At 40.6% G+C, this 70,654-nt stretch overlaps 1 protein-coding gene, 3 non-coding genes and 1 pseudogene across 8 annotated transcripts; 4 read left to right on the plus strand and 1 right to left on the minus strand.

Annotated features, from left to right (window-relative positions):
- Positions 1–2,352: 2,352 nt before the first annotated feature.
- Positions 2,353–20,566, plus strand: KANSL2 (KAT8 regulatory NSL complex subunit 2). Of its 5 annotated transcripts, none has more exons than XM_070789193.1 (10): positions 2,353–2,503; positions 3,090–3,348; positions 4,145–4,323; positions 4,809–4,923; positions 8,067–8,234; positions 8,411–8,573; positions 9,507–9,603; positions 13,127–13,380; positions 19,015–19,134; positions 19,877–20,566. In XM_070789193.1, exons 2-10 carry the CDS (start codon positions 3,098–3,100, stop codon positions 20,006–20,008), a joined length of 1,479 nt encoding a protein of 492 aa, XP_070645294.1. In that variant the 5' UTR covers positions 2,353–2,503; positions 3,090–3,097; the 3' UTR covers positions 20,009–20,566. The 5 variants fall into 5 exon arrangements, with proteins under 5 accessions (XP_070645294.1, XP_070645296.1, XP_070645297.1 ...); XM_070789195.1 differs by having other exon boundaries at positions 13,127–13,278; XM_070789194.1 differs by lacking the exon at positions 2,353–2,503 and adding an exon at positions 2,510–2,722.
- On the plus strand, positions 9,697–9,832 carry LOC139183353 (small nucleolar RNA SNORA2/SNORA34 family). Its single transcript, XR_011566947.1, has one exon. It is a non-coding gene; the product is annotated as a small nucleolar RNA SNORA2/SNORA34 family (small nucleolar RNA).
- Positions 17,924–18,055, plus strand: LOC139183354 (small nucleolar RNA SNORA2/SNORA34 family). Its single transcript, XR_011566948.1, has one exon. It is a non-coding gene; the product is annotated as a small nucleolar RNA SNORA2/SNORA34 family (small nucleolar RNA).
- Positions 19,454–19,592, plus strand: LOC139183355 (small nucleolar RNA SNORA2/SNORA34 family). The gene has a single exon (XR_011566949.1). It is a non-coding gene; the product is annotated as a small nucleolar RNA SNORA2/SNORA34 family (small nucleolar RNA).
- Positions 20,567–42,765: 22,199 nt separating the features above from the next.
- On the minus strand, positions 42,766–55,602 carry LOC109558359 (natural resistance-associated macrophage protein 2-like; annotated as a pseudogene).
- Positions 55,603–70,654: the final 15,052 nt, after the last annotated feature.

Genomic DNA, 70,654 nt, shown 5'->3' on the forward strand with positions numbered 1-70,654 from the left:
GACTATAGAAAGTACAGGATTTTAGCATTCATTTATCCCCCTCCCCCTCCAACACTCACTTCCTGTAGGACTAGCCCCCCAAACTCCAAAATTAAAAATGTCCTTCAATTCATCTTTCCTAACCTCTACGAACAGCCTCAGGTCTGCTTTAACCTGTTCAGTAGCTAACAAAGTGTTCCTCGGATTAAAAACAGCCATCTACTTTGATAAAAAGCAGAAAGAATTTGCCAGTATCTTGACCGTTTAATAATCTCTACCTCTCCTCAACTTAGAAGTGGTTCTAAATAGCATTTTTTGTCTTCTCAAGCTTAGCAGGATTTCACAGCCCCCCCCCAGCCCCCCCCACCCCCCCCCCCCCCCCCCCCCCCCCCCCCCCCCCCCCGCAACTAAGGCCTTCTCTAGACTCCCTAATTAAAGCCTTTGTTGCATCTCTACCTAGTCCCTAATGCCTCTTTACATTGTTCCCTCTAGTAGTTTTAATTTTCCTTTTTGATATCACTGCATTTGGTTGAAGATTGCCGTGTTTTCTGTAATGTGACTGCCTCCCCTAGTTTTGAGTTATAGGATGTTTATAACAAATCTCACTACATCTGAGGGTTGGAATGTTTGCTTATGTATGTAACACAGTTGCTATTTAATGGTTGTATTGCATCCACAATTCTAAACTACTCTAGAATGTGTACTCCAGAGGAGCAGAGTTATCATTCTCATTCTCTGAAAATGCCTTATAGGATTGCCCTCATCTTTGGGAAAAGGCACCTGTAAGCCTTCCTTTCCCCATTTTGGTTTTAATCACTTCTTGTGCCTAAACTGCTGTTCTGGAGCTTTGTACATTGTCTACCATGCTCACCGGCTTATTGGTAGTGGAGAAATAGCTAACTTAAATGAAACTGACAGCAGATACGAGAGTTTGGGAAGGTTGGGATGCAAAAAAGATCAAGGGTTATGGAGAGCCACTCCAGTACTCTTGCTTGGAAAATCCCATGGGCGGAGGAGCCTGGTGGGCTGCAGTCCATGGGGTCGCTAAGAGTCAGACACGACTGAGTGACTTCACTTTCACCTTTCACTTTTCATGCATTGGAGAAGGAAATGGCAACCCACTCCGGTGTTCTTGCCTGGAGAATCCCAGGGATGGCTGAGCCTGGCGGGCTGCCGTCTATGGGGTCGCACAGAGTCGGACACTGACTGAAGAGACTTAGCAGCAGCAGCAGCAGCAGCAGCAGCAGCAGCATGTCTACCAAAGTCCTGGTGAGATGAAATGCTTTTAACTAAAAAATCCTTAAAGGATTATAAGATTGGGATTTATCTGCCATTCTATGTACCTGAGTTATTTAGCATGGAATTGTAGAATATTTTAGAGAAGCAAGGCCTCAACTAGAACTCATTTACTCAATTTTCTCAGAACTCAATTTTCTGAGTCCAAAAAGTGAAAAAAAGTGAAAGTGACTCCCTCAGTCGTGTCAGACTCTTTGAGACCCCATGGTCTACAGCCTACCAGGCTCCTCTGTCCATGGAATTTTCCAGGCAAGAATACTGGAGTGGATTGCCATTCCTTCTCCAGGGGATCTTCCCGACCCAAGGATCCAACCCGGGCCTCCTGCATTGCTGGCAGACACTTTTACCATCTGAGCCATCTGGGAAGCCCTCTCAGTCCAATGCACTTCACTATAGAAGAGAGAAGAAAGGGATAAAGAATAAGTGTTAGTCACTCAGTCGTGTGCCACTCTTTGCTACCCCTCTCCGCCAGGCTCCTCTTGTCCATGGGATTCTCCAGGCAAGAATACTGAAGTGGCTTGGCTTTCCCTTCTCCAGAGGATCTTCCGGACCCAGGGATAGAATCCGGATATCCTGCACTTAAAGTGGATTCTCTACCGTCTGAGCCACTGGGGAAACTCAGAATAAGGGCTGGGTTCAAATTCACCTCCTCGCCCTATTTACTAGATATGGGCCCGTTCTATTCATAGTTTCTACTTCTTAGGGTTCTGAAAATTAAAAGTTTGTATGTGTAATTTCCCAGGCTCAGTAAATACTTGAAAAAATGTTTCCATAAATGAACTGTTCACAAAAGAAAACAAAAGCCTTTTCTTGTATAGACAATGAGAGTCAAATGTACAGTGATTCTTTGGCCTCTACATGTTGATTTTGTTGTACCCACTGTGTAGGGGTGGTGAAATAGCTGCGGCCTAAGATCACACACAGAGCGCCCCCAATCCGCCTGGACATCAGCCACGATCGGAAATGTAAAGAGCAGTCTCCACCGAGCAGGTCCCACAACCCACGCTCCCTCCGTCTCACTCTCTCCGGAGCTGAGTCGCTGACAGACACCTCTTCTAGCCACCCAGCCGCGCCTTTTCCCAGCGCCCCGCCCCCTGAGCGCGATAGGTAGCCAATGGTGACACAGAGTCGTAGGCTCAGTATCCAATCAGTGGCTGGGAGCCCGGAAAGGCATGGTTAGAAGTGGCTGGCGCTGCCAGAAAGCGAGTGGCGCGGCGCAGCGGCAGAGGTAAGATGGCTGCTGTGCTTGCTCTTCGCCTTTGGAGTTAGGCTGCTGCTTCGCCCCTTCTGTTTGTTCCGAGCTGCTACTCTGTCTCAATCAGCGTCAGGGTCGCTTTACTCCTCTAGGCTTCCAGGACCCAGATTCGCCGGTGCTCGGAGTCTTAGGACAAAATGGCGCTTGCACGGGGCCTCCGAGGATGGGCAGGGCCCAGCCTTCAGCTTTGAGGCAGGCCGGGACAAAGGCGGCATGCGGGGAGGCGGAGGCCAGGGGTGGGGCGGGTGGCTCTGCGGCGTTGCGGCGCGGCGTTGGGCAGGAGCTGGCGCTTCCGCCTCTTGCTGCTTCTCCCTAGTGTGGCGACCGTGCGAGCCCTTGAGATACTTTCAACGTGGCTGTGGTCGGAGTTGGGGGAGGGCTTGGACAGAGAAGTTGAGATGAGGCAAATTCAGTAACATCTTGGTAGACCTGGGCGGAAGGGAGTTAAGGAGCGTGACTTCCGCCTGGCGTTTTAGAAGCCGCGTGCAGTCTGCCCGGTATTGTGGAGCTGGGGTTTTCGGGAGGGTAAGGGCTTTTTGATCTTTGTGCGACCCTGCAGGTTTTGGTATGAACAGGATTCGGATTCACGTCTTGCCGACCAATCGGGGGAGGATCACCCCAGTGCCCAGATCTCAGGAGCCCCTGTCTTGTTCGTTTACTCATCGTCCATGTTCGCAACCTCGTCTGGAGGGGCAGGAATTTTGCATTAAGCATATCCTTGAAGACAAGAATGCGCCTTTCAAGCAGTGTAGTTATGTATCGACGAAGAACGGGAAAAGATGTCCCAGTGCTGCCCCAAAGCCTGAGAAGAAAGATGGGTATGTGTGTGTATATATATGTATAGAGAGAGAGAGAGAGACAGTTAGATACCTGTCGTATGTACTTTTAGTTTTTAAGTGAGAGGAAGATGTGGCAGGATGTGGCCTTGGAAACAGCCGCCAAGTTTTTTAGGCCACGTGTTTGTAAAATTGAAGTTATGGGTATATCCTTGGAAAATTTTTTTTAATGGTGAAAACGAGGAGACATCTCCTGGTTGGGCCATTTTATTATCTCTTTGGCTATTTTACCTTACCTGTAAAATAAAGATTGTTCTTAAGCCTAGGTTCCATGGCTCTTGTGGCTGTCCTTGAATCTTAGGTAATGCAAAATTGTATACATGTGTATTTTTCTAGGAAAAATTTTCATCATTTAAGCAAAGTATCCATGCAGAAATTGGCTAGATAATTCTGCATTGTGTCCCACATCTTACTACCTACAGTGGATTGATTTTGAAGTGTTATAAAATGTAAAATTGCTTTCCAGAACCAATTTTGAGAGATGAAAGTGGATCAGTGTGGTTTGTTGAAAAATGATAACCAGCATTTTTATAGTTGGAATATTTCCTTAGATGGATAGATCACTAGGGTATGTTAACCTGCATTTCCCTTCAGTAATACCAAATGAGTTGACCTTGCCTGTTAAATTATTCTGCCTCACTAGCATTTTTAATCTACAAATGAAGATAATAGTCATTTTAATTTCCTGAAAATGATCTAAAGATCACTGTCTATGGAAATCATTGAGCTCTTGTAAGAGGGAGCATGAGTATGAAACGTTAATATTTTGTCTCCTTAGGGCATCCTTCTGTGCTGAACACGCTCGTAGGAACGCCCTGGCACTTCATGCGCAAATGAAAAAGACCAGTCCAGGGCCTGTGGGTGAAACACTCTTGTGCCAGCTGAGCTCATACGCTAAGACAGAGCTGGGGTCTCAGACTCCAGAAAGTAGCCGCAGTGAAGCCAGCCGAATTCTGGGTAAGAATCTTCTCTCTCATAATGAAAAAACAGGAAGAAAGTTAACAAAGAACTTTGGTTTATCTCAGTGCCTTGAACATATGTGGCACTTGAAAGTACAATATTATTATTAATTCATTGCCAGTTTGGGAGAATTCAGGACTGCTGCTGTTCACCAGTCTTTTTGGTTTTAAGTAGTGTGTGCTTAGGTTTACTTTCCTGAGTTAATGACTCTTTCAGTGATGTTTTTATACTTAACTTTGTTAGGTAAGATAATTTCAGGAAACAGAATAATTTTGAGTTGACCTTTCTGTCCTTTTGAGGCTATGGTTAACTCATTTGTGACTCAGAAAGTATATTTCTTAAGCCATTTTTATTTGCTGGTGCTTCTGTATTAAGCATTTTTAATTATAAGATTTGGATTGGTGTGTTAAGTAATCTAGTTTTGTGTGGTGGAGTTACAGAGGTGGGAAGTCTTAATGGCTGCTCTCCCTTCCTTGCCTCAGATGAAGACAGCTGGAGTGATGGGGACCAGGAACCCATTACTGTGGATCAGACATGGAGAGGTGACCCTGACAGTGAAGCTGATAGCATAGACAGTGATCAAGAAGATCCCCTAAAGTAAGTTGTAACTCCACATAGGGCTTTAAAATATTTTAGAAGGTAGTATGTGGAATGTAGTACTGCATGCTGTTAATAGGTTAATAAGCTAGGAGGGTTGAAGATAGCTTAGCTATTTGTGAGCAGTAATAGCTTCTGTATTTAAAAGTGTCATTGTTCATCACCATCTTGCCTCAGAGTAGGATTCGATTCTTTTTTAGAAGTCTTGTAATTTGGGAAAATTTTTGGACATCAAATTCTACATGTGAGAAAGTGCAGGGGGTAAATAGATTTCTTGGACATAGGAGTTGAGAGGTGGGTGGAGATCAGAGAAGAGAAAAGTGATGAGAATTTGCTCTTGACTTAAACCTCAGGAATAAAAAACTAATTATATTTGAATAACAACTTTTCCCCCTCAAAGTTCTGATTAATTTATATTTTATTTAACTTTATATGTTTAAGAAAAATTAAAAGGTGTTTAAGAGCTTCCTTTGGTTTCATGCCTAAGAAAGAGAAACTGATTAGAAACCCAGGAGTAATCGTCCTAATTATATCTTACTAAGGTTCTGCTCTTTACTTAACCCACGATCGCTTTGGAGTTATGGAACATTGCCACTCAAAAGTCTAATGTTGCTGTGTCTCATAGTTTGGGTTTAGTTTTTGTTTTTTCCTAACTTCTATCTCTTGATACTTCCCACTGACAGTTTAGGTGGAAGAACTCTTAAATAGTGGGAGGGGTAATACATTTCTAGACTTGACTGTGTTTGACAAATTCTAAGAATAGCATCTTCTTCATTCCTTGGATTCTGAAGTTTATAAGAAGTCATTTAGGGTTCTATTTTCTGAGTAGAGTAGTTTCATCTATTTTAAGTAATCTGAATATAGAGAGCTATTCAGGAACTACGTGTTTGGAAAGTCCATGTAAGTAGTTTGAGAAGAAATGCTTGTTTCTAGCAGGATATTTTCACAGTAGAAACTTTATACTAAGCCATAGATAGATAGATAGATATAGATATTATATATAGGTATATATATATAGATGTAGATATAGATATAGATTTAATTTATATAGTTATATTACATTGTGCATCTGGAAATGCCATACTTGATTGAGGTGTACATGCTGTAGGATCACAAAGTGATTGTCTTTGGTGTGGTAAACACTCAGTTTGTAAGGTCCAGAAACTTTATTTTCTCTCTACTAATCTAGAGTGGGTCAATCTTCACTGATCCACATTTATGCTAACCTGACTTACATACAAGAGATTTGGTGGTTTAGTCGCTAAATCATGTCCAATTCTTGCGACCCCGTGGACTGTAGCCTGCCAAGTTCCTCTGTCCATGGAATTCTCCAGGCACGAATACTGGAGTGGGTTGCCATTTCCTTCTCCAGGGGATCTTCCCAACCCAGGAACTCTTCCCAGGATTCTTAACCCAGGATTTGAACCTGGATCTCCTGCATTGCAGCCAGATTCTTTACCGACTGAGCTAGGAAAGAAGCCCTTAAAGGAGATTGTTACGTGAAACAAAATACCAGTTAATTTTATGAGAAATATAAGTGTTAAAAGGGTTAGATGTCAGTTTCCCCTGAAAGGAACATTCAAGGGGAAAAAACAATTTAACACGATATAAAAAGTGATTCCCTTTTTTGAAATTGGTCTAATAATAAACCTAGACTTACATTTGTGCATATCAGAGCAAGAGTTAGTACATGATTTTTTAAATTAAAACTAGCTGTGAATATTTGTGGCTCCATCTTTAAATAAATGACTCATTTGTCACATGAACTAGGCATTTACCTTAGTTAGGATGCTCATCTGCCTCCCCAAATGATTTGTTGTAAATTCTAATTGTAGTCCCCAGTTAAGTCCTCTTCTGACAGGGTACAATGAAATTAATTTCATTTTAACAAATGATGTTAGGTTAAGGCCTCAGTATTTTAGGGATACAGGCATTAATGCAGACATGCCCCATTTTCCTGAATATGAATAACCTCATCACCTTGTTTAAACATTAGATATTTTTGAAATTTTCACATTTTCTGAGTCTTAGATTTTGCCATTTTTATAATTTCAGAGTACTTTGTAGTTGTAATTTTCTAATGCACAGGTATTATCTCCTGTTTATATTTAAGAAAAGTTTTTGGCAGAGATTATTTGCTCTCAGTCCTAAAGTTAATAGTTTTATTCTGTGTATTTCAATGATTTAAGAGTTAAATTTTAAAGAGCACATATTTTTTGGATTTAAAATTAGTATATAGTTCCTGTATATTTTGCCTTTTAAATAATAGAAATAATTTTTACTAGGTCAAAATACAAGAGTATCAAGTCAGGGTATAATCTAACTTTTTTTTTTTTTTCCCTAGAATAAGGGTTTTTTTTATAAAGTTTTGTTAATTCATAGTTGGTGGCAAAGCTTAATAAAGTTGATGTGGATCTAGATCTTTGGCAATTAAGGGTTTCTCCAGGGTACTACTATATTTTGAGAATATTGTGAAGAGAATGAACTGAGGACATTGACTAGCCATTGGGATCAGTGTTTTGAGGGCTGGTATAAACTCCAAAATATAAGTGTAGCTTATTTTTATTTATTTATTTTTGGCTATGCTTTGTGGCTTATGGGATCTTAGTTGCCTGAACAGGGATTGAATCCAGGCCTTTCAGCAGTGAGAGCGTAGAATCCTAACTACTGGACCACCAATTAAAAGTGCACTTTTAAATTAGAAGTTGTAATTGTTTGTGATCTTTTGTACTTTAATTAAAATATATTGAGATACATGCTCTTAAATTAACACTGTAATTTACTGGTAGGTGATTTTTTCTGTATTAAATTATTAAAGGGAACAAGACTGTAGATTAATAAAAGTTTTGAGTGTTCTGTAGCTTTACTCTTGTTTAAACATAATGCAAATAACTAGGGAGCATAATGAAACGTTTTTCCTTCTCCACATTTTGAGATCATACATTAGTATCCATTCTTGGGTATTTTGTTTTTTTATTACAATAGTAAAATGCTGCGAAAACATTCTTATTTAGTAAGGTGATTATCTCAGCACTGACTGCTTGTTGAATAGCAACCCTAAGTCTAACCTTTACTCTTTGCTCCTTTTAAGCTTGGGTCTTATTGTTGTGCCTTCTTATCCTTTTTGAATCATCTTACTCTAGACATGCTGGTGTCTACACGGCAGAAGAAGTGGCCCTGATTATGCGTGAGAAGCTTATTCGTTTGCAATCTTTGTACATTGATCAGTTTAAACGACTTCAGCATCTGCTCAAAGAGAAGAAGCGACGTTACTTACACAATCGCAAAGTGGAACATGAAGCTCTAGGCAAGTTTTATGCCAGTTCCGACAACCTGTCATGGGTTTAATCAACATGTGAATTCGGTAGTTAGACTTATTTCTTTTTTGTTACCTGGACTGGAGAAGGATTTGCTTTTGAAACTGTTTGAAGATGCATCCTTGGTTGCTTGGCAAATAACATCTTGACTGTTTTGACTTTCCAGGTAGTAGTCTCCTGACTGGCCCAGAGGGACTTCTGGCCAAAGAACGAGAAAACTTAAAGCGTCTAAAATGTCTTCGTCGGTACCGTCAGCGCTATGGAGTGGAAGCCTTACTACACAGGCAGCTGAAGGAGCGCAGAATGCTGGCCACAGATGGTGCCGCCCAACAGGTAATTTGTGTATATACCTCTAAGATGTATACATTTGCTTTTACAGAGTTATGGTGAACACTGCTGTACAGTTTTGGTTCTAAAATCTCACTTACTAGGCTTACAGGGCTTCTCTGATGGCTCAGATAGTAAAGAATCTACTTGCAACATGGAAGACCTGGGTTCGATCCCTGGTTTGGGAAGATTTCCTGGAAAAGGAAATAGCTACGCACTCCAGTATTATTGCCTGGAGAATCCATGGACAGAGGAGCCTGGTGGGCTACAGTCTATGGGGTTGCAAAGGGTTGGATGTGACTGAACGATTAACTCTCACTTGCAAAATTTTTGTTCTGAAATCTAACTTACTGGACATGGGGTATATTGAGCATTTACCTGGGAGTCCAGAGACATGAGTTTTAGTTCCCTTCTGATTAATTCTGTGCCTGCTCTGATAAATGAACCTCTCTGTACTCTTATTTTCATCTGCATATTGAAGGATTGCTATAGATTTCTAAGTTATTTGGTTCAGAAATCTTCATTTCAGAAATAGGCACAGAACACTTAACAGTTTGTGACTCTTGTTTTAGAAAGCAGAGAAATAAGTAGAATAATAAGAACAATGAATGTCAGTAAGTTTGATGAACCAAGTTAAGTGATCATTTTTAAACTTGTTTAAAACGATTTTTAAACAAAACATCAGAGTAATTCCATTTTTCTCATATTTTTTGAGGCTCAGCATAAGACTACAATTTAAGATAAGTAAAAGATGGGTAGTTTGAAAAACTCTAGGCCTGTGTATCACACTTTTGTAATATGGAAGAGTTGTATTTCAAATTATGGTTGGCTCGATATTTGCACATGAGGTTTAAGTTTTTTTTCCTTTTGCATAGCATCGGTGAATAAATTGTTAAACGATAGATAATTTATTTTGACTAACATGTTTTCTCATTTTAGGCCCATACCACTCGTTCCAGTCAGAGATGCTTGGCCTTTGTGGATGATGTTCGTTGTTCCAATCAGTCTCTTCCAATGACCAGACACTGCCTTACCCGTATCTTTTTTGCTCTGTTTTTAGTTTGCTAGGTAATCTGAAGACTAGTGGGGATCTGTGATAGTTTAGTTAATTGAAGGTCTTTGTATTCTTTTGGCCCTGAATCAAGGCCAGCAGTTTGCTGAAGCTGTTGGTTTCAAACAGGAGCCTAAAGAAGTCTCTTTCTATGGTCTGTTGGCCATTTCAGATCTTGGAAATGTAATGGTCAATTCATTAGAAAGAAACATCTCAAGTCATTGGTGATAGGGGCTAATACTTATTTGTAGTTGATTAATACTAGGATTCCAAAATTTAGAGATCCCTGGTTTAACTTTTTCATTAAAAATATAATGTTAAGTCCAGTTACTATAAAAGAAAATTGTTGTGTATCCAAAAACAGTGGGATGATTCTGAACTGTGAGCTGTCTTTAAATATCCTTTTGTGTGGTCAGGGCCATGACTTATATATTTTAGTTTTCATTCAAATAGGAAACTTACATTTGTAATTCGGTTGTAAAATTTTTTGAGTTGTGTATTAGATTGTGAAAGTGCATCTACATTATGAACATTGAGAAAAGTCACTTTCATAGTTAATGCACTTTTAAAATATAATCTTTATTATATGAAAGGCATAAATCTTGCTGGATTTCATTTGCCTGGCAAAATACACAAATATTTGGAAAGTAAAATGTATTTTCTTTGGTAAGAAGGGAAGGAAAACTTTCTTTTTTGAAAGGAAAACTGACTTTTTTTCTATTCTGTTTATTAAATACTTTACAAGTTTATTAATTATTGTAGCAAATGTTTGATAAAGGATTTTGTCCTTGATATCATTAAAAACTAAAGATAAATACTGAAAACATAATTGGGCAAAGGCTATCTACGGACAGATTAAAAGAAGTGGCTGATAGTTGAAAAGTATTCATCTTCACTATAAATAAATAAGAAAACAAGGAAGTTTTTTTAATTATGCATTTTGTTTTTCTTTTTGGCTGTACTGCCACAGACTGTGAAATCTTAGTTCCCTGACCAGGGATTGAACCCAAGTCCTGGCGGTGAAAGTGCTGAGTCCTAACCACTGGACCACCTGGGAATCCCCTAATCTAGAAATTTGATACTTATCTATGTATGAAATATAATTAGTAAGTTTCAAAAGTTTCTGAGGAAATAGTGAAATGGGCCCTTCTAAACATTGCCAGTGAGACTGTAAAGTGGTATAGGCTTTTTAGAAAGCAGTTTGACAATATTCATATATTTTTTTTTTCTTTTTTAATGTTCATGTTCTTTGATGTCATCTCTGGGAATTTAAGATATCAAATACGGATCACTATTTTTACATAAAATTCTTCGAACTAGAGACAGCCTTAACATTTTCAGGGATGGAAAATAGGAAAATTTTGATAAAATGTAATATGGAATATGTTCAGGAATTAAACATATTTAAAGTTTATGAATGACAAGAAAATGATAGTGACAAAAATAGAATATGGAATTCAGTAGAGTATGGTTTTAACTACATGGAACTAATACTGGGAGGGAATATAACAGAAATGTGACTATTATTGGATGGTGGGGTTATGAATGTCCTTTTTCCCTCTGCCTTGTACTTTAAGGTTTTCTTCAGTGGCCTTGAATTACTTTATAAGGCAAAAAACCCAACTTATGGATATTAAAGAGTATTCTAGATTTTTTCTTACTGCACTATTCTCAGTTTGTTAGAATTTTAATATTTTAAAAAAGCAAAGTTGAACATAAAATGTATTTGAAAAGAGAAGGGAAGTTATTATTTTTCTCTTTTATGCTCTTTTCCTTTCCACTCCATGGTTGCCTAAGTCACTTACCCTTCCTTAAGTCCTTATCCCAGAGAAAGATGCGACTGCCATTGGTGACCTGTTAACTCTTTACTCTGGTCTAATGGAGAGAGCCCTGGACTGAAAGTGAAGGACCCAGTCTCTAGTTGTAGGTCAACCATTCCCTTCTTTTGTCTGTTGTCCCCATCTGAAAGGAAAGGGGTGGAGGAGGGGGGTAAAAGGGTTTTCAGGGATACTGTGATAGTAAATAAGAGGCTTGTGAAAGTCCTTTGAATTACATGAAAAAGGTTCTAATTAAAACATTTAATGGATTAACATTTAAGATTTTGATAATTTAAACAAGATTGGGCTTCTTAAGCACACAGAGATTGCAGTTTGTTAACTTGAGCATTGGTTTTCATTTCAATAGTTATTTGTTTACAGTAAGCTGTATACTGTACCTTGAGAGCAGTTGTTCTCAGCAGGGGCCATTGCCCCCCATTTGGCAATGTGTGGAGATATCTTTGTCCGTCATAGCTCTGGTGGGGGTGCTGCTGACATCTAGTGGGCAGAGGCTGGGAATGCTGCTAATAAACATTCCACAGCACACAGATAGCGGTAATGCTGATGCTGGTAGTGGCAGTGCTGTGTAACTCTGTTTTAGAGAGTTTGGCAAGTTCTAAGAATGGATTAAAAAAAGTAACTTTCTTCAAGAGGTTTTATTTGGCTTAAAAATTATAATGTACATTAGATTTTTTACCTGTAAAAACGTAACCTTAAAATTTGGAGGATTAAAAATTACCCATACTTGCATAATCAGTTTATAGAAAATTGGGTACAATCAATTTATAGAAAATTGTACTTTCTGGTTTTAAAAATGAGCCCAAATTTGAAATGACAATTGTCTATTAATTTAGGGAAAACAACTGTGTAGTTAGGATATCAGGAAATGCTAAAACTTGAGGAAAATGTATTTTGTAGACTGACTTCTGAAATTTTGCTATCTAATCATGATTTCAATGTTCGTTCATCCTACAGCGCTTCTTTGCCAATTTGGAAATATAGCCCCTTTCTGTTTCTACCCATAATAGAAGTTGTTAGGGCTCCTGGAGTGTTCTTGGAGTACTTCTTTCCATGGGTCCTGATTAAAGCAGAGTATTTCCTGTTAGAGTATGATAGCTAATTACATTGCTAGAGCTTCTGTTTTCCCCAGTACCCTGCTTCTTTTAAACAAATTTATGTAATAAACATTTTGGAAACAAAGTTCAAAATGTGTTTTTAAAAAAATAAAAACAACTTTCTGCCTATCGGCTTAACAGCAGAAACAACGTTGTATCTTTTGACTCTTGGAAGGAGTCTTGCAGAGATAGGGGCCTCTGCAAGGTATTTGCTTTTGCTGTGACATGTTTCTTCTGGATAGGTAGGGATTTCTAGGATCATTACTGTTGACACTTAGCACTATGTTTTTAAATGTTTCATATTTGACCCTCATGGAGAGAATGAGATTAGTGTCTATTCTAAAGTATAGATCCTGAAATGAAGGTTGGGGACTAGTTTTACACTACTTGTAGAGCTAGAATTACTCTAGTAAATGAAAATTTGAGAAATAACTTTAAAAATTGTTACCTGCATTTGATTCTGTATCAAATGTAACTAATAATCTTATGTAGTCCAGACCTTGAATTTTACATGGCAGACAACTTTTTTATGCCTCGGACAGATCCATTTTATTTCCCTTGACCATTTTTCTACAGATATTTGTCAGGACACGAATCAGGTTCTCTTCAAATGCTGCCAGGGGTCTGAAGAGGTACCCTGCAACAAACCAGTTCCTGTAAGCCTTTCTGAGGATCCTTGCTGCCCACTGCATTTCCAGTTACCTCCTCAGATGTATAAGCCCGAGCAGGTACTGTCTGTGCCAGACGATCTGGAAGCCGGCCCCATGGATCTGTACTTGAGTGCTGCCGAGCTTCAGCCCACTGAGAGTTTACCTCTGGAGTTCAGTGATGTAAGTTAGAGAAGCTCTGCTCTGGTTGGCCCTTGAGGCAAGGCCTTGTTTATTAATGGTGAGACTAGGTTAGTCATTTGTGGTTTAAAAAAGAAAAAAACTGATAAATTTTTTGAAATGATATGTATGGTCGTATTTGTATGTTAACACATTCGTTTAGAGACAGTTTAAATTTACAGAAGTTTTTCTGAGGGCATGATAAGGGATATTATAAACTAAAAGAAGTTGGAGGAAAGTCTCTGTGATTGGATTTACGTAGCTGGGAAATTTGGTGCCCATTCACAAGGTAATTCACTAGAATCTTAACAATACAAATGATTTCCAATATCTACTCAGCAGTGCAAAGTGTTTTGATTGTGTATTCAGGGTTATCATTTTTAGATTAATGTGTCCCCCCCAAAAAACAGCCCTAAACTTAGCTCTGCCTACTGTTTTTCATTTTTGATAGTTATTAAAGATTCTTTTGTGAACAGACTTGGATATCATTGACCTCTCTAAATTTTACTGTGACAACCTTCTAAGTATATACACTTCATTGCCTTTTTCAGCCTGCTTCTCGCTCTTAAACGCATCTCTCATTGTATTTGCTTCCCTAATTAGCACTACCCTACTATGTCATTCACTTTAGGGATCAGTTGATGTTCCCTCTCTCTTTTTAGCACTTGGCTTAATCTTTAGCTTTCTAATAAAGGTTTTCATTATTTATTATGAAATCTTCTGAATTTAATATGTCTTGTATATAACCATGGCATATTTAAAGTGACAAATCTAAATAGAAAATTTAGTAAAGTTTGCAGTATTGTTTGTGTAGGGGTAGAAGCAGGATTTGGATGGCCTACAGTATTGCTCACTAAAAAGATAAATCAGGAAAGGCTAATATCTTAAAAAGTGGTACTGATTCAGTAAGCTGATTCCAAGGAATTCCCTAGAGGTCCAGTGGTTCGGACTGGGTGCTTTCACTGCTGTGGCCTGGGTTCATTCCCTGGTTGGGGAGCTAAGTTCGCACAAGCCAAGTGGTGTGGCCCAAAAAGAAGAGTGAACTGAATAAATTTCCTTACCTCTTTTTTGACTGTATACTGTCTTTAGGCTTAGTATATTAATGTTTGTCACTTTATGATAATAAAATTATACTTTTGGTTATAATCTTGATTATGATTGCTTTTTAAAACATTTCTTTCTGGACTTCCCTGGTAGTTCAGTGGTTTGCACGCCCCACTTCCACTGCAGGGGCATTGGTTTGATCCCTGATGGGGAAACTACAATCTGGCAAGGTGCATGGCACAACTAAAAAAATTAAAAATAATTAAAAAATTTTTTTCTTTCAAACAGATTCATAGAATATGAGAATCTTAGAGATTATATACTCCAGTGCTTTCTAAAGTTTTCCAGTGAGATTGTGTTGAAGAGAGTAAATGAATAGATAGCCCTAGATTGATGGGCAAATTTTTGTCCACTTTCTTCATTTTTACATGTGAAGAAAACCCAAGAAAACCCAAAGAGGTACTATCTTTCCTTTTTTTTTTAAACTTAGTAACGTGAACAGATTTATCTGTTTTAAAAACAACCTGATCAAGTACTACGTTGCCAGATTCCCTTCACATAGTAATGTATATATGTAGAAGTTAACACGTGTTTTATTTAGATGTACTAGATTATTGTTAATTTTTATTTCATATGATTGTTAATTTCTAGAGCCATTTCTGTTTTGTCCCTTTTGTTTCCCCTTTGACTTGTTTTTGTCATTAATTTTAAAGAGTGTTCTCAAACTTTTGATGATTTAGATCTGAGAAAATATGACTCTTTGTTGAAGATTGTATTCTTGTCTTCAGAGAATAATGACACAAAATGTTAGTGATTATGAGATGTGAAAGAATGTACGAGAAGTAACTTTATTTTTGAGAATCTAATGGGTTTTTAAGAGGGACCTATGTTGTTAGAGGCTTAAAAGTGAAAATTAACTATTTGTACTTGATCATCTATTATGTCTGTATTAATGTACTTTAGATGAACCACATTGGTCGTTTAAAAAGTAGTTTTATTCTTTGGAGGTAAAAATTCTCCAGAAAATGTTGAAACACATTCAAATTCAGTTTTATAAAAGAATTTTTGTCCTCCCATAAATTCTGAATATCCTAGTCTTGCTGGAAAAAAATAGTTTCTAATTTAATACCTTAATCCTATTACTTTGAGCTTGCTCTCTTTTTGTGTTTGTTTGTTTTTTGAGTTCCGTTTTTGACATCAGAACAAAATGTGGATTCTATCCTATGTTCTGGTATGTCTCTACATATTCCTCTTATGTTAGGCATTTCTGCTGATCCTTTCTTCCTCTTATTTTAGGTTCCTGTTCCCAATTTTAATTCTCATAACGGACAACACTCAATATGTGAAGAAAGCGCTTTTAGTATCTATTTTTCTTTGAAAACTTTCTATGCCATTGTCATTTCGAGACTTTGAAACATTTTGCCACATTACTTACATGGGTTCTTTAAGTTTCACCTTAGTTAATTATGCAGTTGACTCTTGAACAACATGGGCTTGAGCTTGTGTGGGTTCACTTACTATGCAGATTTTTTTTTCCAGTGAATACTTTTTACAGTCTCCATGATCTGCAGTTGATTGAATCTGAGGGTACAGAACCATGGACACAAGGCTGCCTTGAAGTTATGCCCTGATTTCTGACTGGACACTGTTGCCCCTAGCCACTGCTTTGTGCAAGGATCAAGTGCATGATAATTGTGCATACTAAAAGAATTGGATAGAACAGTTCACAGTCTTTTTTTTTTTCCCCTTCTGTCTGCAGCATGCAAGATCTTAGTTCCTTGAAACCAGTGCAGGGATCAAACCGGCACCCCCTATAGTGGAAGCATGAAGTCTTAACCACTGGGGTGCCAGGGAGTCCCAATAGTTAATAGTCTTAACGGTATGAGAACACTGGTTTCTGTGTACAGAAGTTTCTAACACATCTGAAATAGATGTTAGGTAGCCAGCTATATCCTTTTCCTTATGTTTCTGCTTAGATTGAGCAGCTTTTTAAGTCTAGCACATTCTTTATCAGTTCAATTCAGTCACTCAGTCGTGTCCGACTCTGCAACCACGGATTGCAGCGTGCCAGGCTTCCCTGTCCATCACCAACCTCCGGAGCTTACTCAAACCCATGTCCATTGAGTCAATGATGTCATCCAACCATTTCATCCTCTGTCGTCCCCTTTTCCTCTCGCCTTCATGAAGTCTTTCCCAGCATCAGGGTCTTTTCAGATGAGTCAGTTCTTAACATCAGATGGCCAAAGTATTGGAATTTCAGCTTTAGCATCAGTCCTTCCAATGAATATTCAGGACTGATTTCCTTTAGGATGGACTGGTTGGATCTCCTTGCTGTCCAAGGGACTCTCAAGAGTCTTCTCCAACACCACAGTTCAAAAGCATCAATTCCTCAGCGCTCAGCTTTCTTTATAGTCCAACTCACATCCATACATGACTACCGGAAAAATCATAGCTTTGACTAGACGGACCTTTGTTGGCAAAGTAATGTCTCTGCTTTTTAATATGCTGTTGAGGTTGTTCATAACTTTTCTTCCAAGGGGCAAGTGTCTTTTAATTTCATGGCTGCAGTCACCATCTGCAGTGATTTTGGAGCCACCAAAAATAAAGTTTCTCACTTTTCTACTGGAGAAGGAAATGGCAACCCACTCCAGTATTCTTGCCTGGAGAATCCTGTGGACAGAGGAGCCTGGCAGGTCACAGTTCATGGGGTCTCAAAGAGTCGGACACAACTGAGCAACAAAACACCCACCCACACACACAGTTTCCATTGTTTCCCCATCTATTTGCCATGAAGTGATGGGACCAGATGCCATAATCTTAAGTTTTCTGAATGTTGAGTTTTAAGCCAACTTTTTTACTCTGTTTACTTTCATCAAGAGGCTCTTTAGTTCTTCGCTTTCTGCCATGAGGGTGGTGTCATCTGCGTATCTTAGGTTATTGATATTTCTCCCAGTGATCTTGATTCCAGCTTGTGCTTCATCCAGTCCAGCATTTCGCATGATGTACTTTGCATATAAGTTATATAAGCAGGGTGACAGTATACAGCCTTGACGTACTCCTTTCCTAATTTGGAACCAGTCTGTTGTTCCACGTCCAGTTCTAACTTGCTTCCTGACCTGCATACAGATTTCTCAGAAGGCAGATCAGGTGCTCTGGTATTCCCATCTCTCAAAGAATTTTCCAGTTTGTTGTGATCCACACAGTCACAGGCTTGAAAGTTATATTCCTTCCTTTACCTTAAGGATATGATTCTTTGTTTTGGTGATCAAAACCAAGGGAAAGTATTTCGAATTCTTAAGACTTATTTTTAAAGCATAGAACTTTGCTTTTCTCAAGAAGCTGAATTACTGGAGACATGGATCCTCTGTAAAGTGCCTTGAACACAGGACAGTTTAAACCCTTGGATAGTTTTCACTCTTGGGAGGCAGAGTTTGGCAGTAATGCTTAGAAAGCAGAGGCATGAAAGTGAGTTTGACACATTGTCTGAGCTTTTATAGTGCTTTAGGCCCTGAATCAAGATCAGTGGTTTGCTGTAGCTATTGGTTTCAGACAGGAGCCGAGAGCATTGTCTTCCTATGGTCTGTTGGCTTCAGCCCTCCAGTGGGAATAGCCAGTTCAATTGGAAGAAACATAGTCTGTAGAATATAATGTCATGTGTGTGTATTTTAAAGGGCAGTTGGATTATGTTAGGTTTAAAAATCAGGAACTTATTCTCTGTAGGCATAATGACTTAACCAGAATATTTCCTGGCCATTCAGAAGGACTTGGAGTTTCTTTGTCTTCCTTCTTTCTTCCCTATACCTCTTCCTGTTTTACTCACTGGCTGGCTTTGGGGCTGTTAGAATATTTATCAAGTGGTCTCATATTGTCCAATCTATTAAGGCAGTATTTCATTTTAGTTTATAATTATGCTGCTCTCCATTTTAGATGCATCACTCATGAACTTAGAGGTCGCCTACAGCTAGTCTTAGAAGTATATGCCTGTTCTGGGGAGGGAGGGGTGCGGCACAGGTCTAGTTCCCCAACCAGAGGTTGAACCTCCACCCTTGGCAGTGAAACAAAGCATGGAGTCCTAACCACTGGACTGCCTGGGAATTCCCAGTATATGCTTCTTTAAAATATTTTTTATTGTGGTAAGATATTTATAATGTAAGAGTTGCCATTTTAAAACATACTATTCAGTGGTATTAAGTACATTTAAACTATATTACAACCATCACCACAGTCAATTTCCATTGAACTTTCCACAGAACTTTTCTCAGTGCAGACAGAGACTGTATCCTTTAAACTGTAACTCCCACGTCTCTGTCTCTAGCTCTTGGTAGCTACTATTCTACTTTCTGTCCCTGAATTTTCCTGTTTAAAAAATACTCTTAAAGCTACTATAGTGGTCTGCACTTTATATTTGGCAGCAAGAATCAGTACTTTTCCATCTTGTCCCATTTGTTGCACGCACATGTGTTTTTGTTTAAAGGTAGACAAGGGGTGAGGGAATGATGGGAGAACTGCTGTGAGAGTTGCTAAAAGTGGGCAAACTTTAGCTTGTTGGTTCACTTGGTGTTGCTGATAGGTTTTTTTCTTCTCTTCTCTTAGGATTTGGATGTTGTGGGTGACGGTATGCAGTGCCCTCCTTCACCCTTGCTTTTTGATCCTTCACTAACCCTTGAAGATCATCCGGTCAAAGAAATTGCCGAAGGCCCAGTGGATATTTTGGCAAGTGAAGAATAATTTCAGCCAGGCAGAGAGCTCCATGCTGGCTCTGGCTGGCATGTACTCCCCAGGGTTGAGGTTGTCATCACTGTCTGTATAGGTGCCCGTGGTTGGAGTTTTCCAGCTGGGCCTTCGAACATTTACTAGCCCCTGATCCCCATATCTGGGAGAGCAGGACATAAGTTTATTTGGTTAACTAGGAAAGGTTGAGGCAAGGAATGTAGGTTGATTTAAGGGAGAATTCAGTATTGGAATTGTTTTCATCATAAAGTTAAGCACAAGCAGTGTGATTTGGTTTCTTTGAGCTTTGTCTGGGACACTCATGGCCTTGACTGAAGACCTGCAGTTACACTATAGCTGCTGGTTTCAAACAGAGGCCCAGAGCACTGTCTTCCTGTGTGATCTGTCGGTTGTTCTGTAACCTCAGCAGGGAATGGCTGTTTCATTTGGAAGAAACAACCCACAGCTTTCCTTTGCATTGGAAAGCCTCGGGAATGCTACCAGTAATGATTTGTGACTCCAGGGGTCAGGAATAGTCAAGTATGGGGAAGAGCAACTACATAGTTACTTTATATCTGCTGTCTTGTTCTGGTTGCTTACTGTACATGGGCTTTATGTAAGCATAGTTACTTTATATCTGCTGTCTTGTTCTGGTTGCTTACTGTACATGGGCTTTATGTAAGTCAGATTCATGCTGCAGGCCACAACGAATGAGTTTGTAACCAAACTGACTTTGTTTTAACAGGGCCAGATGCAGATGGCTGGAGATGGGTGCAGATCACAGGGACCTCGAAATTCTGAGAAAGCCCCTGCACCATTGCCTCAGAGTGGAATAGCTACTGCAAATGGGAAGCCGGAACCCACTTCTGTTAGTTGATAGCTTGTTCTGGGAACCAGTTGACTTTGGAGGATTTGTATTTCCCATTCTTTAAATAAGTATTTCTGACCCATCTCTCACTATAAAGGACAGTCCAGACTACCTTGTTTTGCTTTTGGGTTATCGAGTGCTCTAGTCAAACAAATGTTGGGGGCAGGGACCAATAGTGTCTACAAGCTGTGGATGTCTTCCCACTCCATGCAGGGGGGAGAGGTAGGTGATTCCTATCAGAGCTGCTGGGATTGAGAGTCCTGGAGACTGTGCCTAAGGGAAGAGAGGTTTTTGTAATGCTGTTTCCCAAGTCTTGGGATGTTGAGGGACCCAGTGGTTGGTTATCTCTGTCTAGCAGCCTATATTTTAGCCTTTCCTCACCTCCCATCCTTATTGGGTACTCTGAAGCTCCTCCTCAGTGAACTCTGACCCATAGTCTTTGAAAAAATAGCCCACAGGATTGGGCCTTCCTAAACAATCCATCTTGCTTCTAACCTATGTAAATTTCTGTAGTGGCTATCTTATGTAAGATAAAATAAAAAATTATTGTACATAGTTTCTATTAAATGTTAAAGTGTTATGAAAATATAAAACAATGAGTTGAATGCATGTTTTGTGTTTGAGAGTGTGGTGTCTATATGTTGGGGGGTGGATTGGGAGCTGTCTGATGAGAAAGGGAAAACAAGACAGATACACTTAAAAGATTTAAAAACCTGTAATAAGTAAATGGAAAGGGCTCCCTTACTAAAACCTACTTGCCTAGTTATGGTATTTCTGCGTATTCCTCCCAAATGTGTTTTTCACCTCTGTGCTCCTTCCTCCCACTCAAATTTTTTTCTCACAATTAATGGCTGATTGTTGTCTCAAAATCCTCTAAGGCTAGGATTATGTGTGTGTATTTGTGTGATCTCCAGCGTTCTCTAAGGCTAGGAGTGTGTGTGTGTGTGTGTGTGTGTGTGTGTGTGTGTAAAGCTGGGAGTGTGTGATCTCACCATAATGTAATATGACAAGGAGGCCAAAAAGTTACCCTTTGTGAAAACGGAATAGAGAAAAGTTACATAGTTACATTATCACCTTGGCTTTAGTTTATTTCTTGGGAATGGTTAGGAAGTGACTCAGAAGACATGTCAGATGAATCCTGAGATCACCTTTAATAGGGCTTGCTGTATACTCCAGTTATTTGTTCCCACTGCTTTCTTGTCTAGTACTTTTTACAGTATTCATGAACATCTCTTATGCAGATTGAAAAACTTCTGCAACAAGATTAGGGATTAAAATATCTTCTTCCCATTGTTTTTTTTTTTTTTTTACTCCACCACACAGCATGTAAGATCTTAGTTTCCCATTGAGACCACCCCTGCTGGGGTGGTAGTGCAGAGTGCTAACCACTGAATTGCCAGGGAAGTCCCATCTTTCCATTGTTTTAAAAAGTTATTGGCAAACTGCCAGCATCCACGTCACTCAGTCTGGTGGTTTTATAAATTAACAGGTTCAGATACCTTTGAGGGGGGTACGGAGTAGAGGCCATGGAACCTGTATCCTAGCACCCAGAGATTCTGATGGCCACTTGTCTGGAAATGCAAAGTGAAGAGTTTGGAAAAGGCCACACCTAGTTACTACTCTCCTCCAAGGTTTTATCCTCTGTAATTAAGATGTGGTAGGAAGAGACTAATATTTGGGCTGCATTATAGCTCAGGAAGTGCGGGAGTCCCTAAGCAAAGGTTACCTATTAGAAGACGTGGCCTGCCTGTAGTGGCAGCATCCTGAGGGAGCTATGGCCTCAGTGTAGATATAAAGATGGAGCTGGAGCCCTACGTTCAGCTGGTCAGTTATCCTGCTGAAATGGAGCTCCTTTCCTGGACAGCATTTGAAGTTCCCTGGTGGTACTTCAGAGAAGATGGTTGGGGGTGTGATTGAGTCAATGAAGAGGAGTTTGAGCAAACTCCAGGAAATAGTGAAGGACAGGGAAGCCTGGCATGCTGCTGTCCATGGGGTCGCAGAGTTGGACATGACTGAGTGAACAACAAATAGATCCTATCTTCACCAGTAAGAATGCCTTTGGGATCAGGACCTGTAATCTTGCAGAGCCTAAAATCGGGTGGAAATACCCCAGCAGGTCATGGGTCCCAAGCCCATTTTTTAATTCCCAGGGGAACATAACAGTTTATTGAGATCTCTTATTTAGTGCATGTTGTGCGTGCTGAAGAAGAGGGCCTCCCCAGAGGCCCAGCACCTGCAATGCAGGAGACCTGGGTTAGATTCCTGGGTTGCAAAGATCCCCTGGAGATGGAAATGGCAACCCCCTCCAGTAATCTTGCCTGAGAAATCCCATGGACAGAGGAGCCTGGTGGGTTACAGTCCATGGGGTCACAATAAGAATTGGACACAACTTAGCGACTAAAATAATGAACAACTGTGTCCTGAAGGATAGCACCCATCCTTGAATTTCCTCCATGCTGGTGTTTTTCAACTGTACCTTCAGTAGGCTGTTCCAGGGCTGTCTAAGGCCAGCTGCTTCTGGATGGTGCAGTGTGTGATATGATCAATTGATTCTCCTTTGCTGTGCAGTGGATTCCTTAGGTGCTATGTCATGTGGAATTTCATCCCTGCAGTGCTGCCTGAAGCCTTGTGAACAGGAAAGGCAAAAACCGTACCTGAAATAGGCATCCCTGTGAGGATGTATCACTTGCTCTTGAAGGACTGAAAGGGCCTGGTGTGTTCTACTTACTACCAAGAAGGTGGTGTGGTTGAGGGATAGTGCATAACAGGGGCTCAGGGTTGCCTCTGTTGGCTGCTTAGACGTTCGGAGGGGACAGTAACCAGATGATAACTAGGAGTCCATTTCAGTATAACCTCCATCTTTGTCTACTTCGTTTATGTATCTGTCCTAGTTCTAGGGTGAAGATGAAGGATAGCTAACGTCAGCTAATCAAGTTACTTTGTCTACTTGGTTTTTCAGTGCCATTTTTAAGTGGAGAGTGCTTTCTGGTGGTTGTTAACAAGTGATAGGAAACATTTTCATGTTTCACTCATATTCTCATGTCTTGTCATGTATCTTTACCTCACTCTCTTTGTGTCTTCTAGTCCCTTTTCTTCCAATTTCCTGACCAGTCAGCCAGATCCTTGGTCGCTGCTTAAGAATCTGTGAATATTCTCACCTCCGGCCATGTCTCCTTCCTCACAAAGTGGATGGCCAAGTGCACTGCTCATGTCTTCATCTACTGAGATGTTTTTTTCTTTTCACTGAAGGCTGAATTAAAGCATATAGGAAGATGTCCCTAGGTTATATGCAAATACTATGCAGATTTAGGTATGCCCAAGTGTCCTTGAATCAACTCTCCACAGATACGAAGGGATAACTGTTAAATGCTCCAATAAAACATGGGGATAAATCTTCATAATTTTGGATTTAGCCACAGTTTTGTAGATCTGACAGCAAAGCACAAACAGTGAAAAAGTAAATTGGATTTCCTCAAAATTAAAAATCTGTTTGCATCAAAAGATATAATTCAAAAAGTGAAAATATAGCCCATAGAATTAAAGAAAATATTTGCACATTAAATGTATGATGAAACGTTATCCAGAGTATGCCAACATAAAGACAAACCCCCAATTTTAAAATGGATAAATGACCTCAATAGACCATTCTCCACACAAGAAATACAAATGGTCAGCAAATAGAAAAAAAAGATGTCAAGTATCATTAGTCATGATGAAAGTGCAAATTAAAATCACAATTCAACAACTTCTCATATTCTGAAATGGTTATAATCAAGAAAATGAAAAATAACAAATGTTAGCAACAATGTAGAGAAATTGGAAACTTTAAAAATTGTGGAAATGGGAAAAGGCACAACCTATGCTTACAACATAAATGTACAATTAGCATGTGGTTCAACAACTCTGCTCTTAGATACATACCCCAAAGAAAACAGCTGTACACATGTTTATGGATAGCAGCACTGCTCACAAGAGCCCAGAGGCAGAAACAATGCAGATATCCATCAGTGGTTAAATAGATCAGCAAAATGGAGTAGATCCAGAGGTTAAGAATCCTGATGGTCCAGTGGTTAAGACTCCACACTTCCAGTGCAGGGGTGCAGGCTTAATCCTTGATGGGGAACGAAGATACCACATGCTGCACAGTGTGGCCAAAAAATGACAAAAATGGGGTAGATTACATACACATCATTATTATCTGTCATAGGAGGAATAAAGTAAAATGGTTCAGCTTCTGTGGAAAACTGTATGATAGTTCTTTAAAAACTTAAACACAGAATTAATGTATGATCAATTTCACATGAGGATATATACCAAAAAGACTGAAAGCAGGGACTGGAACAGATACGGGTACAGTCATATTCATAGCAGCATTAACCACAAGAGCAAATGGTAGAAGCAACCCAAGTGTCCACTGATGAAAAGAATGGGTAAACTAAATGTGGCATATACACAAAGTAATGTAATTCAGTCTTCAAAACTAAGGAAATATCAGCACATGCTACAATGCGTATGAGCCTTGAAGTCATGATGATGAGTGAGATAACTGTCACAAAAAGACAAAAATGTGATTTCACATGTATGTGGTATCCAGAAAAGTCAAATTCAAATTCAGAACATAGAATGTGGTTGGTTGCCAGGAGCTGAGGAAAAGTAGAGCTTAATGGCTACAGAGTTTCATTATTGAAAAGTTCTGAATATGGATGGTGAGGATATTTGTAAAACAATGTGAATATTGTTAATGCCATTGAATTTAAAGCATAGTTAAAATGGTTTGAATGGTAAATGTTATGTATATTTAAGCACAATTAAAAAAATGAAGTACTGATACATGTTACCACATGGATGGACATCCCAAGTGAAAGAAGCCACACAGAAAAGAGTAGCTTGATCATACTCATCTAGGGGATTTTAAATCCATCAAGATGGTGAAACTGAGGTACAGTGTCAGTAATGGTTCCAGAAAAAGAAAAGTGGATCAGTTTTAGTCTGGTGACAAAGTGAAGAATCAGAGGCCACGGTAGATCCCCTCAATGGAAGAGTGAATAGACACTCCTCTGAAAGAACAGTGTGCAGGACCCATCGAAGTCCCACAGTGCATTTTTGTACAGCAGTGCTGATCCTTAGAATTGGCCCCACTAAAATTCTTGCTCAATTTTTCAAAGATCCATCACAGTACTGGTTGAAATAGTAGGAAATTGGCAACAACACTGATGTTCATGGAGATGGGGATGGGATCCATCAGTTTTAGTCCACATGGATGGACGAATTCTGTGCAGCTAAGAAAGTGGGTGTAGGGTCTCTATCTGATGACAAGGAGACCTCAGGGTTCTCTTTGTGTATGTACAAGGACCAACTGCATCCAGGATCCTATCTATAAGACCACATTTATGTGACATTCACATAGAGGTAAATGAATCTGCTTGTGTGTAAGAGAGAGAGAGACAGAAGAGAGAAGCAGAGCCTGAGAGATATGAGCAAAAACATTCACAACGATCACTTCTGGGGATGGGACTTACAAATCTCTTCTCCTTTAGGTGAAATTTCATTTTTCAATAATGTGTATGTGATATTTTAATAATTAAAAAATAAAATCGTGTGTTAAATGTGGTCCATTCATCACTCATCTATGGTGGCACTAATGGTAAAGAATCTGCCTGCTAATGCAGGAGATACAAGAGACACTGATTCAATTCTTATATTGGGAAGATACCCTAGAGAAGGAAATGGCAACCCACTCCAGCATTCTTGCCTGGAAAATTCCACGGACAGAGGAGCCTGGTGGGCTACAGTCCATGGGGTCGCAAAAAGTCGGACACAAAAGCATAGCAGCAGCACAGCATAAAGAACTACAACTTAACAGCAAAAAAAAAAAAATCTGTTTCAAAATTGGGGAGAGGAACTGAATAGACGTTTTTTCCAAAGAAAACATACAGAGGGGCAACAGACACATGAAAAGATGCTCAACATCACTCATCATCAAGGAAATGCAAATCCAAACCACAATGAGGTATCGCCTCACACCCGTCAGGATGACTATCATCAAAAATACCAAGGATGTGGGGAAAAGGGAAAGTCATTGTTGGTGGGAATGCAAATTTGTGCAGTAGCTGTGGAAAATAGTATGAAACTTCTTCAAAAAATTAAAAGTAGAATGACAATGTGATTCAGCATTTCCACTCCTGGGGATATATCCAAAGGAAGTGAAATCACTATGTCAAAAGATGATGCTGTTAAAATGCTGCACTCAATATGTCAGCAAATTTGGAAAATTCATTAGTGGCCACAGGACTGGAAAAGGTCAGTCTTCATTCCAATACCAAAGAAAGGTAATCCCAAAGATTGTTCAAACTATCATACAATTGCCCTCATTTCACATGCTAGCAAGGTAATGCTCAAAATCCTTCATGGTAGGCTTCAACAGTATATGAACTGAGAACTTTCAGATGTACAAACTGGATTTAGAAAAGGCAGAGCAACAAGAGATCAAACTGCCAACATCTGTTGGATCATAGAAAAAGCAAGGGGATTAGAAAACAAAACATCGCTTTATTGACTACGCTAAAACCTTTGAGTGTGTGGATCACAACAAACTGTGGAAAACTCTTACAGAGATGGGAATACCAGACCACCTGACCTGCCTCCTGAGAAATCTGTATGCAGGTCAAGAAGCAACAGTTAGAACTGGACACGGAACAACAGATTGGTTCAAAATTGGGAAAGGAGTATGTCAAGGCTGTATGTTGTCATCTTGTTTATTTAACTTATATGCAAAGTACATCATATGAAATGCTAGGCTAGATGAATCACAAGCTGGACTCAAGATTGCCAGAAGAAATATCAACAACCTCAGATATGCAGATGATACCACTCTAATGTCAGAAAGTGAAGAGGAACTAAAGAGCCTCTTGATGAGGGTGAAAGAGGAGAGCAAAAAAATCTGGCTTAAAAACTCAACTTTCAAAAAACTAAGATCATGGCATCTGGTCCCATCACTTCGTGACAAATAGAAGGGGAAAAAGTGGAAACAGTGACAGATTTTGTTTTCTTGGGCTCCAAAATTACTGTGGACGGTGACTGCAGCCATGAAATGAAAAGATGCTTGCTACTTGGAAGGACAGCATATTAAAAAGCAGAGACTTCACTTTGTTGAAATGAAGGACAGGGAAGCCCGGCGTGCTGCAGTTCCAAGGTTGAAAAAAGTTGGACACAACTTAGTGACAACAAAAACAATGTCAAAGAAATACCTGCACCATATTCACTGCAGCATTATTTACAATAACCAAGATATGTAAACAGCCTAAGTGTCCATCGACAGATGAATGAAGAAAATTCAGTATGTAGATACAATGGAATCTCATTGAGTCATAAAGAAAAAAAAGCAAATCTTGTTATTTGCAACAACATAGATGGACCTCAAGGGCATTATGATAAATGAAATAAGTCAGACAGAGAAAGACAAATATTTATGATCTTAATTATGTGTGGAATCTACAAAATAAACTCAACTCATAGAAACAAAGAACAAGTTGATGGTTGTCAGAGGCAGGGTGTTGAGGTGAATAGGTGAAATGCGTGGAGATGGTCAAAAGGTGCAAGCTTCCAGCTATATGATAAATCCTGGGGACGTAATGTACATCAGGGTGACTAGCTAACAACCCAGTGTTGTGTGTTTGAAAGTTGCTGGGTTTGATCCCTGGGTTGGGAAGATCCCCTGGAGAAGGGAATGGCTACCCACTCCTGTATTCTTGCCTGGAGAATTCCATGGACGGACGAGATTGGCAGGCAATTGCAAAGAGTTGGATATGACTGAGCGACTTTCACTTTTAATTCTCTTCCCCACCCTCAGAGGGGGCTTCCCAGGTGGGGCCAGTGGTAAAGAACCCGCCGGCCAATGTAAGAGACCTAAGAGACAGTCCATGGGGTCGCAAAGAGACATGACTGAAGTGACTTAGCACACACACCCTGAGAGAAGTTTCAGTGTTCCCATTTTACACATGAGAAAACAGGCTCATTTTGCTTTTAATAAGCCATCCAAGTGGTGGAGCAGCTTTGAACCCCAGTGTTCTGATTCCAAAGCCCCAATTTCTATATGGTGGGAGTCCAGGCACTAGAGACTATCCCTCCCCCACACTGATGGTTTGCTGTAGGGCCGGCCATACCAGAGGCTGCTGGATTAACCATTTAATCCACTTACTCTGCATCCCCTCAGCCCTTTGGCGGCTGCCCTCCGGCTGCTGCCCGACACTTCAGCCGACTGAGGTTTTACAGGTATATCATCACCATCCCCCTGCTCTCCCTGCCACGTGAGGCAGGCCCCTCCTATCCTCATTATTCTAAATCTTTAGTTCACAAATCTGCAGAACTGTGTTAATAAAGCCCTGTTCACCGCGTGTGTGCAGGCTTTGAAAAGGGAATCTGAGAGGGAGTTTGGGGTATGAAAGGGACAGTATTTATGTCCATAATGGGACTTAATCTGAAGCTAAAAACTAGGTCTCAGAGAGAAGAAAAAAAAAAAAAAAAGCTGAGGCTGAGGGCTACAAGCTGCTGAAAAGGGGGCTTGACTACTGGATTGTAAATGTGTAATTTAATTAAAAAAATCAACACCTGGATGATCGCCAGATTGGCCACCTGACACTTGGGCATTCCTCAATTCTGGGATGTGATTGTCTCTCAGCTTTGGGGGGCCTTGACTGGGGGTGCTTTCCTCTCAGTCATGGGCACACCCACCCACATGTGGACCCATGACTGCAATTCCTACAGGGCAGGGTGCTCCTCATGCCTGGCCCTAGGTCATAAGGAAGGAATGGCATGTCTGTGCAGTCACACGTGTGCCCTCTGCAGGAATGAGCATCACATGGAGCAGAGGCCTCCCCACTCAGCAAGCAGCCTGGCTAGGGGTAGAGGAGCTGCCCTGCTCTGAAGTCATAAAGTGGATGGTAGATTGGGGTCCCTCTGCCCCAGACTCACCAGCAAGCCCCTCACCCACATCCACCTTCTGCTCCCTCCTCTGTAAAGTGGTTGACCACTATGTAAATTATAACGCAAAGTACTGGGTGTTTTGGGCACCTTGGGTTGTGTGGGTCCCACAGCTGGGCAGAGGGCAGATGGAAGAGGAAAGATGTGGGTGTAGCAGGCATGACAGCAGAGCTAAGAACTGGCCAAGCATGTGGATTTTAATATCCAGAAACAGGTAGTTGCCACAAGCAAATCCATTAAGGCCATGTTTACTCTCTCATCAGTTACAATCATCTGTTTGAACAGAAGCCTCTGGAGTTTATTAACGACATTATTGCCCATCACAGAATGACTCTGCTCAGCTCCTAGGCACTGGGGCCTCCACGCACCACAATTTCCCATGTGCTATGCACTCACTTTCTTGGTTAGTGCCTCTCAGTAGCTCCCTGTTGCCTAGGGCCTGTCCTGCTCCAAGCAGAAACCACTTGGAGGTCCTGCCCGCCTTCCCCACCTGTGCTGTTTGCCTGCAGCAGTGAATCACCTGCTGACTTAAAGAATAGTCACAACCTAAAACCTGAGAGTTATGCTTCATTTGGGGGGAATTTTTAGGACTTCAAGCCCGGGAGACAGCATCTCAAGTAACCCTTGAGAGAACTGCACTGAGGAGGTGAGGGGAGGAGCCAGATTATATAGAAGTTTCGCAACAAAGGGCAGGTAATCTTAATATTAAAAGGTCATTGTTAATCAAAGAATACTATTTATCCAAAGTTAGGGAGTTTAATGCTTTTCTATGTATGGGAAGATACAAGAGTCTGGGCTCACTGAAATTCATTTTGTATGCATGTCAGCTATCCTGGGCCAGTATCCTCTGTTCTTTCACATCTTGAGCTCCCTTGGGGCTCACCATAGGGAGTGGCTGCAGTCCTGATGGCTGTCGGATCACAGGTATTCTTCTTCCTGAGTGCACTTAGGGCTTGCCAGCTCACATTGGAGGGCTGAAATTGCTAATGATTATGACATCCTTGTTTACTGACAAGGCAGGAAGTGCTCCATTTCTCACACCAGTGATCCCCAAGCATTCAGGTCAGGTCACTGCCTGTACCTCTACACCTTTGCATGTGCTTCTCCTCCTGCTCTCCTGTTCCCTTGTCTTTGAACCCTCAGCTCCCTTGTCATTTCCCCTTTATAGCAAGACGCTGTTGGTTGCTCACCTGGAAATCTTTGCCCAACCCATCCTGCCTTCTTCCTGTGGATGTTAAATATGGAGGAATCATTATTGGTCCAAGCCAGCCATGACAACCACTTCCCCCACTGGTGATTAGTCAGGACAAGGACTCATGATCCAGTTCTGGCAAATGAGATACGAGAGGAAGTCTGCAGGGGCTTCTGTGAGAGCTTTTCCTTCCTGAAAAGAAAGAGATGGGCAAAGAAGAAGATGCCTCCTTGTTTTGGGCTTGAGCACTCTGCCGCACACTATGTGGTCCTGAGGAATTCCTCCCCCTCTCTGGGCTTCTGCTTTTTCATCTGCAAAACAAGGCAGTAGGGAAAAAGAGGGTCTGGAGCCTCCTCAGCTCTGACATATTGTGGTTGGTGACTTAAATATGTCTCTCCAGCTGTAAGTCAGCCTATGAGCACCATGGACAGTGACCACTATTTTCCCAGGACAGGGCTGAGCTGAAATGAGTCCACAATCACATCTAAATCCTTCCCTTGCATGGCTGCTGAGGGCACCCGGGATGGATGAGGGTCAGGGTTTCCTGTGCCTGTGAGGACTCTGGGCTCTAGGTGCCTATGTGATTCCCCAGTGCTGCTGCTACAGAAAATCTCCCTTGGGGCATTTGTGAATCTCAAGCCCTCCCACTGAAAGGCAAGTCTGGAGCTCTGAAAGGGAAGCAGAGGGAGCCCACATGGAGCGGGGGAGGATGATGCAGAGGTTCCAGAGCCTATCTATCATCTCCTTCTCTCTTCCTCCCATCCTCCTCTTGCCACAGATGAAACTTTTTGTGGCTCCTTGAAAGAATAGAGATCCCTGGTGTGGGTCCCTCTGAGGCAGGCCCAGTGGAGAGACTTTTTTCTTCTGGATAAGTCAAGTTTCTCTTCATTCTTTGAACTTTTGGGGACATGAACTAATTTTCTTGGCCAATCTGTCGTTTATTGTTGATTCACTCAGGCTCTCATCACCTTGTTAATTCATGTGTTCCCTCCTTTATTTAGCTCTTACTTTTTTTTTTTTTAAGCAAGAAGGGAGTTTTATTAGAAGAAATCTAAGAATAAATTATGGAACCATAAAAGACTCAGAATTGCCAAAGCAATCCTGAGGGGGAAAAAACAAAGCAGGAGGCATAACTCTCCCAGACTTCAGACAATACTACAAAGCTACAGTAATCAAAACAGTGTGATATTGGCACAAAAACAGACATACAGATCAATGGAACAGAATAGAGAGCCCAAATAAACCCACACACTTCCGGTCGGTTAATCTTTGACAAAGGAGGCGAGGATATAAAATGGGAAGAAGTCTTTTCAGTAAGTGGTTCTGGGAAAGTTGGACAGCTGCATGTAGATCAGTGAAGTTAGAATACACCCTCACACCATGCAAAAAGTAAACTCAGAATGGCTTAAAAAGTTAAATATAAGACATGACACCATAAAACTCCTAGAGGAGAGCATAGCAAAATATTCTCTGCCATAAATCATACCAGTGCTTTCTTAGGTCAGTCTCCCAAGTCAATAGAAATAAAACCAAAAATAAACAAATAAGACCTTGCTTTTGCACAGCAAAGGAAACCACTAAAAAATGAAAAGAAAACCTATGGAATGGGAGACAATATTTGCAAATGATGCAACAGACAAGGGCTTAATCTCTAAAATATACAAACAGCTCATACAACTCAACAACAAAAAATGGACAGGGGACCTTAATAGACATTTCTCTAAAGAAGACATACAGATAGCCAGTAGGCACATGAAGTTGCTCAACATCACTATTAGAGAAATGCAAATCAAAAATAGAGTGCAGTACCATCTTGCACCAGTCAGAATGGCCATCACTAAAAGGTCTAAAAATAACAAATGCTGGAGAGGGTATGGAGAAAAGGGAACTCTCCTACACTGTCGGTGGGAATGTAAATTGGTGCAGCCACTATGGAAAACATTGTGGAAGTTCTGCAGAAAAATAAAAATAGAATTACCATATGACCCAGCAATCCCACTCCTGGGCATATACCTGGACAAAACTATAATTCAAAAAGATACATTCATGCCTATGTTTACAGCAGCACCACTCACCATAGCCAAGACATGGAGACAACCTAAATGTCCATCATGAGATGAATCGATAAAGAAGATAGGGCTTATATACAAGGGACTACTGCTTACCTATAAAAAAGAATGAAATATGCCATTTGCAGCAACATGGGTGCAACTAGAGATTATCATACTAAGTGAAGTAAGTCAGAAAGAGAAAGACAAATGGCATATGTTGTAACTTACATGTGGAATCCAAAATATGGCACACATGAACTTACCTACAAAACTGAAACAGACAGACAGACGGGGAGAACAGACTTGTGGCTGCCAAGGGGGGTTGGGGGTGGGGGAGGAAAAGACTGGGAGTTCGAGATTAGCAGGTGTAAACTATTATGTATAGGATGGATAAGCATCCTATATAGAGGGTGTATAGCACAGGGAACTGTATTGACTATCCTGTGATAAACCAGAAAGGAAAAGAACATTAAAAAAAGAATATCTATAGATGTGTAACTGAGTCACTTTCCTTTACAGCAGAGATTGGCACAACATGTAACTCAACTATACTTCAATAAAAAAATAAAAATAAAAGGTAGCATCATCATGGGTTCATAGTGTTAGGTAGTTAGAATAGGGAAAAGGAGTCCAGAATGGCGTTGGCTAAAAGATAAGGAAGAGAAAAGCCCACGAAAATAGAACAAAGGAAGGTCCGAGGACCAGAGTGAGGACCTCAGGTAAACAAACAACACTCCTGGCTGGCCCAATTTACATAGGACAGGCCCAGGGGAAAAAAAAAACAAACAAACAAACACAAAAAAGAGGAGCCAAAGCTAGCTCTCTCTCGTCTCTCTCTCTCTCCGGCGTGCTGGGGCGCTGTTCTCTTCACATCTTTGGGTCGACATGCCCTCGCGCCTTGAAGATGGATTTTCCTGCTATTATCTAAATAAAATAGAGCTGTAACACTGAGCTGTAACACTGATTTGTCTAAGAGCTATAACACGGTCCGCTTGAGACCTGACAGCTATAACACGGTCTGTCCAAGACCCGAGAGCTGTGACACGCCGAGGGGGCTTTAATTTCTGTCACTCCAAATCTTTGTTGTGATGAGACAAAACCTGAGGAGCATACACTTGCATGACAATAGTGATGCTTCTAATTCAAATGCAGAACTTTATAGGATTTTAATTTAACCCCACCAATCTTGTATGTGCTTCTTCTTTCCACACATTGAAATTTTCAGGGTGCAAAACAACAAGATAATTATTTATTTGCAACATCCCACCCATGTAGAGCATTTCAATAACAGAACATGCAGTTTCTAATTTTATCTGAAAGCTCAGCGTGTAAAGAACATTTGTTGACAAGATGATGAAGCATATTCTGATTAGAACAAACAGCATGTGCAAAGATCCAGAGGCTTGGGAGCATATAGTTCACTTAGGAAGGAGCAATATTCTTCTATAGGAGGAGTGAGGGGTTACAGAATTGGAAAGGCATTGGAACACAAGGAGCCTCACATTCAATGCTGGTATGTTAGAGTATCAACCAGATACTTATTTGATACAAGTTGATACAAGTATCAACCAGATACTTGTTTTCCTTTTCAGGAGGAAACTTGCTTTTGTTTTTCCCATCCAAGTACTAACCAGGTTCAACTCTGCTTAGCTGCAGAGATAAACAAGATCAGGCACATTCAGGGTGGTATGGCTGTAAACTTGCATTTGTTTTTAATAAAAACACTGCTTTTGTACTTTGTCCATATAAGCAGAAAAAGGGTAGGGGTTATTTTAAGGATTACTATCCTTGCTTTCCAGGTGGTGCAGTGGTAAAGAATCTGTCTGCCAATGCAGGAAACACAAGAGACCTGAGTTTGATCTCTGGTCCGGAAAGATCCCCTGGAGTAGGAAATGGCAACCCATTCCAGTATTCTTGCCTGGAAAAGAGTCAGACGCGACTATGCAGGCACGCACACATACACAGCAGTTCAGGGAAAACATCAGTGAGACTGTAACTCACTTATTTTCTGAAATTTGAAGATGTATTTGCATATTAAGGCCCCATTGTTGTGGCATTTTTCTCCCCACAGAGGACAAAGTATGTACCATAGTGTCTCAAGATTTGCAGATGCAGATGACCTTGGTGGGCTACAACCCAGAAAAATACACAGGGACCCAGCTCATTTACATCACCTCCATGGACCAGACCAGCACCATCACTAACAGCGCCAAGTACTATGAGCAGTACATCTCCTATTTCTGAAAGATGTTGAGGTTGTTGAACACCCTAGGTAGGCTGAGAATGGAATTTTACTTTTAAAATTACTATCTCAACTGGTGCTTGGAATGACCTAAACCGTGTCTTTTTTCAGTCAAATAAGGATCATAATACCTATTTTGGAGTGATTGTGAGAATTTAATGAAGTAATGCACTAAGTGCTTATTATAGGACTTAATAAATTACAGATAGTATATTATTTTTTAATATCAAGAAGCTTTAGAAGTGGCATTATGTCAGAGACCAATGGGCTGTTTGATGTCCCAAATCAGTGCTGTATTGGAATCAGTGTTGTAGGGAGTCACTTACAGAGGAGAGTTATAAGCAAGACAGTATATAATATTTTGAAGACTAAGTACTTTTTATGTGCAAAGTCTTGTGCTAAAATTACAGATGAGTGTAACCTATGAACTCTGAGAAAGTAAAACCTGTAAAATATGAAAATGATAAGTTCAGACAATTAGGGGCTTCTGCTATCTGGAGAAAGCAGAAGCCCCTAATTGTCTGAACTTATCAAGTGATGCTTTAATGAAAGAGGTCGAAAGACAATTTGAGGTTGGTGAAAGAGTGTAAACAAGAGTCTAGAAGACAGAGTACAAATGATCTTTCAGGCCATGGTGAGAAATAGTTTAGCAGAAGCAGAGTTCGTGGCCAAGAGCAATAAGAAATAAGGTTGGAAAGTAAAAATGGGAAAACCTGTGGAGAAAATGAAATGCAAGGCTGGGAATTTTTCCTGAAGGCTTGTGCTTCTCAGGCCTTAATATGCATGCAAATCACCAGGAGAGATTAATAAGACACAAAGTGCAGGACTCCATTTCCTGAATTTCTGATTTGATAGATCTGAGGCAGGGCTCCAGAATTTTCATTTGTAACGAGTGCTGTGGGCTGAACTGTGTCCTCCAAAATTTGTGTGTTGAAGTCCTTATCCCCAAAGTATTTGAAACGAGGCTTTTAGAAGGTTATTAAGATTATATGAGGTTCCTAAACTGATTGGATTGGTGGCTTATAAAAAAAGGAAGAGCCAGGAAGAGACCTCTCACTGGAAACCAAACTGGCCAGAACTTTGATGTGGGAGTTCCAGTCTCCAAAATTATAAGAAAACAAATGTTTACTGTTGACTCCACCCAACCAGCTGTATTTTGTTATGGTAGCCTAAGCATTCTAGTACAATGAGTTCCCAGGTGCTGCTGCTGCTGCTGGTCTAGAGACCACTTTGAGAACCATGGTTGGGGGCAATGGAAATCTGTTAAGGTCCCTGCTGTTTTTCTGTCCACTTTCATTATCATAGACATTTTTTTTTTTTCTTAGTGGATCCTGTTTCCAGTGCCAGGAAAGGTCAACCAAGGATTATAGAAAAGCCGGGGCACTCGGCACAATGAGTGAGTCCCGTTAGCTTGTCTTACACTCAGTTTCACGAGTTTCACTTTGCTCCTTGTCAAAGTTAATTTCAAAGATTTCAGTCAATCAGTCTCCAGTCCTGGAGGTGTTAGGGGTGAGGGCAAATTGCTGGCCAGAAAAAGTAATTTCAAGACATGTATTGTGGAGAGAGGGTGAACCAATACCACAAAAGGTTTATGGCTTCTGCTTACATAAAATATGTGTTAATTGCTCGGTTGTGTCTGACTCTTTGCAATCCCATGGACTGTAGCCCCCCAGTAGGCAAGGTTAATATGACGGAAGTTCTGGTTTATTTTTTCTCTCAGTCTGTAATAGGCATTTTATAGGCATCTTAGATTGCTAAAAGCAACCTGGTCAGAAAGGTGCTGCCTTTGGTTTTCAGTTGTGTTTCTCACATGAAGTGCTATCCTGGAATTACTAGTTTGTATACTCTTGGTATGTATAAGCACAAAGGAGTTTAGCTTTTAAAACTCTTTATTACTAAATGTAGACTTGTTAATTTATTTACCCATTCATCCATCCTGTAATTCATTAATTCTCTGTACCAACATTCGCTGAATATCTTCACTATGTAAATTAACTTTCTAAGTCCCGTGGAGAATAAAAATAAAGTCCAGTTTTCTGTGTAGCAAAATCTGTTTAACACTAAGACATTACGAAACTAATATAAACTTTCCATCTTAAGAGATGGAAATACATAGTTGTGAAATAATTTAAAACAGGAAAGGTTTTGTGCAATCACATATATACATAGGGCTTCTCAGGTGGCAATAATGGTTAAGAACCTACCTGCCAGTTCAGAGATGTAAGACTTTGATCTCTGGGTTGGGAAGATCTGCTAGAGGAGGGCGTGGGAATCCACTCCAGTATTCTTGCCTGGAGAATTTCATGGACAGAGGAGCCTGGCGGGCTACAGTCCTTAGGGTCTCAAAGAGTTGGACACGACTGAAGCAACTTGGCAGGCTTGCATGCACATGTATGGGTTTCCCAGGTACTGCTAGTGGTAAAGAAGCCACCTGCCAAGGCAGGAGACATAAGAGATGTGGGTTCGATCCCGTTGGGAAGATACACTGGTGGAGGGCACAGCAACCCACTCCAGTATTCTTGCCTGGAGAATCCCATGGACAGAGGAGCTTGGCGAGTTATAGTCCACAGGTATGCAGAATCGGACATGACTGAAGTTACTTAGCATACATACACAAATATATAATTCATGTATAAGTATATATACATGCATATGTGTATATAGTTTTATATATAGTTACAATTTTAGAAGTAATAAACATGATTTTCCATAGTTACTTCTTTAAGATAACAAATACAAGTCTTAATGCTTATATATGATTCAGAAGATATCCACTCACAGAACAGTCAAGAAGAGTAACTATTCATTTTTGGCATATGAGAACAGCTGTAACAAGTTACCTTAAGCTTTAGGTTGGGGCTTCCTAGCCTTTTTGGGATTGAGAATGTTAGCTTCATAAAGACACGGCTGCTGTCTTTGTATCACCAGTATTTAGAACTGTGCCCAGCGCATAGCGATACACAGGAACACAGTTAACATTAGTTGAATGGTTGAAGGACAGAATGCAAAACCCTTTCAATGATCGGCAAAGATACATGAAGCATTTCCACAGAAAAGTGACCCAAGTCCACACACCATTTTGTGTACATTTCAGGGAAGCTTTGGTATCCCCTAATCCTTACCCACAACTGCCAGGTTAAGAATGCCAGCCTCAGCTGAAAGGAAAGAAAAAGACAGGAGATGTACAAAAGAGCATCAACCCAAAGCAGAGAGTGTGGCTTCTGTCAGGGGCCAGGCCATTCCTGAAATGTCCACGTGATACTAGGAGGGAATTTCCATATAGTAGATTTCGTGTTAGGTAACTTATCTTTTAAACCAGTTGTGCTATTCCAAGATTATCTCAAATATACCAAATATATCTCTACTAGTCAACTTCATATCATCTGTTTTTCTTTGTTATCTGTTTTATCATTCAAAGAATGTTGCTCCTGCTAAGTCACTTCAGTTGTGTCCGACTCTGTGCGACCCCAGAGACAGCCTCCTACCAGGCTCCCCTGTCCCTGGGTTTCTCCAGGCAAGAACACTGGAGTGGGTTGCCATTTCCTTCTCCAATGCATGAAAGTGAAAAGTGAAAGTGAAGTCGCTCAGTCGTGTCTGACTCTTAGCGACCTCATGGACTGCAGCCTACCAGGCTCCTCCATCCATGGGATTTTCCAGGCAAGAGTGCTGGAGTAGGGTGCCATTGCCTTCTCCGCAAAGAATGTTAGGAGGTAGATATAGTATGTGATACTATTTGGATAAGAAAAAAGAGGTTCTGGTGGTTTTAGAATGTGCTAGTAGTGTCCTTCAGATACTGACTGGCAAATCTAGTCATATTTGGACTCCTGACCCCCACTCTCTTTTGGACACCTCACTGGTAATTTTTCTGGGTCATCATGTTCTAATGTATATCTGTTGCTTGTTAAAAGAGAGATTGGAGTGTTAGTTGTCACTTAGTTTTAATATGTGATGTAATGACACTGAAAATGTAAAAGCAGGTTTTCTTTTTTATCTGTGATGACACACAAAAATTAACGTTTTCATTTTTTTTCCTCATGGAGAAACACAGAAAGTGAAAGTGTTAGTCATTCAGTCGTGTCTGACACTTTGTGACCCCATGGACTGTAGCCTGCCAATCTCTGGAATTTTCCAGGCAAGAGTACTGAAGTGGGTAGCCATTCTCTTCTGCACCAGATCTTCCCAACCGAGGAATCGAACCCAGGTTTCCTACACTGCAGGTGGATTCTGTTACCGTCTGAGCCACCAGGGAAGCCATACCCAGAAATTAATGTTTTAAAAAATGTGACTAATAGGATCCATTCTTCTATTTGTATTAAAAGGTCAGAGGACATGTAGTCAAGACTAATTGATTAAATTGTTCACCTTGCCCCTAAGATTTAATAGATGATCAGTTTAAAAAAGTTAGTTTAGCACAAAACAATTTTTAACAGAGAAAAGACACAGGTTTAGCATAGTTTATCAGTTTATACTCTTATATACTTCACAGTTATGCTAAGAATATTGTGTAATTGTTTGTTTATCATATTCTCTAAGAACAAAAATTGCCTGCTTATAAATCATAGGTGTAGAACCAAATGGATATTGTTCAAGTTCTTACAATTTTTCTTTCTTAGCACATATGTCAAAGTTCCCAGAAATCAACATAATGGTTGGCTTTCTTTTGATGTAATGCAAGCACAGCTCTAATTTCATTTCTCTGGAAAAATCCTTTATATATTTGAGGAATTTTCAAAAAGATATAGGAGTACTAATATTGTTGGATAAAATTTCTCAACCATCTTATTCATTCTCCCTTAATGCTGTGATCTCTCAATGTATTCTAATATCTACAATTGTTGAATGATGGTACCAATTTTAAACTGAGTCAAATTCTGTTTTTCATTTTATACTTTTAAATTGCCATCCTCATTGTTAGTCTCAACTAGTTATTGTTTTCTTAGTGCCTTTTTCTTTCAAAGTAAACTGTCTACTAGATTTTGGGAGGTTTTGTTTCATTTTACAAGTATTTCAATTACCATGGTTATCAGTATAAAAATCCTATTTATTTTTAAGTAAGCATGATCAAGTAAGAACCTTATATTTCTATTAAATGCATAGCTGTCAAAGGAATAATGCTAATTGATTTAGGGCATCTGCCAGCTGTAGAAGAGAATATTTCATGTGGATATTTGTCTATGGTAATAGTGATAGGACAGGGAGACAGTTTTTAAAAAAAGTTTTTTCTTTTCTTTGTGAGGGGATGGACAGAAAGCAGAGTCTCTGACTGACATGAAGTGAAAGGAATTTCCTTTCACCCCTCAAATAAAATTTCGTGCTTGCGTGCTAAGTCGCTTCAGTTGTGTCCGACTCTTTGTGACCCCAAGGACTAGGGATTCCTCTGTCCATGGGATTCTCCAGGCCAGAATACTGGAGTGGGTTGCCATTTCCTCCTCCAGGGGGTCTTCCCAACCCAGGGGTTGAACCCCTGTCTCATACTTCTCCTGCACTGGCAGGGGGTTCTTTACCACTAGCACCACCCGAGTTCATCTACTTCCAAACCTGCTACTGGCTGTGCAAGCTCTTACATGTTGTGAAGAATCTGTGTCAAGATTGTGTAGTCTTGCTTTCTCTGTCCCCTTCTGGTTTTTCTACCACGATTTTAAGATTTATTTTCAGAATTCGGTTCAGTCTTTTTTCTCCTTCATGATAAAGATGTGTACTGCGTTGAACATGAAGCATTTTGAGATTTTGTTGTTGTCTCTCTACCTAAGCTAAGAATGAAAACCAAAACCCTTATCTTGACTTTACAGAATCTTTCACGGTCTGTCCCCTGACTGTTTCTCTGGCCTAACCCATCGCTCTTCTTGTTGCTTACATAGCCTGAAGCCTCAAAATGGGGATTCAAATCCAGTTCTATCCGGCTCTGAACCTCATTCTCTTAGCCATGCCCTACACTACAAGCACCTCACCTCTCTCCCACAGAGTGTAGGTGCCACAGAGTGTAGGTGGTCCACGGGTCTAACTCCAACTCCTGTCTCCACCTCAAAACAGTTCTTTTCTTGAAGTCAAATTTTGTTTAAGTATAACATCCATTGAGGTATATGTAAAAATCATAGCTATAAAGCTTGATTACTTTTCATGAATAAATATATTCAGGCAACCAGGAACTAGACCAAGAAGTGAAATAAATACTACCGTGTCCCAGCAGAGCTTATGACCACCCCTGCAGAACCGGCTTCCCCCAGGGCAACCACTTTCCTGAAATCTGAAACCACTGGTGTTTCCCTGTGGTTGAACTTTACAGGTCCTCTTTTGTGTCTAGCTTCCCTTACTCTCAATAGTGAAAACTAGCTCTTCAGCTATAATCACATACCCAAGAGCTCCATTTCTCAAATTATATCTCAAGAAAGGTTAGTGTCCAAAGATGTTCATCTGAGAGTTACAAGTTGATTTACTTTAAAAAGCATTTTGAATTCCTAAGAGTAGAATGCAGTATGGAGAATGTCCTGCAATGTTTCCACAGCACAGTTAATAACACGTGGAACACATTATATGATGGGTAAAGACTCATCATTATATGATGAGTCTGGGGGTTTTCTGTGGGGTTCTCAAGAGTTCATCCTCACAGTCTATGCCCTTCTCCATTAATTAGTTCCTCTGGCAGTGACCCATTCCCTGCTAAAGAGGATAGGCTACCTTGAATGGGATGGCCCCAAGTTAATGGACAAGTGCATGCTTGTCCCAGGATACTGGCCATACCTGCTTACACGATTGGTGATTCAATCTTCAGTTCATTCACCATAGTGGATAGTATAAAGGACCATTCAAAGGGGGCTGTTGTGTTTCCCCACTTTAAGGGAAGCCCACTGGGCATCTCTGTCTTCTTTTTGTAGAGAATTCATTAGAGAACCAGATACTGATCTTAGGCAAATGTTGGTTTGGATACTCAAAAGATTTTTTTTTTTTTCCTGTAACTGAAAATCTTAGAAAAAATTTAAAAAATTGAAGTGTAGTTGATTTACAATATCATGTTAGTTTCAGGTATAAAACATAGTGATCCAGTTATATATATATATATATATATATACTTTACAGATGGTGCTAGTGATAAAGAACCTGCCTTCAATGCAGGAGACATGAGACATGGGTTTGATCCCTGGATCAGGAAGATGCCCTGGAAAAGGGCCTGGCAACCCACTCCAGTACTCTTGCCTGGAGAATCCCATGGACAGAGGAGCCTGGCAAGTTATAGTCCATAGGGTTGCAAAGAGTTGGATATGAAAGAAGCGCCTTTGTGTATATATATATATGTTCCTTTTCAGATTCTTTTCCCTTATAGGTTATTACAAAGTACAAAGTAGAATTTCCTGTGCTATACAGTAGGTCCTTATTGGTTATCTATATTATTCATAGTAGTGTGTATTGTTAATCCCAACTTTCTAATTTATCCCTTACCTACCCCCCTTTTCCCTTTGATAACAATATCTGTGGTTGTGAGTCTGTTTCTGTTTTATAAATAAGTTCATTTGTATCATTTTATAGATTCAACATAGAAGCAATATCATATATTGGCTTACTTCACTTAGTATGATAATCTCTGGGTCTGTCTCTGTTGGTGCAAACAGCATTATTTAATTCTTTTTTATGGCTGAGTAATATCCCATCATATCTATATCTATCTATCTATCTATCTATCTATATCTCTCTATATCTCTCTCTATATATGTATCACATCTTCTTTCTTTATCCATTCACCCATCGATGGACATTTAGGTTGCTTCCATGTTTTGTAAATAGTACTGTAAATAATGCTGCTATGAACATTAGGGTCACTTCCACCTGGCAGGGGTGTGGGGACAGGAGGAAGAGGCTCAGATGGAGAGGGAAGAGGGAGGTCTGGGGAGAAATCTCCAGGAAGAGGGCACAAGGAAGAACTCTCCACCCGCCAAAATACCACCACTTTCACACACTCCACATTCATGGCCACCATGCCAGTTTTCCACATGCCACCACCCACGCAGCCTGCAGCTTGAAAACTGAAAGCTTAGGAGTCAACGTATTTCTGGGTCCCAAGTCCTGTCTCTCGAGACACAAAAGGCAGTCAGACTGCAGACGGCTGCCCACTGGGTTGGAAGACCAGGCTGGAAGTACCCCATCAGATGCTGAAGGCAGACCTCTCTCTGTCCTTCTGTGAGGCAAGGGAATGTGGGCCAGAGAGTCAGAGGCCTTCGGTAACCAACCCCTCCTCTCTGGGCTCTGAGTGGGCTGACCCCATCTCCAAGGCTGCAAGTCTGGCCCCAGAGCCTCAGAGCTTCCGCGCCCTCTAGCGGCCTCTCTCCGTAACGCCCACACCCAGGCCTTCCACCCTCTTCAGGACTTCTTCCTCTGTCTTTCCGGCAGCATCCGGACCACAAGAGCTCCTGCAGATGTGTCGCTCCCTAGAGGTGCTGTTGGGTTGGGCCAGGCTCCTGAGGCCGCCCCCGGGGTGGTCCCAAGCTTTTAGTCACTTTTCTTTTGTTCGTATCTCTAGCCAGCTACCTGCCATTGGCCAGTACAGACTTCTGCTCTGAGGTGGGCCCACATGCGGATTGCCCCGGGGGAGGCCCACCTGAGGGAGGAGGGTCCGGTCTGCCCCGCCTTCCGAGGGGCCTGAGGCTCCAGATGGGAAGCCCTGTCAGTGTCTGATCACAGGGGACAGCATTCTCCAGGTAAACCCGTGGAGTTACCTCCATAACGTTTTTTAAATAGATCTCCCACTCCTCATATTTACAAGATAAAGAATTTCCCCTATTAAATTTGGGAAATATATTATTATTAAAAGGAACAGGAAGACACAGGATGCTCCTAAACGAGCTATTACTTGGAAGATTCAACAATTCTAATGAGATAACACTCATGCTCTTCACCCCCTGGGACATCAGCACAAGTTGGGAATTGGTTGCAGTCTTCATTAATTCCTCTGATTTCTCCAGAACCTTTCCTTCAGGGAGAAATCTCTGGGCTCTGCAGGGACTGTGGGTGGTGACAGGTAACTCTGAGACTGAAAAGCTGGAGGAAAAGAGACAGGGGACAGAGATGAGAAGTGGTGATAAGGAGCAGCAGGAACGTCATGTTCAGTCTCAGGCTTAGAGTCTCAGTTCATCTCCAGCGAAGGTAACGACCACCAGGAGCTGGCCCCACTGGCCTTGTCACGTCGTGTGGGAATGGAGGACAGCCAAACCACTGTGGCCACTTTCAGAGAAATAAAGAAGAGTGAGAGGGCATCTCTGGGAGACGGTTTGACATGGTACTTGTTGTGAAATGATGAACTTTTCAGAAAAGTGAAGACTGTTCTTTTGATTTTCAAGGACTTGCAGTTTTATGGTTGAAAGGAAAACTTGACATGGAGAACATCTAATGATTAAGAAAGAAGAGAAAGGAAAAATGTTAGACAGCAAGAAAAGGAGAGAGGGGGAAAGATACAAGGAGGAAGAGTACAATTGATAACAACATCAGCTGCCTGGGTGTCAAAGATGGTAACAGTGGGGAGAAATATGGCCAGGCTGTCAAGAAGCACTGGGCTTTTAGACAAAAATATCACTCATCAACAAGAGACTTCAGAATTAGAACGATCCAACTAATACCAACTGATACTCTTGATGAAAGTGAAAAAGGAGAGTGAAAAGTTGGCTTACATTCAGAAAACTAAGATCATGGCATCTGGTCCCATCACTTCATGGCAAATAGATGGGGAAACAGTGGAAACAGTGGCTGACTTTATTTTTTCGGGCTCCAAAATCACTGCAGATGGTGATTGCAGCCATGAAATTAAAAGATGCTTGCTCCTTGGAAGAAAAGTTAAGACCAGCGTAGACAGCATATTAAAAAGCAGAGACATTACTTTGCCAACAAAAGTCCATCTACTCAAAGGAATGATTTTTCCAGTAGTCATGTATGGATGTGAGAGTTGAACTATAAAGAAAGCTGAGTGCTGAAGAATTGATGCTTTTGAACTGTGGTGTTGGAGAAGACTTTTGAGAGTCTCTTGGACTGCAAGGAGATCCAACCAGTCCATCCTAAAGGAAATCAGTCCTGAATATTCATTGGAAGGACTGATGCTGAAGCTGAAACTCCAATACTTTGGCTACCTGTTACGAAGAACTGACTCATTTGAAAAGACCCCAATGCTGGGAAAGATTGGAGGCAGGAGGAGAAGGGGATGACAGAGGATGAGATAGCTGGAAGACATCACTGACTCAATGGACATGAGTTTGAGTAAACTCCACGAGTTGGTGATGGACAGGGAGGCCTGGCGTGCTGCGATTCATGGGGTCGCAAAGAGTTGGACATGACTGAGGGACTGAACTGAACTGAACTGAACATTTCAATAGCTAACTTGCAGCTTCCTTTCATTACCTAGGAATTTTAACAGCCACTCTATATTATTAGTGATAAATGGAACCAAGGCAAACAAAAATAACCCACACCGGATGACCTACTAGCAATAGGAACAAAGACAAGACTGAGAACCTAATTTCCCAATGTAAGTCATTACTGGGAACTGATCCTTATGCTAAAAAATGTAAGTTACTCTGAACTTAAATTAAAAGTGGAAGAGGAATTAGACAATAAATATATTTTTATCACTCCTGGCCAACTCTTTTATATTCCATTCTGATGATATTATAGTTTATAATTTATATTCATTGTTTTATTATACCCATGATATTCCCAGCAAAAACAAGACCAGGAGCTGAGTGTGGCTCAGATCAGGAACTCCTTACTGCAAAATTCAGACTTAAATTGAAGAAAGTAGGGAAAACTGCTAGGTTATTCAGGTATGACCTAAAGCAAATCATTTATGATTATACAGTAGAAGTGACAAATAGATTCAAGGGATTAGTTCTGTTAGAGTGCCTGAAGAACTATGGATGGAGATTCGTAACATTGTGCAAGAGGCAGTGTTCAAAACCATCCCCAAGAAAAAGAAATGCAAAAAGGCAAAATGGCTGTCAGAGGAGGCCTCACAAATAGCTGAGAAAAGAAGAGAAGTGAAAGGCAAAGGAGAATAGGAAAGATATACCCATCTGAATTTGTAGAGTTCCAAAGAATAGCAAGGAGAGATAAGAAAGCCTTCCTAACTGAATGGTGCAAAGAAATAGAGGAAAACAATAGAATGGGAAAGACTAGAGATCTCTTCAAGAAAATTAGAGATACCAAGGGAACATTTCATGCAAAAATAGGCACAATAAAGGACAGAAATGGTATGGACCTAACAGAAGCAGAAGATATTAAAAAGAGGTGGCAAGAATACACAGAAGAACTATACAAAAAAGATCTTAATGATGGATAACATGATGGTGTGATCATTCACCTAGAGCCAGACATCCTGGAGCGTGAAGTCAAGAGTGCCTTAGGAAGCATCACTATGAACAAAGCTAGTAGAGGTGATAGAATTCCAGTTGAGCTATTTCAAATCCTAAAAGATGATCCTGTTAAAGTAATGCACTCAATATGCCAGCAAATTTGGAAAACTCAGCAGTGGCCACAGGACTGGAAATGATCAATTTTCATTCCAGTCCCAAAGAAGGGCAATGCCAAAGATTGTTCAAACTATTGCACAATTGCACTCATTTTACATGCTAGCAAGGTCATGCTCAAAATCCTCCAAGCTAGGCTTCAACAGTACATGAATCGAGAACTTCTAGATATACAAGTTGGATTTAGAAAAGGCAGAGAAACCAGAGATCAAATTGCCAACATCTGTTGGATCATAGAAAAAGTAAGAGGATTCCAGAAAAACATCTACTTCTGCTCTATTGACTATGCTAAAACCTTTGAATGTGTGGATCACAACAAACTATAGAAAATTTTTACAGAGATGGCAATACCAGACCACCTTAGCTGTCTCTGAGGAACCTATATGCAGGTCAAGAAGCAACAGTTAGAACCAAACATGAAACAATAAACAGGTTCAAAATTAGCAAAGGAGTGCGTCAAGGCTGTGTATCTTCACCCTGTTTATTTAACTTATATGCAGAGTACATCATGCGAAATGCCAGGCTGGAAGAATCACAAGCAGGGATCAAGATTGCTGGCAGAAATATCAATAACCTCAGATATGCAGATGACACCACCCTATGGCAGAAAGCAAAAAGGAACTAAAGAGCCTCTTGATGAAGGTGAAAGAAGAGACTGAAAAAGCTGGCTTGAAACTCAACATTCAAAAAACTAAGATCATGGCCTCTGGTCCCATCACTTTGAGAGTGTTAATGGTAGTCTTGGTAGGGAGGCCAGAAGACCCCAAGTGGCAGGAGGAAATAAAACTGCTAGTGGCAGACTATTTTTTTCTTTTCTCTTCTAATCTATGTTGTCATGGTGACACCTGATTCTGCCTGAACTTTATCTCAAACCTTGAGCTAACCAATGCATTTTTCTCATGGAAATATCTTTCTTCAGTTCAGTTCAGTTCAGTTGCTCAGTCGTGTCCGACTCTTTGCGACCCCATGAATCCCAGCATGCCAGGCCTCCCTGTCCATCACCAACTCCCGGAGTTCACACAAACTCATGTCCATCAAGTCAGTGATGCCATCCAGCCATCTCATCCTCTGTCATCCCCTTCTCCTCCTGCCCCCAATCCCTCTCAGCATCAGAGGCTTTTCCAATGAGTCAACTCTTCGCATGAGGTGGCCAAAGTACTGGAGTTTCAGCTTCAGCATCATTCCTTCCAAAGAAATCCCAGGGCTGATCTCCTTTAGAATGGACTGGTTGGATCTCCTTGCAATCCATGGGACTCTCAAGAGTCTTCTCCAACACCACAGTTCAAAAGCATCAATTCTTCGGCGCTCAGCCTTCTTCACAGTCCAACTCTTATATCCATACATGACCACTGGAAAAACCATAGCTTTGACTAGACGGACCTTTGTTGGCAAAATAATGTCTCTGCTTTTCAATATGCTATCTAGGTTGGTCATAACTTTCCTTCCAAGGAGTAAGCGTCTTTTAATATCATGGCTGCAGTCACCATCTGCAGTGATTTTGGAGCCCAAAAAAATAAAGTCTGACACTGTTTCCACCGTTTCCCCATCTATTTCCCATAAAGTGATGGGACCAGATGCCATGATCTTCGTTTTCTGAATGTTGAGCTTTAAGCCAACTTTTCCACTCTCCTTTTTCACTTTCATCAAGAGGCTTTTTAGTTCCTCTTCACTTTCTGCCATAAGGGTGGTGTCATCTGCATATCTGAGGTTATTGATATTTCTCCCGGCAATCTTGATTCCAGCTTGTGCTTCTTCCAGCCCAGCATTTCTCATGATGTACCCTGCATATTAGTTAAATAAGCAGGGTGAGAATATATAGCCTTGATGTACTCCTTTTCTTATTTGGAACCAGTATGTTGTTCCATGTCCAGTTCTAACTGTTGCTTCCTGACCTGCATATAAGCTATATTAATTTGCTATGTATTTGCTTGGAAATCTGCCTTTCTTTACAATTCATGTCAATTGCTTTATGCCTGGGGATGACTCATCTTGTGCCAATGCTATCTCAAAATGCATGTTGTGGGTGAGGGGCATGGTGCAACTCTCAATTTTGAGGTGTTTCCTTTCTCTAATTAGCAGTTTGCTAATAGATATATTACTCATAGCTAAAGACTAGTGATGGGGGACTCTTTCTGTCCCCTTCTGATGTCTATGTCAGAAGATTTCTCTATCTATTTTATACTTTAATAAAACTTTATTAAACAAAAAGCTCTGTACCATCAAGCTCATCACTGGCTCACGATCAAATTCTTTTCCTCCGGAGGCCAAGAATCCTGACATTGTTCACGGCTCATGGCAGCAAACTTTCAACTTCATGACATAGTTGGGGAAACAATGAAAACAGTGACAGACTTTATTTTATTTTGGGCTGCAAAATCACTACAGCCAGTGATTGTAGCCATGAAATTAAAAGACACTTGCTCCTTGGAAGAAAAGCTGTGACAAACCTAGACAGCATACTGAAAAGCAGAGACATTACTTTGCCAACAAAGATCCATAGAGTTAAAGCTCTGGTTTTTCCAGTAATCATGTATGGATGTGAGAGTTGGACTATAAAGAAAGCTGAGCACTGAAGAATTGATGCTTTTGAACTGTGGTGTTGGAGAAGACTCTTGCGAGTCCCTTGGACTGCAAGAAGATCCAACCAGCCAATCCTAAAGGAAATCAACCATGAATAGTCAGGAAATCAACCAGTCCTTCATTGGAAGGACTGATGCTGAAGCTGAAGCTGCAATACTTTGGCCACCTCATGTGAAGAGCTGACTCATTGAAAAAGACTCTAATGTTGGGAAAGATTGAGGGCAGGAGGAGAAGGGGATGATAGAGGACTAGGTGGCTGGATGGCATCACTGACTCAATGGACATGAGTTTGAGCAAACTCTGGGAGATGGTGATGGACAGGGAAGGCTGGCATGCTGCAGTCCATGGTGTCACAATGAGTCAGACACAACTTAGTGACTGAACAACACCAACAACCAGAAGTCCTGATATTATAGGTCAGCATAATCTTAGTGTGCCCATGGTTTACTGGGGAAGAAAAAGGCAGAGATATATCTATCTAAGACATAATTTTTCAATATTCACTAAAATTTTTTTCCCAATCAAGTACCTACCCTCTGGCAGACACTGGCATGGGGACTAGGTAAATGTTATAGAGATAAGCAGGGCATTTCCACCCTCCTGCCTTGCCATTCTTTGTCATAGATATGGTGTAAATTCTGAAGTCCCTAACCTTCAGCCCTGTGTTTTTAAGAGAAACCTGTGTAGAATAGGGAGGTGGATGTGTTGTTGCTGTAGCTGCTTTTCATTAATGTAAGTAATGTTACAGAAGAACTGAAAAATAGAGAAAAGAATAATATCCACCATCCCACCATACTAAAGCAACTACTACTACCAATTTTATGTAATTTACTCTAGACTTTTGACAATTTTTTTGATTATCCAGGAATACATAACTTTGCATTCTTTTTCTTTTTTTTTTTTTGCATTCTTTTTCTATGGAGCTATGTTTTATAACCATCATTTTATTAATTCTAGAATAATACAACAAGAGGTTATCAGTATTTACTTGTGTCATCATTGGACAGCTATTAAGTAGTAGAGCTGGGCAGAGCTGTGAACCCACATGTGCTGCCCTCCAAAGATCTGAAATCACATGACACAGCTCCCTTCTCCAACCCCATCTCGTACCACTCTCTACTTTCTACACGGCCGATCTTCTTTGAGCTCTTCAAACATACTACACTCTCCAGTTAGGAATTATAGGAATAGAAACCAGACAGAGTGACAGAAATAGAAAAATGACAGCTCTTAGGAATCAAGTGAAAATTTTATGGTTAAAAATATTCTTTAGTCACAACTGGTTTAACGATTTCATGTAAATTGTGTCATAAACTGAAGACAGATTACTACGTGCTCTTTTGGGTCCTTTCTCTTCTGAGCATTAGCCCCACCTTGACCACCCCTGCCTCCTCCCAGACTTACCAAATAAAACACAAAGCTCAGATAAGCTACACTGACCACTGCAGCCACCACGTACAATGCCACGTGCCCTAGACCCTGCACATAAACCATGACAAAGTACATGTTGATTAAACAGATGATAAGGACCATGATACTGCCTACAATCCTCCAGCCTCTGTCAAAAGATCAGCACAGTTATTGGTGGAATAGTCCAACCTCTCCACAAACAGAAAAAGACACTGTGTTTTTGGGGATTACAGGACAGGAGGAAGCAGCATTTCAAAATAATCTGAAAATTGCTTCTTATGTCCCAAATTAGGTTAAATGAGCCAAAGTTACACAATGATAGGGAGAAAGAGGAAAAGAAAAACACTATCAAATAATCTCTATTATTTAAGTCCTTACAAAGGCAACAAGCCTACAACTGAAAAAGTAATGAGTCCCCAGAGATCCAACAATTCGTTTCAAATATCCCACATTCTTTAGCTAATAAAAGGTATTAGCTTATGCCTCTCTCGTCGAGATCATTTAACATGGAATTAAGATGCTTTAACTTTCAGTGGCTGAAGTTGAAGATTTAAAGCCTTAAAAGCTGAAAAACTCCCAGAAATAAAAAATTGTGCTTTCCCTCCTTTGTTACATTCACTATCTCTATTTTCTTTTCTTTAATTTTTAAAAAATAGACATATAGTTGATTTACAATGTTGTGTTTATTTATTTTGAATTTTTGGTCACACCCTGTTGGTCCCTGTGGGACCTTAGTCCCCTGACCTGGGATTGAACCGGCACCCCCTGCACTGGAAGGCAGAGTCTCAACCACTGGACCACGAGGGAAGCCCCCAGCAGTCTCTGTTTTCTAAGTCAGAGATTAAAGGGGCAGCTCTAGCAGTCGCCTCTTCAAGCATATAGTTCCCCTAAGATGGATTTTCTGACTGGCCTGTTTGATGAAGATACCATTTCCCCCCACATCTCTGGGAACTAAAAGAAGTGCACTCACAATCCATTGGCAAATTTGCTCATCACCGGCTGCAAGCTCCTAAACGTGAGGATGGATATGAGAGCAAAAGGAAGCTGCAAAAGAAAAAACTAAGATCACATAGGGCTACTGGGAGTCCTGTAACACCCAGAGGGCAGCACTTTAGCAAAAGGGAACCACAGACCCTGCCTCATCTACTCTGTGAGAAATGATTCCTGTCATCGCAACATGCTGGAGGGTTATGTGGAAATGTGTAGCATGAACCTAGCATCAATTATGCTCACAATGTCTAGAAAATTTATATCTGCCTTGTCTTCTTAATCTCCATAATACCCAACAGTCTCCTTTACATTATTTAATGTTTGCTTGGATTAATGAATAATAATTTTGTGTTCTATATGTAATTACAGCTTATAATTCCCATTCAACAGGCTTAGGAAAAAAACAAGCCACTTCTAAAAGCCTTTTAGATTCCAGAGACTTCATATGCGTTCACCATAGACCAAGACTGTGCCTCTTTCTTCCTCTGAATTTTCCCCACACCCACACTAGGCTTGGTACCTAAGGGCAATACAGAATGCCTCCTGACTCAATGGGATGTGAGTTTCCCCAGTTCCCTCCTCACCTGTAAGCTCTGAAGAACATTCAGGATGTCATTCATCCCTGTTAGATGCTCCACATCTTGGAAGATGGCCACAAACCCAATGGGGATGATGGCAATAGAGCGGGTCAGACTCACTCAGGCAAAGCATGACCATTTTAGGTTTAGGAATCCCTGGAAGAAAACACAGAAGCAGGATGAATGTCTGGAAGAGGAAACAGAAAAAGGTCTGGGGAGGTTCAGGAAAATCTTAGAGGCATGGAATTAAGAAGGGACAAAAGGGCAACGTCCCCTTCCTCTTGTCCATCCCAGTCACAGCAGCACGTACCTCCATGACAAACTGCCCGGAATAGGTTCCTGTCATGGTGGAGCTCTGCCCCACAGCCAGGATCCCCACCACCCAGATGCAGAGAGCAGAAGGCCTGAAGTAACACCCCAGCACAACCCCCTGGAGAGGTAAGGGAGAGAGATCATCTGAGACAACACCCCAAACATATCCTTGGTGTCACTTCTCCCCATTCCTGGCTATGCACCCATCTCTACCAAGCGCTGTGCTGGCACTGTCCCAGAAGCTAGACTCGGGTCCTGACCTCATTCTAGAGGCTTTCAACCTAAATTCTGCTGGATGGGCCCCCATTCCTCCTCAGCCTAGTCCCTTCTCTTCTCTAGGCTTCTAAAGCCTTTATCCTCAGCTCATATGTAAACTATTAAAAAAAAGTTTACAACACATTTCCCAAATCATATTCCTTAACACAGTATTCTTGAAGATGGTCATAGGAATGGAGAGAAAGTGCAAATGAATTCTGGAGACGCTACATACTATATATTCTACTCTGGGAGGTTTACAGTGTAACCAGGATAAAAGGGACAAAGAGATCCCAATAAAGACCACTTTACTGGGACTTTCTTGGTAGTCCACTGGTTAAGACTTCATGCCCCCAATATAGGAGGTAGGGGGTGTTCAAACCCTGGTCAGGGAACTCAATCCCACATGCCACACAGTGTGGCCAAAATAAATAAATAAATAAAGTCTCCAGCCACTGTGGCTGGGTGGGGAATACATATTAAAAAAAAGAATACTAAGAGCGCTTTCTTTACTCACCCCAATTAAAACCTAGAGAACAGTGTACTATCAACACAAGTTTGGGAATTGCTGATACAATCGATTCATCTTTTTGGCTGATCCTCTAATCCCTTCCACGTAATCCAAAATCCTGTTTGGCATCCGAATCTCTGAAAACAGATACTCCAGAGAAGATATGCTGAGCTCTGAAGTGAACCCGTGGAAAAGACCAGATACTAGGCTGAGAATATTGATCCAGGAGCAAAGATCAGAAATTTGAACAGGTTTATGCCTTTGTAGATGTCCACAGCTAGTGTTGGGTTATCATCAGGGAAAAGGTGAGTGTGGGGACTGCTGCTGTTTTTACAGACTGCAATCTGGTACCAAAGCAGTTTAGGAACAGCTTTTAATTTTGAATCCAGGACTCAGAGAAGAAGACCTCTCCTATAGATCACATACCGGTCATCTAAGAGATGGATGCTGGAGGTGAGACACTGGACATGCATTGATGACAGAAGAGACTGGCAGCAGTGTCACTGAGGTCTTCCTCTGTAATTTTTCTATACCCTCACATCATCAAAAACTTCCTGAGTTAGAATGTGCATGGTAATACATGAATGCTGGGTCATTTTAAATGATGACAGGAGCTGAGGGCCCTTAGAAGGCTTCAGATATGAGAGGGCACCCAGAATAGGGAGTCCTTAGTCAGAGCAGAGCCAGGAGTCAGAGGTCCTATGATGGGAAACTAAAGAGCGAGCAAAACTAGATTGGCAATCAGGAGTCAGGAGGACAGAGAATTCAGTGTGATAAAACAGCCTGTCTAGCCACAGATTCTATTTCCTGTGTGTTGGCTCCTCCCAACCTGTCACCAAAAGGCAGGACTGGAAAGCAACCAGTATTTAGAAGGGAAAGGGGATGAGAAAGAGTCAGACATAAAGCCACTAACAACAGCTTGAGACAGTCCTTGTCTGAGGAAAACTCCTTTCCCAGTCCAAAGCTGGGAATGATGGGTCTGGACTTGGCCACAGCCCCAGACTGTAAACACAGCTAGTGCAGTGACTTAGGGGCAGCACTGACATCTATTCCTGAGCTCTAAGTCACTGTCACATTTTCCTGCCCCAAGGCGGCCTCTTCTTTACCCTCACATTCATTACTACCCAGTTGGTTTTCTCAAAAAATGCTTCGGCAAATACTGAGGTAACAAAGATGGTGATAAAGGAAACAGAGCAATGCAGGATTCAGTGAAGAAGTACTTATAGGCTTATCGAACTTCCTGCTTATTGGCTCAGTCTACCTGTCTGTACTAGAGAGATAATAGTGACGGTCATTTTTTGACTAGTTGGAACAAGTTTCCTTGTGATATTTCATGAGTTGGAGTCAGCTGAAAGTCTTAGAGGGCAAACAACCGATCACGTGAAATGTGGGACTCCACTTATATCCTGGTTCACTGAGTAAGAAGTCATGACCCTTTGATGACATCACATATCCAAAATAGGAAAAAAGAGACTGAGTGACTGCCCTCAGTTACTGTGGCTGGAAGAACCACTGACCTACATAAACAACCTGATTTCAGGGGGAAATGACCTTAATTAAACAAGTCTCTGAAATCTCCCAGCAAATGATTGTGTTGGACTGACTGGTAAAAGCCAAGTTGGGCTCTTTCCTCCTGACCTCCACAAGGCCACTTAGACTTCTGAGATTTAAGGAAAAATGACATTGTGCCCCACAGATTTTTTAAGAAGGACTTTAGTCCTTTCTGTATGGGGTCACTTATCTCTGGTCACCTTGGTGGTAAAAACAGAGTCCAAGTATGTCGAGTCCAACTGTGGAAAAACGCCGTGCTCCTCCAGGGCTCCAACAATTGTAAACTAAGGGCGTGTCCCTTGTAACGAAAGGAAGAGAGGCCATGAACTACATAAGTCACTGAGATAAGATAGGTCTTGCTCACCTTGACTAAGGCAGAATGCAGGTGGAGGTTGCGTGTCGTGATCATGGTGCCCACGGTGGCCACAGCCTGCATGATCTATGGGGTGCGACAGCCTGAACAGGATGGCAGGAATAGACCTTGGAGACCTTGGAGGACCTGGGTCTGGCTGGGTTTGACTGTAGCATACTACATACAAACAACAGCTATTAGCTTTTTCTGGAACATGAGACCAGGGAGTAACACAGTACTAGTGAATGCTGAATTCTTTACTTCATCAATTCCCCCTTCATCAACAACTACATAGGAAATGAGGAACACAGAACCATCCAAAGAAACCAAGCAGCACAAGGTCAGAGAGTTTAGGACTCGGGTATCCAGACATTTCACATTATATTTTAGATATACAAAATAGATGTGTAGAGAATTTAATTAATATTCTAAAAAAATAAAATGGCTGCTAACGGCTTTATTGATATTAGTGTCACAATAACTCCAGTGAGACACACCTTAGAATATAGTCAATTTTTGATTACCCACACTAATCATGCTTCTGTGCTCACCTATATATAGAAAAATCACGCTTGCCACTAGCATCTGCTGAGACTCACTCAGAGGCACTTCTCATACACCCTTTTTCCTGGTTCAGCATTTCTCTTGGAAGCCTTAGACATTGCTGTATCATCTACTCACAGAGTAGACACATTTTCAAAAGCTTAACTAGGCCAATAAACAGAAATCAGTTTATAATAATTAGACTTAGAATGGTGCTGGGTTTCACCTCACTGCATGACATCTAATAGAGTGTCACGACTGGGGCACAAACCAGGAAACACACCCTATATTCCCTCTAGTTCATTAACTGCTACAATACAGACAAAGACCAAGCTGCAATTACTGTCAACCAGGATGAGCAAAAACAGAACCCATCAACGTGACAGCCAAGAATGACCTTGCAGCTTCTCTCCTAACCCTTTCTAAGGCTGTTCTGTTGTTGGGCTATTCTTTATTGTCTCCTGTTTATAAAAGAGAAACTTAGACTCGGTGAGTTTTAAGTCAGTTACTCAAGGTCATGATTTGAACCCAAGTCTGCTTGACTCCAAACCTCCTGCATCGTTTACTGTCTCACAGTGCTTTCCCAAATACTTTCTGAGTGAACTGTTTATCTGACAATCTTGGCTGAGCATCAACAGGAGAACTATCCCTGGTAAACTCTTCTGGAACAGTAGGAGAGGGCTCAGGACTTCTTGGGGAAATGGTTGTACTCTGAGGTCATGCACATTCCTGAAGCAGTCACTCATGTCAGACTATTTTCACTGTCCAAGAAAAGGAGACTTGGAAATCCTAATAAGCAATGTACATCATCTACTCTATGAGAGATGCCATAGAGAAAGATCTGAATTAACTCAGATCCCACTGTCCTGGGAAGTCATTCTTTTGACTTCCTTGGACAAGTGGCCTAGTGACTGTTAATAAAGCCGTTTTAAAACTTTGCCCAGTCTCTGATCAGTTTGTTGGAAACTGAGGATACTTTCTTTTTCTTGTTTCTCCTGCATTATGTTCCCTATATAGGTCAAATGCCCCATTTACCTCACGTAACTCTAGATTTTTTAGAAACATCTACCCTTGCATAGGATTATTTTTCTCTCAGTTATTGCAGAAAGATAATACCAAATAGACAGGAAAACCTCCATAAGTACTTGCAGAATAAATAAATAAGTTATAATAATAACTTTCCAACAATAAATTGCCATGGAAAATTTTAGCAACTGAAATTAATGCTTGGGATAGAGAATGAGACATTTAAATGATTCCTAAAAGGAAGAAAGCATCTCTGGTTCCTCCCCTAACTGAGGGAGTATTGAAATATTGCTATTCAGAGCTTGAGATGGAACCATGATTAAGATTGGAGGTGGAAGTCAAAGAGGGGGGTGTGTGTGTGTGTGTGTGTGTGTGTGTGTGTGTGTGTGTGTCTGTGTTAGTCTGGAGAAACCAGAAGGCCCAACATAATGTAGAGTTTTCTCAGTTTTGAAGTTAAGAAAGGTGCCATTCCACATTAGCGGCTGGCAGCAGGAATGCAGGGTGTTTGTGTTCTTTTCCTGGTCCTACCTCTCCTTCTGGTCTTGAGCTGACATCATGCAGACCCCCTGGTCACAGGGGATGTATAGGCATAGAGCAAATAGAGTACTTTCATATGTTTTTGAACATATTTTGTCTTCTATGTACTAATGACATCTTTTTTAAGCATTTATTTATTTTTAATTGAAGGATAATTGCTTTACAATATTGCTTTGGTTCCTGTCATACATCAACATGAATTAGCCATGGGTATACATATGTCCCCTCCCTTGTGAACCTCCCTCCCACTTCCGACCTTTTCCCACCCCTCTAGGTTGTTACAGAGCCTCCGTTTGAGTTCCCTGATTCATACGGCAAATTTCCATTGGCTACTAGTGACGTCTTAAAAAGCTAGGGAGGTACTTGAAATGAGAGTGAAATAGGACTCTATGTTTAGCAAAGAGATGGAGCAAGAGAAGAAGCCAGTAAAACTAACCAAATCAACAAACCAGTCCACTGACTCAAAACTTTTCAAATCTGGACTCTGAATCAATGCTTATGATCAGAAAATTATCATTGCTCTTGTTAACCAGTGAATTTGACCTTGATCCCTGGTAAAATTCTTAAATAGATGTTTTGCAGAACATTTGGAATTCTCAAAGGACGTATCATCAGGAGCTATATAAAGCAAATCACAGTGTGAAACTTCACATAATGTCTTCTATTGATAGTATTAATAATAATTTAGTAGATCAAAACCAATCTAGTAAATCAGGAGAAAGGAGTAGAAAAAGGGGATATCAGTTCCAGTAAGCGTCATAGAAAGGATGATGACTATGAGGTTAAAGAGAATACTCTTAGTTTGGCTACTATAACCAAAATTATTCATTAATAACCCTTTGAAAGTCTGAGAAAGACTTCTAGTGAAAAGGAGAAGGCTTTATAGATCTTGTCTTCTCCTGTTTTAGCAGTGTCTTTGATAGCCATAGCAAACATGCATGGCTTATCAAACTTCAGATGATGTGAATCAAAGAAGGAAAGCAATATTATAGATAATAAAATTATAATTCAAAATATTCTTGTCTTTTGGAACGCTAGACTAAAAAACAAGATGAAATTTAGCAAGGGCGCATATACAATCCACATGTAGACTTCAACAGTCAGCTGAAAAAATACAGGAAGGTTAAGACCTGATTTGGTAGCCATTCATGTGGAAAAGATTTGAGGCTTTTTTCAAGAATTTTTGGATTATCATGAATTAGGATTTAGTAGGTATAAAGTACGGGCTTCCCAGATGGCTTAGTGGTAAAGAATCTGCCTGCCAATGCAGGAGATGTGAGTTCGATCCCTGGGTCAGGAAGATCCCCTGGAGGAGGAAATGGCAACCCACTCCAGTATTCTTGCCTGGGAAATTCTACGGACAGAGGAGCATGGCAGGCTTTAGCCTGTGGGGTTGGAAAGAGCTGGACACGACTGAGCACACAGGCACACACGTATAAAGTATGAGGAATATCTGAAGAATGTGGAGATATTTAATCAGGAAAAGACAAAACAAATGGAAGATGTGATAGCTGTCTTAATACTGTTGTTCAGTTCCTCAGTCGTGTCTGACTCTTAGGGATCCCATGTATTGCAGCACACCAAGTTTCCCTGTCCTTCACCATCTCCTGGAGTTTGCTCAAACTCATGTCCATTGAGTCTGTGATGCCATCCAACCATCTCATCCTCTGTTGTCCCCTTCTCGTCCTGCCTTAAGTCTTTCCCAGCTTCAGGGTCTTTTCCAATGAGTCTTCAGTATTGGAGGGATTCTTATGAAGAAGAGGGATTATAGGACTAAGGGGGTGTTTGTGGTGGAAAATCCAAACCCACCTACCTGTGCTGGTTTTATAGAGGTGATTCCTATCGGGTTAACAGTTGTTATTTACAGCATGGTTTCTGAGTATGAAAATAAACTAAGGCTCCCTGAAGAGGGTCAGATTGGGGTAAATGAAGTTTCTTCCTAGAGCCTCCAGAAGAATGTTGGCAAATATGGGCCCCATTCATTGGAATTTCCTGGAACTAACACAGACATTAGAAAAATATGGCAAGCTTCCAGATTTGTTTAGCTTGGGTCACAGGTGGTTCTCTCTGTAGGTAGAGAGTAGTGTGGGTCCAGATGACTTCTAGGTACTCAGATTCAGTAGAGAAGGAAACCTGACCTGCTTTGGGCTTGGAGTCAACATCTTCTCTCCTGATTGTCTTACCCCTGGACTAAATTCTTCTGCCAGCTTACAGGTCTGTGGACGTTCTTCTCTTCTATGAGCCTTATTCTCTCCTATGAAGGCTCCATGTATTGGCTTCTCCCCAACCCTGGATACTCACAGAAGACTGTTGACTCTATTCTATATATGCTGCTATCAACAAGACAGACTCCTTTTCTTGTAGGGGTTGAAGAAAAGCCTCCCTAGGGAGGAGATGTATCTTGGAGTCAACCAGATCAGCTGCAGCTATGTTTTTGTTCCAGGGGAATGTTTTGGTTCATTAGGGAACACATCTAAGTGTTTCACTCAAATGTAATGACCTTTTCCTTATTAGACAGAGAAAGACTAGAAAGAATAGACAACATTAAACCCAATATTTATCTAATAGTTTATAATTCACAAAGCAAATATTCACTTATTTAATAACTATCTGATATTCTGAATGAACCCCAAGGTGAAATGTGAGTATGCTGTGATTTGTTCTTGCCTCACTGGGATGGATTACCCCTAAGGTCAATAGTAGTCTTTCTACTCTGGAAGGGGTTAGGACCTGGGTCCTGCTTTAGTCTCTTAGCAGAGAGGAGGAAGGAGAAGATGGCTATATAATTCTGTAGATTATTTAGTTCTGTTTAGTTTTTAGCATTCAGTTCAGTTCAGTTGCTCAGTCGTGTCCGATTCTTTGTGACCCCATGAACCGCAGCACACCAGGCCTCTCTGTCCATCACCAACTCCCGGAGTTCACTCAGCCTCACATTCATCAAATCAGTGATGCCATCCAGCCATCTCATCCTCTGTTGTCCCCTTCTCCTCCTGTCCCCAATCCCTCCCAGCATCAGAGTCTTTTCCAATGAGTCAGCTCTTCACATGAGGTGGCCAAAGTACTGGAGTTTCAGCTTTAGCATCATTCCTTCCAAAGAAATCCCAGGCCTGATCTTCAGAATGGGCTGGTTGGATCTCCTTGCAGTCCAAGGGACTCTCAAGAGTCTTCTCCAACACCACAGTTCAAAAGCATCAATTCTTCAGAGCTCAGCTTTCTTCACAGTCCAACTCTCACATCCATACATGACCACTGGAAAAACCATAGCCTTGACTAGACCAACCTTTGTTGGCAAAGTAATGTCTCTGCTTTTGAATATGCTATCTAGGTTTGTCATAACTTTCTTCCAAGGAGTAAGCGTCTTTTAATTTCATGGCTGCAATCACCATCTGCAGTGAATTTGGAGCCCCCCAAAATAAAGTCTGACACTGTTTCCACTGTTTCTCCATCTATTTCCCATAAAGTGGTGGGACCAGATGCCATGATCTTCGTTTTCTGAATGTTGAGCTTTAAGCCAACTTTTTCACTCTCCACTTTCACTTTCATCAAGAGGCTTTTTAATTCCTCTTCACTTTCTGCCATAAGGGTGGTGTCATCTGCATATCTGAGCTTATTGATATTTCTCCCAGCAATCTGGATTTCCAGCTTGTGCTTCTTCCAGCCCAGCGTTTCTCATGATGTACTCTGCATATAAGTTAAATAAGCAGGGTGACAATGTACAGTCTTGACGTACTCCTTTTCCTATTTGGAACCAGTCTGTTGTTCCATGTCCAGTTCTAACTGTTGCTTCCTGACCTGCATATAGGTTTCTCAAGAGGCAGGTCAGGTGGTCTGGTATTCCCATCTCTTTCAGAATTTTCCACAGTTTAGTGTGATCCACACAGGCAAAGGCTTTGGCATAGTCAATAAATCAGAAATAGATGTTTTTATGGAACTCTCTTGCTTTTTTGATGATCCAGCAGATGTTGGCAATTTGATCTCTGGTTCCACTGCCTTTCTTAAAACCAGCTTGAACATTAGGAAGTTCATGGTTCTCATATTGCTGAAGCCTGGCTTGGAGAATTTTGACCATTACTTTACTAGCATGTAAGGTGAGTGCAATTGTACGGTAGTTTGAGCATTCTTTGGCATTGCCTTTCTTTGGGATTGGAGTGAAAACTGACCTTTTCTAGTCCTGTGGCCCCTGCTGAGTTTTCCAGATTTGCTGGCATATTGAGTGCAGCACTTTCACAGCATCATCTTTTAGGATTTGAAATAGCTCAACTGGAATTCCATCACCTCCACTAGCTTTGTTCGTAGTGATGCTTTCTAAGGCCCACTTGACTTCACATTCCAGGATGTCTGGCTAGAGGTCAGTGATCACACCGTCGTGATTATGTAGGTCATGAAGATCTTTTTGTATATTTCTTCTGTGTATTCCTGCCACCTCTTCTTAATATCTTCTGCTTCTGTTAGGTCCATACCATTTCTGTCCTTTATTGAGCCCATCTTCGCATGAAATGTTCCCTTGGTATCTCTAATTTTCTGGAAGAGATCTCTAGTCTTTCCCATTCTATTGTTTTCCTCTATTCCTTTGCATTGATCACTGAGGAAGGCTTTCTTATCTCTTCTTGCTATTCTTTGGAACTCTGCATTCAGATGCTTATATCTTTCCTTTTCTCCTTTGCTTTTTGCTTCTCTTCTTTTCACAGCTATTTGTAAGGCCTCCTCAGACAGCCATTTTACTTTTTTGCATTTCTTTTTCTTGGGGATGGTCTTGATCCCTGTCTCCTGTACAATGTCATGAACCTCATTCCATAGTTCATCAGGCACTCTATCTATCAGATCTAGTCCCTTAAATCTATTTCTCAGTTCCACTGTATAATCATAAGGGATTTGATTTAGGTCATACCTGAATGGTCTAGTGGTTTTCCTTACTTTCTTCAATTTCAGTCTGAATTTGGCAATAACAGATGTTTTGTAATGTTTTTAACATTAGAGATTTATATAAACCATTTCGGTCCCCTTAAAAAGAATACAAGTAAATAGTAGAATGAAGCTAAATGACAGATGTAAAGAAGAGAGCCTGCTGTAGAAATACAGCACTGAGTTCCTTCTACATAAAAGCAGAGAATAAAGGTTGGCCAGTAGGAGGACAGCACAGGGTCACAGCAGAGGTTGAATTTCCCTATTAACAGATTAGGATGGCTCCTCCTGGAATAAATTGGGTAAGTGTCTTACTTTGACAGGTCAAAGGCAGAGTGGAAAGACTTGAACAAGGAAAAGGTAACCTGCAAGGAAGTTCCTAACATATTGTCTTTCAGAAAATATTAATAGCTTAGAATAAAGTATGACTGCCTAGGTTTTGGGTTGTGAAGAGCCTGAGAGAGATGCCAGATGACAAAGAAAAGAGTAAGAGACTTTTCTAAGTACAGAGGAAATCCAATATTTTAAACTTAGGATTTATTATATAGTAATAATAGTAATAAAAAATCCACCTTGTGTTTAAAAGTTTAATTTCAGCATTTTTTTCTGAGGTGCTTTTTTTAATCAAGTTTTTATTTTTAAAATTTTTATCTTATATTAAACTATAGTTGATTTACAATGCTGTGTAAATTTCAGAAAAGTGATTCAGTTATACAGATACATATATTTATTCTTTTTCAAATTCATTTCCCATTTATTATAGAATATTGAGCAGGGTTCCCTATGCTCTACCTTAGGTCCTTTTTGGTTATCTATGTTAAATACAGTATTGTGTATATAGCGACCACAAACTCCCAATTGACTCATTGGAAAAGATCCTGGTGCTGGGAAAGATTGAAGGCAGGAGGCGAAGGGGACAACAGAGGAAGAGCTGGTTGGATGGCATCATCGACTTGATTGACATGAGATTGAGCAAACTCCGGGAGTTGGTGATGGACAGGGAGGCCTGGCGTGCCGCAGTCCATGGGGTTGCAAAGAGTCAGACGTGACTGAGTGACTGAACTGAGACTCCCAGTTTATCCCTCCTCCCACACCTGTTCTCTTTGGTAATCATAAGTTTGTTTTCTGAGTCTGTTTCAGTTTTGTAAATAAGTTAATGTGTATCAATTTTTGAAGCACCATCTGTAAGTGGAAATGAAGGGTCTAAATGCGGTTTTCTAGGTATTAGCTTATATTTTTGTATAAAACCATGCCACACATTAATTAATTCAAGAAATACCAAGTATTTGTGATCTGTTGGGTGCTGTTCTAGACTCTAGGTATTAATATAAAGCAGCAAACAAGTGGTTAGCAGAGTTACCTGAACTCCTTTCAGTTTCCTGTGCCTTGATGACGGGTCCATATTACTCTCATGGGTCACTTCTTTCATCCAGAGCTGGCATTCCTGAATGCAGAAATCCTGCTGGCAGAAAAATTCATCTCCATAGGGCTAGCTTCCTGTATCCCGTATCCCGACTAAATACTATAAGCATCAAGAATGAGTGGAGAGAATATAAAGAGGATCATGTGGCAAGATGTCGTAGCAAAATAATGATATCAAAAGTGTTCATTTAGTGACTATCTCTGTGTGCTAGGCACTATGATAAGAGTCTTACAAAATTATCTCATTGAAGCCTCACATGAATCAGGGGAAGTAGTTATTATCATTATCTATAATTTAAATATATCCGGTGAGCCAGGCAGTCAGGCAAGAAAAGGAAATTTATTAGAGGGAAAATAAGAGTGTGACTGGCCCTTGAGAAGAACCGGTGTCCTCCCTTTCTGATGGGGTCTTTCTTATACCCTATCAATGAAAAATTCTCTGAAGAGATGGTTAAGTTTTAGCCTGTAGCCGAGTCCTGTGGTCACGTAGCGGGAGGTCTGGAATCCGGTGGTCTTGTAGCCTTAAGAAGGTAGGGGCCAGTGGGAAAACAAAATGTCATTTGGGCAATTTTTTAGGTCTCAAGGGTCACTGTGACTTTATTCTTTGTTTGTGAGGTCAACATAATGAGACATTTTAATAATGAGCCCCATGTAGTCCCCATCAATAGAGAGATCAGTACATTGTTCAGGACCATACAATTAGGAAGTGGTGAAGCCTCAACTCAAATCTAACATCCCACAGTCTAGCCTCTGGATAATGAGGAAAGGTAAACAGAAGGTATTAAGAAAAAGAAGAAAATTGTGATGGCCTGAAAATATGATTAAATTGGTCCATAAAAGTTATATTCAGATATTGCTGCCTCCTAAATATTGTGGAACAGACACACAGATCTACAGATATACATAAAATGTATCCTAACTTGGTTCCTATTGATTGCCAGAAGTTTATCCTGGAAAAAATAAAGTGGATGTTATCAAACAATGGCCTCAGTCATTAACAAAGTCTTAATGAAGCCACTCTAACAAAACTACACTTTGAACAGTAGAACTTCCTGGTGAACTCTGCAGGATAAACTTGTCACAACTGCCTATTTTTCTCAGTAAGACTGTTAGTTTAATCCAGTAAGATGTTGGAAGATATGTAATAAAAGTAAAGTTTGGCTTTTGTAATAAATGTCATCTCATGCCATCCTTCATGAAGGTAGTTCGATAGCCAGGCCAATTGTCTTTCAAGATTAATTTTAGATCATGGCAATAAGAACGTGAACAACACACACACCTTAAAATAACTCCATTACTCCAAAGTATTTTCCTTCCAGTTTTTTATATGCATTTTATAAATAGTTATAATTATTATCATACATACAATTTTAATCCTAGTATTTCACCTAACATTTTATTTTAAACATTTTATATTGCTTCATTTAAAAAATCATATAATATTCATTACATATAATAGCTATAACACCATTTGCTTAACTATTTTTTCATTGGAGCTTTGTGTCTATATATAAACCATATATATATATACACACACACACACACACATCATATATATCCCAACCTTCCACTAAGTGGGAAGGTTATTTATCCTTTGCTATGTGTTTCTACTGATACTGCTGCTGCTTGCTGCTAAGTCGCTTCAGTTGTGTCCGACTCTGTGCGACCCCGTAGACGGCAGCCCACCAGGCTCCTCCGTCCCTGGGACTCTCCAGGCAAGAACACTGGAGTGGGTTGCCATTTCCTTCTCCAATGCATGAAAGGGAAAAGTGAAAGTGAAGTCGCTCAGTCGTGTCTTCTACTGATAAGAAGACAATATATTTTGGGGAATCTCACTTAATAAATGTATTTTTGAACCCTACAACATGTAGGGCATTATGGGATGGTCAAGACATAGAATTTTCCTGTAGATAACTATGGCACAATATGGAATGGGATAACTGCCACAAAAGAGCTACACAGTTTACTGAAATTATAGAGAAAGGAGTAGGGAAATGAATGGGTAAGGTGGAATATGAACTAGAATTTAAAGGACAGTAAAGACTTCAGAAAGTTAACAATGAGGTTGTGTCTTCAGCTTCCACCTATTAAGGAGTAGACTGGCACCAGGTTAGCTCTCCTAATGTAAACAATTACATAATTGACACAATATGTGAAGTATCTGTTAATAGCTATTGGAAAACATAACACAGGAGTGTAACCCCCAAGAGAAACAGTAAGAGACTATTTTTCTGGGCTCCAAAATCACTGCAGATGGTGACTGCAGCCATGAAATTAAAAGATGCTTGCTCCTTGGGAGAAAAGCTATGACCAACCTAGACAGCATATTAAAAAGAAGATCAATCCTGAATATTCGTTGGAAGGACTGATGCTGAAGCTGAAGTGCCAATACTTTGGCCACCTGATGTGAAAAACCTAGTCTTTGGAAAAGATCCTGACGCTGGGAAATACTGAGGGCAAAAGGAGAAGGGGACGGCAGGATGAGATGTCTAGATAGCATCACTGACTCAGTGGACATGAATTTGAGCAAACTCTTGGAGATGGTGGAGGACAGAGGAACCTGGTGTGTTGCAGTCCATGGGGTCACAAAGAGTCAGATATGACTTTGTGACTGAAAAACAACAGAGCAGGTAAAGATTTAACCTTTATTCTTGGGCTAATTTTATCCTATTTCTAAAGTGTAGTCTTTCTGAGGTTCTATTGAATGCTCCCAGTTTTCAATAAGATGTCTCCACTCTGGTTGATTGGACCTTAAATATCTCCAACTCTGTATGAATTCCAGTAGTTACTCAATCTATACTTCTAATAATACTCAGCTAAAGTCTTGTGGCTATCCATATACAGGTTTCTAGAATTCTTTTTCTGCATGTCTCCCTCCTCTTCTGCCTACAAATTCAGACAATTTCTGCTTCCCCCAATGCTGATCTCTGTCTCTTCAACTCAGTGAGATAATCATGCCTTGCCCCTTCTTTGATCTTGAGTCTGGAAAGGCAGAAAGTCATGGTGGTCGTATAGTTCACTTCAATCATTTCCCTTCTCTCAGGGGTTCAGTTCAGTCACTTGGTCGTGTCTGACTCTGCGACCTCATGGACTGCAGTACGCCAGGCCTCCCTGCCCATCATCAACTTCTGGAGCTTGCTCAAACTCGTGTCCATCTAGTTGGTGATGCCATCCAACCATCTCATCTTCTGTAGTCCCCTTCTCCTCCTGCCTTCAATCTTTCCCAGCATCAGGGTCTTTTCAAATGAGTCAGTTCTTTGCATCAGGTGGCCAAAGTATTGGAGTTTCAGCTTCAACATCAGTCCTTCCAATGAATATTCAGGACTGATTTCCTTTAGGATGGACTGGTTGGATCTCCTTGCAGTCCAAGGGACTCTCAAGAGTCTTCTCCAACACCACAGTTCAAAAGCATCAATTCTTCAGCGCTCAGCTTTCTTTATAGTCCACCTCTCACATCCATACATGACTACTGGAAAAACCATAGCTTTGATTAAATGGACCTTTGCTGGCAAAGTGATATCTCTGCTTTTTAATATGCTGTTTAGGTTTGTCATAGCTTTTCTTCCAAAGAGCAAGCATTTTTTAATTTTTTGGCTGCAGTCAACATCTCTTTTGGAGACCAAGAAAATAAAGTCTGTTCCTGCTTCCACTTTTTCCCCCTTCTATTTGCCATGAAGTGATGGGACCAGATGCCATGATCTGAGTTTTTTTTTTTAATGTTAAGTTTAATGTTTAATTTCTTTTAATGTTGAGCCAGCTTTTCTCTCTCCTCTTTCACCCTCATCAAGAGGCTCTTTAATTCCTCTTCACTTTCTGCTATTAGAATGGTATCATCTGCATATCTGAAGTTATTTCTTCCAGCAATCTTGATTCCAACTTGTGATTCATCCAGTATTCTGCATATAAATTAAATAGACAAGGTGACAATATACAGCCTTGTCATACTGTTTTCCTAAGTTTGAACCAGTCTGTTGTTCCATGTTTGGTTCTAACTGTTGCTTCTTGACCTGCATACGGGTTTCTCAGGAGATAGGTAAGGTGGTCTGGTTTTCCTATTTCTAAGAATTTTTCACAGTTTGTTGTGATCCACATAGTCCAAGACTTCAGCATAGTCAATGAAGCAGAAGTAGATGTTTTTCTGGAACTCTCTTGCTTTCTCCATGATCCAGTGAATGTTGGCAGTTTGATCTCTGATTCCTCTGCCTTTTCTAAATTCAGCTTATACATTTGGAAGTTCTTGGTTCACGTACTGCTAAAACCTACCTTGAAGGATTTTGAGCATAATCCTGGTAGTATGTGAAGTGAGTGCAACTGACCTGTTCTAACAAAACATAAAAACAAATCTCAATAGATTAAACTGAATCTTAAGTATCCTCACTGTCTAGCAGTACAAAGCCAAAACTCTTTAAAGGAAGGCAATACAATTCAGATGCTCAATAACAGAACACCCTTAACATCCAGCATCTAATAAAACAATTATTAGAAATGCAAAGAAGCAGAGAAATGTGACCATTAGGCAGAGAAAAATGAGGCAATAAAAGACATTAGCAAGATGGCCTAACAGGAAACCTCAGAAACTCCTTTGCCCCTAGAGACAAGGATTTAACAACATATGAACCAATTGCCTCTGGAGAAATCTAGAATCCAGTTAAGAAATTCCTGGGAGAGAGATCTTCCTGTTAGATTTTGGGAGTTCAGATTCTTCTTTCAGCTTCAGCTACTAACTGGCTGTCCTCTTCCTCTTTCAATAAAATGGCAAATTGAAGCAATGTAAACAGGGACAATCCAGTGCTTTACTTCATTAAAGCGTGGCAGGCTCCAATGCGATGGGACACCCTGGTACTCCTAAGGTTTGTTAAGTGGGTAAAATATCCTTCCTCAGCTCTCCTCCAGGTGATTCCATGAGACTAGCTGGCAGGCTTTCAGTCACAGCTGGAGACAAAATTGCCCTGAGTTGGGACAGTGGCACCAAACTGCTCTCCAAATGGTTAGGAAGAAATGTATCTTCCATTCTTCATTTCTTGTATCAGAGGAAGAATTGTGGATGTCTGTAGAAATAAGCCATTTGTAATTTTGTGAAAGTGAAATACTCAGATTTGAAAGGTTATGCCATTTTGATGTACCCATTCCTAAAATTGGGTACAAACTGTTGTCTCTCATCTTTTGAGGCCAGCAGGCCCGAAACAGGAGTAAAAGAAAATACATACTTCTATTTTTGGCCTGAACGTGGTAAAGGCAATTTTGTGTTTAAAAAAAGAGAGAAAGAGGGAGAAAGAGAAAGATTTCTGCTCCCAATGCAAGCATGAAGCCTGGCAGGAAGATTCTTTGCATTCATTCACCAGAGCACTTTCCCTCAGCATGGCTTGGCATAATTAAGGAAATTTCTAACTCCTGAATTCTTCCTTGGGAAGGAATGAAGTGAAATGTATATAATATTCTGAGTTTTTGTGGTGCTGCCAAGGGACTTGTTTCTGTCTTGTCTGAATCTAAGCACTGAGAAGAATGGGATATCAGATTGGAGGGTCATCGAGAACAGAGGCAAACAAGGTGGCTTGGTCTAGCACCAGTTTGCAGTGCCACAGAGAGACACTAGGTGGAACTCCAGTACCGCAACTTTCTACAGTGTCAGAGACGCTGCTGCTGCTGCTGCTGCTGCTGCTGCTAAGTCGATTCAGTCGCGTCCGACTCTATGCGACCCCATAGACGGCCTCCCCCCAGGCTCCTCCGTCCCTGGGATTCTCCAGGCAAGAACACCGGAGTGGGTTGCCATTTCCTTCTCCAATGCATCAAAGTGAAAAGTGAAAGTGTAGTCGCTCAGTCGTGTCCGACTCTTAGCGACCCCATGGACTGCAGCCTACCAGGCTCCTCCATCCATGGGATTTTCCAGGCAAGAGGTACTGGAGTGGGGTGCCATCGCCTTCTCCTTCAGAGAAACTAGAGTCTTGCAAACACAAAGAGGAGATCTTAGGGAGAACTGGTAAACTTCTTAATTAGGAGGTGACATGTGTCCAGAAAAGTCTTGAGAGGTCTCCAGATTCTCCAGCTTATTGGAGAAAGTCCTCCCTGAGGAAACCAGATCACAAAAACTAAGAGAGGTAGCTGCGTTCTCAAATGCTGAAGTCCTAACAGAAAACAACACACACAAAGAAACAGAAAAATACCGCTTATTTAAAGGAACAGATTAAAACTCCAGAAACCAACCCTAAAGAAATGACAATATATGAATGACCAAAGAATTCAAAATAATTATCATAAGATGTTCATGAATTAAAAGAGAACACAGAGAGACAATTAAAATGAAAGCAGGAAAATGATACATGAACAAAACACAAATATCAACAAAGAGAAATTGTAAGGAAGAACCATTTAGAAAATTTATGAATTTTTGCCTAGTTAAAAAAATTTATGACATTTTGATTCTTACTTGCTTGACTTAGTATGAAGAAAATGCCTGATTTCTAACATATATTCATTCAAAACTTTGATATAATTCCTTGTATTTTGACATCTATTATTACTGCTAAAAGTCTAGAAAATTTATTATCTTAGTGATTAAAAAAAAATTATTTATTTAGCTGTGCCAGTTCTTAGTTGCAGCATGTGGGATTTAATTTCCTGACCAGGGATCAAACCCAGGGCCCCTGCATTGGGAACCTGGAGTCTTAACCACTGGACAGACCACCAGGGAATCCCTTGTTTTTTAATTAATTTATTTTTTAATTGAACGATAATTGTTTTTTTTTCTGTTCTGGAAGATTTTCTTTTCTTTCTTTTTTTTTGTGGCCACTTTATTTATACAATGTGATTTTTCTTATTTTAATTTGAAATACATATGTATATTATTTTAAATTTATTTAATTAAAGGATAATTGCTTTAAAAAATTTCACTTTTGTCTGTCAAACATCAACAAGAATCAGCCATAGGTACAGCCATGTCCCTTCTCTCCCGAGCCTCCCTCCCATCTGCATCCCCATCCCACCTCTCTAGGTTGATATAGAGCCCCTGTTTGAGTTCCCTGAGGCATACAGCAAATTCCCACTGGCCATCTATTTTACATGTGGTCGTGTAAGTTCCCATGTTACTGTGTCCGTACATCTCACCCTCTCCTCCCCTCTCCCCGCCGTGTCCATAAGTCTGTTCTCTATGTCTGTGTCTCCATTGCTGCCCTGCAAATAATTTCCTCAGTACCATCTTTCTAGATTCCAAATGTATGTGTTGGTATATGATATTTCTCTTTCTCTTTCTGACGTACTTCACTCTGTATAATAGGTTCTAGGTTCATGCATCTCTTTAGAACTGACTCAAATGCATTCCTTTTTATGGCTAAGTAATATTCCATTGTATATACGTGCCACAACTTCTTTATCCATTCATCTTTCAATGGACATCTAGGTTGCTTCCATGTTCTAGCTATTATAAATAGTGCTGAAATGAACATTGGGGTACATATGTCTTTTTCAATTTTGGTTTCCTCAGGATATATGCCTAGGAGTGGGATTGCTGGGTCATATGGTGGTTTTATTCCTAGTTTTTCAAGGAATCTCCATATCGTCTTCCATAGTGGTGGTATCAATTTATACTCCTACCAACAGTGCAAGAGGTTTCCATTTCCTTCACACCCTCTCCAGCATTTATTGTTTGTAGATTTTTGATAATGGCCGTTCTGACCAGTGTGAGGTGATATCTCATTGTAGTTTTGATTTGCATTACTCTAATAATGAGC

Source organism: Bos indicus, chromosome 5, assembly GCF_029378745.1.
Source record: "Bos indicus isolate NIAB-ARS_2022 breed Sahiwal x Tharparkar chromosome 5, NIAB-ARS_B.indTharparkar_mat_pri_1.0, whole genome shotgun sequence".
NCBI lineage: Eukaryota > Metazoa > Chordata > Mammalia > Artiodactyla > Bovidae > Bos > Bos indicus.

Excerpts from the sequence above, each read along its gene's own strand:
- KANSL2 (XM_070789193.1), top strand. The coding sequence starts at position 3,098 with ATGAACAGGATTCGGATTCACGTCTTGCCGACCAATCGGGGGAGGATC. Across the intron at positions 8,235-8,410 it reads GAACATGAAGCTCTAGGCAA|TAGTCTCCTGACTGGCCCAG; the intron begins GTTTTATGCCAG and ends CTTTCCAGGTAG. Across the intron at positions 13,381-19,014 it reads TACCTCTGGAGTTCAGTGAT|GATTTGGATGTTGTGGGTGA; the intron begins GTAAGTTAGAGA and ends CTCTTCTCTTAG.